Source organism: Hordeum vulgare, chromosome 2H (assembly GCF_904849725.1).
Source record: "Hordeum vulgare subsp. vulgare chromosome 2H, MorexV3_pseudomolecules_assembly, whole genome shotgun sequence".
Lineage (NCBI taxonomy): Eukaryota > Viridiplantae > Streptophyta > Magnoliopsida > Poales > Poaceae > Hordeum > Hordeum vulgare.
Window position 1 is genome coordinate 509,019,192 of NC_058519.1, and position 72,089 is coordinate 509,091,280.

Sequence of the window (72,089 nt, forward strand, 5' to 3'; positions counted from 1 at the left end):
TCAGCCGAAACATCCATCGATAGATGCCAGGGCAAAAGCAGCATAGTCAGGCCCAAAATAAATGAAAAAGAAAGTACAAAATAAATAGCGTATCGACAAAAAACGAGGAAGCCTCGCGACCGCTGTGCCCACCAGGGATCTCCCACCAAGCTCCAAGATTCCGAAGCGCCGGTACCAATCAACACCTCCAAGGAAGACCGCAACGATGACGACGCTTCTGCCAAGGGTTTCCCCCGGTATGCGGTGAGGCGTGAGGAAGTGTAGCCCCAGACGCCCTCGAGGAAGGTTATGCGGCACCCAAAGGCACCACCGCGCCGGTGTCGGCCGGGCCGATAAGGGTTTCCCCCGATCCCAACACTAGTAGAAAATGTGTCTTTCGGCCGAAGCCGAAAACCACATTAGCCCCGATTCAAACTAAAACCGGGACCAATGCGAGGCATTGGTCCCGGTTTGGTTTACCTCATTAGTCCCGGTTCGGGGCAAAAACCGGGACTAAAGATCCAGCGAGTGCCACCTGGCGTGCCACGGAGCATTAGTCCCGGTTTTTGGCCAGAACTGGGACTAAATGGTAGGCTATTAGTCCCGGTTTTTGTCTAAACCGAGACTAAAGTGTTGCCTATATATACCCTCGCCCCTACCACCCTCTCCTTTGTTTTTTGGCTGTTGAGGTGTGCATGCCATACTCTTGCCACCCTTCTAGTTCATGTACATGAGGTGTTCGATGAAATGCCTAAGCCACACTACTTAAGCTTTCTCCTCTCCAAGCTCGACCTCCAAGCTCCATTTTCCTCAATATTTGTCTAGGTTTGGCCATGCACCAACTACACAAGTGTCCCGTGCCTGTCCTCACCATTGTCGATCGCCCGTGCCGATCTCGTCGCGAGCACCACCATGGTGAGCCTCTTGTTCTTGTCTTCTTTTTAAAAGAATTTTTTTCTTACTTGTATGATTTAGATAGATACTTGTATAAATTACTTACTTTCATTATTTTTTGTTATTGTATAGTGCGATGGTTTTGGTATCCGCCTCCGTCGGCCCTCGTCCTGTCTATGATTCGGATGTGGTATATATTCTGTTTTATAACAATTTGTTTTATTTAGTGTTTATGACAATTATGACAACCAACGTGACATATATTTTGTAATCTAGGAGGTATGTGAACCGGAAATTCCAACCCACATATAAATTCTGGTCGAGAAGTTAAATTTGGTTGAAAAAGAAAACAATTACTTGAAGAAAAAAATTAAAAATAATTGAGGAGAAGAATTTGGAACTGGAGTTACATGTTGCCGGTGTCGTCGATGATCGCAAGATGAAGATGGATGCGATGCAGTTGAAGATGGATGCAATGCGCTTGAAGATGGATGAAATGTGCTTGAAGATTAGGAATATTAGAAAATATGCCATTGATAAAGAGCCTTGATATCATTATGCTGTTGGGTCAATTGTTACCTTAGTTGCGATTTTGATCGCATTTATTGTTGCATTTAAATGTTTTACTTAGTTGTATGTTGTTTTATGAGAGAACTTTATGTATTTATTTTTGCAATAATAACATTTGATCACTACTGTGCTTTGGTTTTAATGGGATGATGAACTTGTATTAATTTGGTCATTTCTCTATTCATGATGTTCTACAATGGTTTTTTATATACTTAATTTCATAATATAGATAAACCGCCAATGGATGTATGGTGACTAATGCCTGAGTCACACTTAAGTTCACACAAAATGGTATCCTCGACCGAGGTTAGCAACCTTATCCTTTTCATCTGTAATTGTTACAAAAATATTGCATGTGTTAATGTACGGTGGTCATTTCTCTATTCATGTATGATGCCAGATCGATGCACGAAAGCAATGGATGTACGGCGAACGACGTGGTTTCGGATTTATTGCAGGCCTGCATAAATTTATCGATGTGGCTGAGGCAAACAAAGTGTATAATTTTATGCCTTGTCCATGTGTTGGCTGTCGAAACGCGAAGGAGTACTCTAGCTCGAAAAACATTCATATCCACTTGCTTCAGAGAGGTTTCATGCCCACATATTATTGTTGGACCATGCATGGAGAAAGAGGGGTTAGGACGGAAGACAATGAAGAAGAAGATGATGATGACAACTATCCTATGTTCACTGAAGAATACAGTGATACTACAATGGAAGACAATGAAGAAGAAGGAGGTGAAGAACAACCGGCATCAGAGGAGCCCGCTGATGGTCTTGGTCGGGTCATTTCTGATGCAAAGAGAGAATGCGATACAAAAAAGGAGAAGCTGAAATTGGAGGCCATGCTAAAGGATCATAAAAAGTTGTTGTACCCAAATTGCGAAGATGGCAGCACAAAGGTCGGTACCACACTACAACTGTTGAAATGGAAGGCAGAAACTGGTTTATCTGACAAGGGATTTGAGAAGGTACTGAAAATATTAAAGCCGAAGCTTCCAAAGGATAACGAATTGCCCGAGACTACGTACGAAGCAAAGAAGGCTATCTGCCCTCTTGGATTAGATGTCCAGAAGATACATGCATGCATTAATGACGGCATCCTGTACCGCGGTGAGAAGTACGAGAATATGGATAAATGCCCGGTATGCACTGCATGTCGGTACAAGATCAGACAGGATGACCCTGGTGATGTTGAGGGCGATGACAAGCCCCCCAGGAAGAAGGTTCCTGCTAAGGTTATGTGGTATGCTCCTATAATACCACGGTTGAAACATCTGTTCAGAAACAATGAGCATGCCAAGTTGATGTGATGGCACAAAGACGAGCGTAAGAAAGACAGGAAAAAGTTGATACACCTCGCAGATGGGTCGCAGTGGAGGAAAATCGAGAGGGAGTGGCTGGACTTTGCAGATGACCCAAGGAACTTATGGCTTGGTCTAAGTACAGACGGCATGAATCCTTTTGGGGAGCAGAGCTGCAGTCACAACACTGGCCCGTGACTCTATGTATCTACAACCTTCCTCCTTGGTTGTGCATGAAGCGGAAGTTCATTATGATGCCAGTGCTCATCCAAGTACCGAAGCAACCCGACAATGACATTGATGTGTACCTAAGGCCATTAGTTGATGAACTTTTTCAGTTGTGGGCCAAACCAGGGGTACGTGTGTGGGATGAGCACAAACAGCAGGAATTTGACCTACGACCAATGTTGTTCGTAACCATCAATGATTGCTTGCTCTTAGTAACATTTGAGGACACTCAAACAAGGGATACAATGCATGTACGCACTGTTTAGATAAGACTAATGGTACATATTTGGAAAAATCTAAGAAGGTTGTCTACCTGGGGTGTCGTCAATTTCTTCCGACCAATCATCCTATAAGAAAGAAAGGCAAGCATTTCAACGGTGAGGCAGATCACCGGAAGAAACCTAACCTCCCTACTGGTGATGAGTTATTGGCTATGGTAAAGGATTTGGATCAAATAGTAATCTTTGGAAAGGGTCCTGGTGGTCAATCTGTTCCGAAAGACGATGTTACCAGACACGTGCCCATGTGGAAAAAGAAATCTTTATTTTGGGAGCTACCCTATTGGAAACACCTAGAGGTCCGGTCTTCAATCGATGTGATGCACGTGACGAAGAATCTTTGCGTGAACCTGCTAGGCTTCCTGGGAATGTATGGGAAGACGAAAGATACAACAGAAGCATGGGAGGAGGAGCAACGTATGAAAGACCCATACGACAAGAAGACTGATAAAGTGCGTCAATACTTAAGAAGCTACGCTCTGACCAAAGCAGAGAAGGAAATATTTTTTGAATGCCTGAGCAGTATGAAGGTGCCCGCTCGCTTCTCGTCTAATATAAAGGGAATAATAAATATGGCAGAGAAAAACAAATCCAGAACCTGAAGTCTCATGATTGCCATGTGATTATGACGCAGTTGCTTCCGGTTGCATTGAGGGGGCTTTTTACCAGAAAATTTTCAATTACCCATTGTGAAGCTATGTGCATTCCTCTATGCAATATCTGAGAAGGTAATCGATCGAGAATGTCTGGAAAGGCTACAAAAGGATATGGTCCAATGTCTTGTCAGTTTTGAATTGGTGTTCCCACGTCCTTCTTCAATACTATAACGCATCTCCTGGTTCACCTAGTCGACGAGATTTCCATTCTCGGTCCTGTATTTCTACACAACATGTTCCCCTTCGAGAGGTTCATGGGAGTCTTAAAGAAATATGTTCATAACCGTGCTAGGCTAGAAGGAAGCATCTCCAAGGGTTATGGAACAGAAGAGGTCATTGGGTTCTGTCTAGACTTTCTTCCTGACCTTAAGCCGATTGGTGTTCGTGAATCGCGGCATGAGGGGAGACTGAGTGGAAAAGGCACACTAGGAAAGAAAGCAGTGATATGTAGGGACGGACATTCTTTCATTAAAGCACACTACACAGTTCTAAAAAGTTCCACCTTCCTGGCTTCGTATATCGAGGAGCACAAGAATTTTGTATGCTCCGAGTTCCCGGGGAAGGCTATCTCTTGGATTTAAGAAAAACACATGGATACTTTCGGCAGTTGGTTGCGAGCACATCTCATGAATGACAACACTCTTGGAGATCAACTCTACTTGTTGGCCGCGTCACCTTCTTCGACTGTATTACATTTCCAAGGGTACGAGATAAACGGGAATACATTTTACACGACCGCCCAAGATAAAAAGAACACCAACCAAAATAGTGGTGTCCGCTATGATGCGACAGACGAGAATGGGAAAAAGGACACATACTATGGTTACATGGAGGAGATATGGGAACTTGACTACGGACCTACTTTTAAGGTCCCTTTGTTTCGGTGTAGTTGGGTGAACATGAATGGAGAAGGGGTAACGGTAGACCAGTTGTACGGAATAACAACAGTTGATCTCAAGAATCTTGGTTACAGAGACGAGCCATTTGTCCTAGCCAATGATGTGGCTCAAGTTTTCTACCCGAAAGACATGTCGTCCAGACCGAAAAAAGCAAAATAAATAAGCAAATGAATACATCGGACGATGAGCCAAAGCGTCACATAGTTCTTTCAGGGAAAAGAAACATCGCGGGGATCGAGGACAAGACAAACATGTGAGCAAATTATAATAATTTGATGAAATTCCGTCCTTCATAGTGAGAATTGACAAAACCATCCCATTAAATAATGAAGATGCTCCATGATTACGGCCAAAGCGATCATAGGCAAGGGATCGAAATATAAATGTATGTAATGTATTAAACTTTATGTGATGTGTACTAATGTATTAAACTTTATGTGATGTGTACGAAAAATATCAAATGAAGTCAGAAATTTTTGAAAATTGTGATATGCCTTTGAATGGTGCATTTTGAACACACAAAAAGTATGGAGTTCAAATAAGTTCGAAAAAATGAAATCCATTTGTAACATATGACTTCTCGTTCGAAACCGTGATACTTCGACAGAGATTGTCCGTTTTATACACGAAGTGCATCCAGTTTTTGTCGTAACCCTCTCCACTTTTTAGCACATGCTATGTGGGTGAAATGATGATACCATGCCAACTTTCAACATTTTCAGAGTTCATATGTAGTGCTTTTCAATTTCAGGGTCAACTAGCTCAAAACAAATAAGTAAATGCACGAAAAATATCAAATGAAGTAAGAAATTGTTAAAAATTGTGATGTGACTTTGAATGGTGCATTTTGAACACACAAAAAGTATGGAGTTCAAATAAGTTCAAAAAAATGAAATCCCTTTGTAACAGATGAGTTCTCGTACGAAACCGTGATACTTCAAGAGAGATTGTCCGTTTTGTACACGAAGTGCATCCAGTTTTTGTCGTAACCCTCTCAACTTTTTAGCACATGCTATGTGGGTTAAATGATTATACCATGCCAACTTTCAACATTTTCAGATTTCATTTGTAGTGCTTTTCAATTTCAGGGTCAACTAGCTCAAAACAAATAAGTAAATGCAAGAAATATATCAAATGAAGTCAGAAATTGTTGAAAATTTGTGATGTGCCTTTGAATGGTGCATTTTGAACACGTAAAAAGTATGGAGTTCAAATAAGTTGAAAAAATGAAATCCCTTTGTAATAGATGAGTTCTCGTTCGAAACCCTGATACTTCGAGAGAGATTGTCCGTTTTGTACACGAAGTGCATCCAGTTTTTGTCGTAACCCTCTCAACTTTTTAGTACATCCTATGTGGGTGAAATGATGATACCATGCCAACTTTTAACATTTTTAGAGTTCATTTGTATTGCTTTTCAATTTCAGGGTCAACTAGCACAAAAAAAGTAAATGCACGAAAAATATCAAATGAAGTCAGAAATTGTTGAAATTTTTTGATGTGCCTTTGAATGGTGAATTTTGAACACACAAAAATTATGGAGTTCAAATAAGTTCAAAAAAATGAAATCCCTTTGTAATAGACGAGTTCACGTTCGAAACACTAATACTTCGAGAGAGATTGTCCGTTTTGTACACGAAGTGCATCCCGTTTTTGTCGTAATCTTCTCAACTTTTTAGCACATTCTATGTCGATGAAATGATGATACCATTCCAACTTTCAACATTTTCACAGTTCATTTGTAGTGCTTTTCAATTTCAGGGTCAACTAGCTCAAAAATAAATAAGTAAATGCACGAAAAATGTCAAATGAAGTCAGAAATTATTGAAAATTTGTGATGTGCCTTTGAATGGTGCATTTTGAACATGTAAAAAGTATGGAGTTCAAATAAGTTCAAAAAATGAAATCCCTTTCTAACAGATGAGTTCTCATTCGAAACACTAATACTTCGAGAGAGATTGTGTGTTTTGTACACGAAGTGCATCCAGTTTTTGTCGTAACCCTCTCAACTTCTTAGTACATCCTATGTGGGTGAAATGATTATACCATGCCAACTTTCAACATTTTCACACTTTATTTGTAGTGCTTTTTAATTTCAGGGTCAACTAGCTAAAAAATAAATAAGTAAATGCACGAAAAATGTCAAAAGAAGTCAGAAATTGTGTAAAATTTGTGATGTGCCTTTGAATGGTGCATTTCGAACACACAAAAACTATGGAGTTGAAATAAGTTCGAAAAAATGAAATCCCTTTGTAATAGATGAGTTCCCTTTCGAAATCGTGAAACCTCGAGAGAGATTGTTCGTTTTGTACACGAAGTGCATCTAATTTTCTTCGTAACTCTCTCATTTTTTTAGCACATGCTATGTGGGAGAAATGATGATACCATGCCAAGTTTCAACATTTTCAGAGTTCATTTGTATGGGTTTTTAATTTCAGGGCCAACTAGCTCAAAAAACAATAAGTTAATGCACGAAAAATATCAAATGAAGTCAGAAATTGTTGAAAATTTGTGATGTGCCTTTGAATGGTGCCTTTTGAACACACAAAAAGTATGGACTTCAAATAAGTTCAAAAAAATGAAATATCTTTGTAATAGATGAGTTCTCGTTGGAAACAATGATACTTCGAGAGAGATTGTCCGTTTTGTACACGAAGTGCATCCAGTTTTTGTCGTAACCTTATAAACTTTTTAGCACATGCTATGTGGGTGAAATGATTATACCATGCCAACTTTCAACATTTTCAAAGTTCATTTGTAGTGCTTTTCAATTTCAGGGTCAACTAGCTCAAAAATAAATAAGTAAATGCACGAAAAATGTCAAATGAAGTCAGAAATTGTTGAAAATTTGTGATGTGCCTTTCAATGGTGCATTTTTAACACACAAAAAGTACGGAGTTCAAATAAGTTCAAAAAAAGAATTTCCTTTGTAACAGATGAGTTCTCTTTCGAAACACTAATACTTCGAGAGAGATTGTCCGTTTTGTACACGAAGTGCATCTAGTTTTTGTTGTAACCCTCTCAACTTTTTAGCACATGATATGTCGGTGAAATGTGGATACCATGCCAACTTTCAACATTTTTAGAGTTCATTTGTAGTGCTTTTCAATTTCAGGGTCAACTAGCTCAAAAAAATAAGTAAATGCATGAAAAATATCAAATGAAGTCAGAAATTGTTGAAAATTTGTGATGTGCCTTTTAATGGTGCATTTTGAACACACAAAATTTATGGAGTTCAAATAAGTTCAAAAAATTGAAATCTCTTTGTAACAGATGAGTTCTCGTTCGAAACCCTAATACTTCGAGAGAGATTGTCCATTTTGTGCACGAAGTGCATCCAGTATTTGTCGTAACCCTCTCAACTTTTTAGCACATGCTATGTGGGTTAAATGATGATACCATGCCAACTTTCAACATATTTAGAGTTCATTTGTAGTCCTTTTCCATTTCAGGGTCAACTAGCTCAAAAAAAGAAGTAAATGCACGAAAATACCAAATGAAGTTAGAATTTTCATAATTTTTTTTGTTGAAATATTTAATAAAAAACAAAAAAAAGGGTCAACTAAAATAATCAACTAAAACATTACCTAACAAGAATGAATTAAAAATAATCAACTAAAATTATCAAATTGCTTATTTGTTAAAAATAATCAAGTAAAACATTAACTAAAAAGAAACAAAAAAAAGGTCAACTCAAAAGAATTTTCATAAAGTTTTTTGATTAAAATCTTTAATAGAAAACTAAAATAAAAGAGAAAAAAAATCTTTAATAGAAAAAATGAAAGTAAAGTTATTCACAAATTTCAAAACTAAATATTTAGTTGTAAGTATTTAGGTGTAAGTAGAAAAAAAGCAAAGAACAAAACTAAAATAATGGGAAAAAATTGAAAATAGATGAGAATTTATAGATAAAATTCAACCTAAATTCAAAGTGAGCTCACTTTAAATTTAGGTGGAATTTTGTCTTTAAATTCACATATATTTTCCTTTTTTAAATTTAGGCAGAGAGAGTGCGTTTAGGCTCGTAAGCCTGCTTTAGAGAGGAGATCGAAAGAGCACGCGCAGCGGTGCTTATAAAGCACTACGAGAGCCCCTCGCTCGGCGAGGTGGGACTAAACGTTGCGTGTCCTGCATCAGAGCCAACCCAGGTCTTTAGTCCCGGGTCGTGGCTCGAACCGGGACTAAAGACCCCTTTAGTCCCGGGTTGAGCCACGACCCGGGACTAAATGCCCTTGCTTCCCACCCCTCCGCTTGCCGAAAAGGGGTCTTTAGTCCTGGGTCGTGGCTTGACACGTGACTAAAGGGGGTCTTTAGTCCCGGTTGAGCCACGACCCGGGACTAAAGCTCCGCCTATATAAGCGGGAGTTGGAAATTTCCAACCCAAATCGCCCGATCTTTCTCTTCCTCCTCTCGCGCTCAGGCGAACTGCTCGCCGCCGCCGCCGTCGCCGTCGCCCTGCCGTCCTCCTCGCCGTCGCCGTCGTCGTCGCGCCGTCGCCCTCCCACTCCTCGCCGTCGCGCCGTCACCCTATAGCACTCCTCGCTGTCGCGTTGGCCGTCGCCCTGTCATCCTTCTCCTCGCTGTCGTCGTCGCCGTCATGGTGTTTCTCTGCCACTCCTCGCCTCGTCGTCGCCCTGCCACTCCATGCCGGTGAGCCTCTCTCCTCTGTAGATAGATCGATCATCGATCATGCATGTAATTTATACGTACGTAGATGCTTAATTAGCTAGTACGTTTTGTAGATTATTGCTTAATTTGTAGATTAGGTAGATTCTTAATTAGTACGTTTTGTAATTTAGTATGTTTTGTAGATTAGGTAGGTTAGTGTTAAATAGGTTATTTTTGTTATTTTTGTGTTATATAAATTTGTGTTATTAGGGTTAGGTAGTTAATTAGTGTTAATTAATAGGTTAGTGTTAGTTCAGGGTTATGTAAATTTAAGTAAGTTAGTTTAGGGCCTTTTAGTTTAGGTCACACTTAGTGTTTAAGCATATACAAATTAATCTACAATCTACAAATATTACTTAAATCACTACGAAAATCACTTAAGGATATACATGCTTAAGTGATATTTGTAGTGATTTAAGTGATATTTGTAAATTGTAGAATATTTGTAGATTGTAGATTGTACATGTTTAAGTGAATTTTCTTTTAGGTGTAGGTTAAGCTAGAGAAAACAACATTGTTAGCTAGTGTTAATAGTGGACTTATCAAGACTGCCACATTACGTATGTGCACGAGTTGATTCAATTTTTTTGATCTCATCTATGTAACCTAGTTAGCTAGATTCTATATGTCATGTTGTGTATCAAAGTATTGAAGAAATCCATGGCTTCATCATTACCTAGTAATAACAGACGCATGACGCTATCAAGCTCTCAAAAGTTGTTTTGGAACGGAGTTCCTGATAGAATAATTCGCTTTTTGGTACGAAGTTCAGCAAAGTCCTTCCAAATAGCGATATTCAGATGACTCTTTTTGAACTGCGTACCAAAAAGCTAATTATCCTATTCGGAATTCCACTACAAAACAACTTTGTAAAGCTTCATAGCATCATGCGTCTCTTACTACTAGGTAATGATGAAGTCATGGTCCATGGCTTCATCATTACCTGGTAGTAACAGACGCATGCGCTATCAAGCTTTAGAAAGTTGTTCTGGAATGGAGTTGCTGATAGAATAATTCGCTTTTTGGTACGAATTTCAGCAGAGTCCTTCCAAATAGCGATATTCGGATGGCTCTTTTTGAACTGCATACCAAAAAGCTAATTATCCTATTCGGAATTCCGTTACAAAACAACTTTGTAAAGCTTCATGCATCATGCGCCTATTACTACTAGCTAATGATGAAGTCATGGTTTTCTTCAACCCTTTGACAATAGACAATATGACATATAGAAGAAGGGTAGATGAGATGAGGAAAAATATGCATCATTTTCTACACATCCGGAATGTCGCCATTTTGTTAAATCCCTTAAAGGTTAAGAGAATCCGTTAGACATATTTTATAGTATAGATTAACTCATTTTGCTCCGTACGTAGTTTTCTGATGAAATCTTTAAAAGTTCTTATATTTTGGAACGGACGGAGTACAAGTTTACAAAAGTTTACTAAATAGTAGGAATTTAAATAGTAGGACATACGATGCCCGGCCCACATCCTCGTCGTCGACTCGGTGGCGACCACCTACTTGATAGGCGCCAGCATGTGCGGGACTGGGCTCCACCGGGCTAGCACTGGGAGGAGTTACCTTCCGAGGCGCGCAGCTTGGTGAGGAACCAGGCTCCCGTCGTCGACCCGGAGCTTCGTTGGTGGCGGTCGCTGGGGCCACTTTTGGTGCCTAGGTTGCCCCCCTCGAGGAGGACATACGTCGCCGTGTCAGGGAGGAGGACGAGCACGTCCGTCGCTACATGGAGGCATTGGATGCCAGGTTCTCCAGTACCTGGCAGGTTCTTCAGGGATCTCACTTGAGCTATGATCCGGTGATGGTCCCTGCTCTTTGGGTGTCCACTGCCCGCACCTCAATACAGTGACGGCTCTTTGTTGGTTGAATAGTTATATATTATTCAATGTATCACTATATTCGAGAGATGTATTATTTATGTATTCCAGATTATATATTCTATAATATTAAGTGGATTATTCGATAATGCATTAATTAAGTGGATTATTCGATGATGTTTAATTAATTTGTAGATACTATGGATCCAATACACGGCAGAGACGAATATCAGGAAGACATGATGCATGGTGTCATCCGCGGGGATGATATTTTAGTTCGCGATGTCGATGTCACCAATCAGTTTCTGAACAAGTCCGACGAGGGAGATGAGTCTGTCAACACACGAGGTAGAAGCTCCGGTGAGGTAGACGCCCATGCCTCGGGCGAGGGAGGAATCGGCGGCTCCAATGAGGAAGAAGCCGATGAGGGAGAAGTCGACCGCTCTGGCGAGGTGCATATATATATTATTAAATTAATCCTCTGTTGTCTATATACATATATTAACGCTCTTTCTTTTAGCCCTCCGAATCGAGCAAATCTTCAGTACGGACGAAACGAGGCCCAACCAAGAAGCTGGATGACGGTGAGAGATACATGATCGAAACCGTCTCAAATGCCGGGCAACCAATTGCTCCCACAGATGTAAAGCAGAAGTTTGTGAAGGCATGCGGAGTTGTTGTTAGGGACCACATCCCTATCACCACTCGAGAATGGATTAAGCCAAGGGAGGAAGGAGTCTCATATGTCTGTTGGGGAACGTTGCATGGGAAACAAAAAATGTCCTACGCACACGAAGACCTATCATGCTGATGATCATCTACGAGAGGGAGATCGAATCCACATACCCTTGTAGATCGCTAAGCGGAAGCGTTAATAAACGCGGTTGATGTAGTGGTACGTATTCACGATCCGTCCCACGAACCGTCCCATGATCCGTCCCACGGACCGTCTCACGATCCGTCCCACGAACCACCCCATGATCCGTCCCATGAACCGTCTCACGATCCGTCCCACGAACCGTCTCACGATCCGTCCCGATCAAGTGCCGAACGGACGGCACCTCCGTGTTCTGCACACGTACAACTCGATAACGATCTCCGCCTTCTTGATCCAGCAAGAGGGGCGGGGAAGTAGATGAGTTCTCCAACAGCGTGACGGCGCGCCGGTGATGGTGATGATATATTCCTACAAGGCTCCGTCCGAGCTCCGTAGAAAACCGATCTAGAGGAAGAACTATGATCTAGAGGAGAGGGCAACACGTGGCAAAGTTGTGTATCAAAAGCCCTAAACCTCTAGTATATATAGGAGGAGGGAAGGGGCAGCCTTGGCGCTCCAAGGAAGGCCTCCTTGGGTCGGCCTAAGTGGGGAAGGGAGGAGTCCTCCTCCAATCCCACTTGGATTAGGACTCCTTCCTTATTTTCCCACCTCTTTTGGATTTTCCACTTTTTCCTCATGGGCTTTCCTTGGATAACTTTGTCAGTCCATTATACCTTATTGCGCATCCAATAAACCCATGTGGACCCCTTGGGGCGTGGTGGGCCCACCCAGTGGCCACCGGAACCCATTCGTCACTCCCGGTACACTTCCGGCAATGCCCGAAAATCTTACGGAATCCAAACACCAACTTCCTATATATCAATCTTCGTTTCCGGACCATTCCAGAACTCCTCGTGACGTTCAGGATCCCATCCGGGACTCCGAACAAAACTTCGATCACAAACACATATAACTCAACTATACCGAAACATCACCGAACCTTAAGTGCGCGGACCATGCGGGTTCGAGAACTATGCAGACATGACCTGAGACACTCCCCGGTCAATAACCAACAGTGGGACCTGGATGTCCATATTGGATCCTACATATTATACGAAGATCTCCATCGGTTGAACCTCTATGTCAAGGATTCATATAATCCCGTAGGCTATTCTCTTTGTCCTTCGGTATGTTACTTGCCCGAGATTCGATCGTCGGTATCTCTATACCTAGTTCAATCTCGTTATCAGCAAGTCTCTTTACTCATTCCGTAATACAAGATCCCGTGACTAACTTCTTAGTCACATTGCTTGCAAGGCTTATTGTGATGTTGTATTACCGAGTGGGCCCCGAGATACCTCTCCGTCACACGGAGTGACAAATCCTAGTCTTGATCCATGCAAACCCAACACACACCTTTGGAGATACCTGTAGAGCACCTTTATAGTCAGCGAGTTACGTTGCGACGTTTGATAACCCACAAGGTATTCCTCCGGTGTCCGGGAGTTCTATGATCTCATGGTCATAGGAACAGATACATTGACATGCAGAAAACAATAACAATAAACTAACACGATCATATGCTACGTTCATAGTTTGGGTCTTGTCCATCACATCATTCTCCCAATGATGTGATCCCGTTATCAAGTACAACACTTGCCTATGGACATGAAACCTTGACCATGTTTGATCAACAAGCTAGTCAACTAGAGGCTCACTAGGGACAGTGTATTGTCTATGTATCCACACATGTATTTGAGTTTCCAATCAATACAATTCTAGCATGGATAATAAACGATTATTATGAACAAGGAAATATAATAATAACCAATTTATTATTGCCTCTAGGGCATATTTCCAACAGTCTCCCACTTGCACTAGAGTCAATAATCTAGTTGATATCACTATGTGATTTTAACGAATCCAACACCCATACAGTTCTGGGGTTTGATCACGTCTTGCTTGTGAGAGACGTTTTAGTCAACGTGTCTGAACCTTTTAGATCTGTGTGTGCTTTACAAATCTCTATGTTATCCTGTAGATGCTGCTTCTACGTGCTATTTGGAAATATTCCAAATGACTGCTCTACTATACGAATCCGATTTACTACTCAGAGTTATTCGGATTAGTGTCAAAGCTTGCATCGACGTAACCCTTTACGACGAACTCTTTAATCACCTCCATAATCGAGAAAAATTCCTCATCCACTAGTTACCAAGGATAACTTTGACCGTTGTTTAGTGATTCAATCCCGGATCACCTTTTGTTCCCCTTGACAAACTCATGGCAAGGCACACATCAGGTGCGGTACACAGCTTGGCATACTTTAGAGCCTACGACTAAGGCATAGGGGACGACCTTCGTCCTTTCTCTTTCTTCTGCCGTGGTCGGGCTTTGAGTATTACTCAAATTCACACCTTACAACACAGCCAAGAACTCTTTCTTTGCTGATCTATTTTGAACTCCTTCAAAAACTTGTCAAGGCATGCATTTGATTGAAAGTTCTATTTAGCGTTTTGATCTATCTCTATAGATCTTGATGCTCAACGTTCAAGTAGCTCTATCCAGGTTTTCCTTTGAAAAACTCCTTTCAAACAACCCTTTATGCTTTCCAGAAATTCTACATTACTTCCGATCAACAATATGTCAACCACATATACTTATCAGAAATTTTATAGTGCTCCCACTCACTTATTTGGAAATACCAGTTTCTCATAAACCTTGTATAAACCCAAAAGCTTTGATTATCTCACAAAGCGTATATTCCAACTCCGAGATGCTTGCACCAGTCCATAGAAGGATCGCTGGAGCTTGCATACTTGTTAGCATCCTTAGGATCGACAAAACCTTCTGGTTGTATTACATACAACCTTTCCTCAAGTAAATCATCAAGGAAACAATGTTTTGACATCCTATGTGCAATATTTCATAAATAATGCAGCAACTGCTAACATAATTTCAACAGACTTTTAGCATCGCTTCGAGTGAGAAAATCACATCATAGTCAACTCTTTGAACTTGTCGGAAACATCTTTGCGATAAGTCGAGCTTTTCTTAATAGTGACTTTTCACCATCATCGCCTGTCTTCCTTTTAAAGATCCATATATACTTAATAGTCTTACGACCATTAAGTAGTTCTTCCAAAGTCTACACTTTGTTTTATACACGAATCCTCTCTCGGATTTCATGGCATCCAACCATTTGTCAGAATCCAGGGCCCACCATCGCTTCTCCACAACTCGTAGGTTCATTGTTGTTCAATAACATGACCTCCAAGACAGGATTACTGTACCACTCTGTAGTAGTACGTGACCTTGTCGACCTACGAGGTTTGTAGTAACTTGATCCAAAGCTTAATGATCACCATCATCAGTTTCCACTTCAATTGGTGTAGGTGCCACACGAACAACTTCCTGCGCCCTGCTACACACTGGTTGAAGTGACGGTTGAATAACCTCATCAAGTTCCACCACCCTCCCACTTGATTCTTTCGAGAGAAACCTTTCCTCGAGAAAGGACCCGTTTCTAGAAACAAACACTTTGCTTCCGGATCTGAGATAGGAGATGTACCCAACTGTTTTGGATATCCTATGAACATGCATTTATCCGCTTTGGGTTCGAGCTTATCACACTGAAACTTTTTCACATAAGCGTCGTAGCCCCAAACTTTCAAGAAACGACAGCTCAGGTTCTCCAAACCATAGTTCATATTGTGTCATCTCAACGGAAATACGCGGTGCCCTATTTAAAGTCAATGTGGTTGTCTCTAGTGCATAACCCATAAACGATAGTGGTAATTCTATAAGAGACATCATAGTATGCACCATATCAAATAGGGCGCGGCTATGACGTTCGGACACACCATCACACTATGGTGTTCTTGGTGGCATGAATTGCAAAACAATTTCCACATTGTCTTAACTTTGTACCAAAACTCGCAACTAAGATATTCATCTCTATGATCATATCGTAGACAGTTTATCCTCTTGTCACAACGATCTTCACTGTAAAATAGCTTTGAACTTTTCAATATTTTAGACTTGTGATTCATCAAGTAAGTACTCCTGTATCTACTCAAATCGTCAGTGAAGTAAGAACATAATGATATCCACTGCGTGCCTCAACACTCATTGTACGGCACACATCAAAATGTATTACTTCCAACAAGTTACTTTCTTGTTCCATCTCACTGGAAAACGAGGCCTTCAGTCATCTTGCCCATGTGGTATGATTTGCATGTCTCAAGTGATTCAAAATTAAGTGACTCCAAACGATCCATCTGCATGGAGTTTCTTCATGCGTTTATACCAATATGTATGGTTTGCATGTCTCAAACGTTTCAAAAATGAGTGAGTACAAAGATCCATCAGCATGGAGCTTCTTCATGCATTTCACACCAACATGACTCAAGTGGCAGTGCCACAAGTAATTAGTACTATCATTACTACTTTGTATCTTTTGGCGTCAATATTATGAACATGTGTATCACTACGATCGAGATTCAATAAACCATTGAAGGTAATTATTCAAGCAAATAGAATAACCATTATTCTATTTAAATGAATAATCGTATTGCAATAAACACGATCCAATCATGTTCATGCTCAACGCAAACACCAAATAACAATTATTTAGGTTTTAACACCAATCCCGATGGTAGAGCGAGCGTGCGATGTTTGATGACATCAACCATGGAAACACTTCCAACACATATCGTCACCTTGCCTTTAGCTAGTCTCCGTTTATTCCATAGATTTTATTTCGAGTTACTAATACTTAGCAACTGAACCGGTATCTAATACCCTCGTGCTACTAGGAGTACTGGTAAAGTACACATCAATATCATGTATATCTAATATACTTCCGTCGACTTCGCGAGCCTTCTCATCTACCAAGTATCTAGGGTAGCTCCGCCTCAGTGACCGTTCCCCTCATAGCAGAAGCACTTAGTCTCGGGTTTGGGTTTAACCTTGTGATTCTTCAATAGAGCAGCAACTGGTTTGCCATTTCATGAAGTATTCCTTCTAGCCCTTGCCGTTCTTGAAACTAGTGGTTTTACTAACCATCAACAATTGATGCTCCTACTTGATTTCTACTTTCGTAGTGTCAAACATTGTGAATCGCTCAAGGATCATCATATCTATCCTTGATATGTTATAGTTCATCATGAAGCTCTAGTAGCTTGGTGGCAGTGATTTGGAGAACCATCACTATCTCATCTGGAAGATTAACTCCGACTTGATTCAAGCGACTGTTGTACTCACACAATCTGAGCACATGCTCAACGATTGAGTTTTCTCCTTTACTTTGTAGACAAAGAGTCTTGTCGGAGGTCTCATACCTCTGAACAAGGGCATGAGCATGAAATCCCAATTTCATCTCTTGGAACATATCATATGTTCCGTGGCGTTTTCAAAACTTCTTCGGCGCCTCAATTCTAAGTCGTTAAGCATTACACATTGAACTATCACGTAGTCATCAAAAACGTGTATGATATATGTTCACAACATCCACAGACGATGCTCGAGGTACAGCACACCGAGCAGTGCATTAAGGACATAAGCCTTCTGCGCATCAATGAGGACAATCCTTAGTTTACGGACTCAGTCCGCAAAATTGCTACTATCATCTTTCAACTAAATTTTCTCTAGGAACATACAAAAAACAGTAGAGCTACAACACAAGCTACAACATAATTCACACAGACCTTTTGACTATGTTCATGATAATTAGTTAAATTAATCATATTACTTAAGAACTCCCACTCAAATAGACATCCCTCTAGTTATTCGAGTGGAATATGATCCAAATTCACTAACTCAAATTCGACCATCACGTGAGTCGAGTATAGTTTTAGTGGTGAACATATCCATGTTGATCATATAAACTATATGATTCATGCTCGACCTTTCGGTCTCTTGTGTTCCGAGGCCATGACTATACATGCTAGGGTCGTCAAGTTCAACCCGAGTGTTCCGCGTGTGCAACTATTTTGTATGTGAACGTTGAGTCTATCACACCCGATCATCACGTGGTGTCTCGAAACGACGAACTGTCGCAACGGTGCACAGTCGGGAAGAACACAATTTTATCTTGAAATTTTAGTGAGGGATCACCTTATAATGCTACCGTCGTTCTAAGCAAGATAAGGTGCATAAAAGGATTAACATCACATGCAATTCATAAGTGACATGATATGGCCATGATCTTGTGCTTCTTGATCTCCATCACCAAAGCACCGACATGATCTTCATCGTCACCGACGCCACACCATGATCTCCATCATCATGATCTCCATCATCGTGCCGCCATCGAGGTTGTCATGCTACCTATGCTATTACTACTAAAGCTACAACTTAGCAATATAGTAAACACATCTGCAAACACAAACGTTAGTTTAAAGACAACCCTATGGCTCCTGTCGGTTGCCGTAGCATCGATGTGCAAGTCGATATTTAACTATTACAACATGATCATCTCATACATCCAATATATCACATCATGTCTTTGGCCATATCACATCACAAGCATACCCTGCAAAACCAAGTTAGATGTCCTCTAAATTGTTGTTGCATGTTCTACGTGGCTGCTATGGGTATCTAGTATGATCGCATCTTACTTACGCAAAACCACAAAGAGATGTACAAATTGCTATTTAACCTCTCTTCAAGGACCGCCTTGGTCAAATCCAATTCAACTAAAGTTGAAGAAACATGCACCCGCCAGTCATCTTTATGCAACAAGTTGCATGTTAGTCGATGAAACCGGTCTCTCGTAAGCGTACGAGTAATGTTGGTCCGGGCCGCTTCAATCCAACAATACCGTCGAATCGAGAAAAGACTGAGGAGGGCAGCAAATCGAACATCAACGCCCACAAAAACTTTTGTGTTCTACTCGAGATTACATCTACGCATGAACCTAGCTCATGATGCTAATGTTGGGAAACGTAGCATGGGAAACAAAAAATTTCCTACGCACCCGAAGACCTATCATGGAGATGATCATCTACGAGAGGGAGATCGGATCCACATACCCTTGTAGATTGCTAAGCGGAAGCATTAATAAACGTGGTTGACGTAGTGGTACGTCTTCATGATCCGTCCCACGAACCGTCCCATGATCCGCCCCACGAACCGTCTCACGATCCGTCCCGATCAAGTGCCGAACGGACGACACCTCCGCGTTCTGTACACGTAAAGCTCGATGACGATCTACGCCTTCTTGATCCAGCAAGAGGGGCGGGTAAGTAGATGAGTTCTCTGGCAGCGTGACGACGCGCCGGTGATGGTGATGATCTATTCCTGCAGGGCTCCGCCCGAGCTCCGCAGAAAACCGATCTAGAGGAAGAACTATGATCTAGAGGAGAGGGCAACACGTGGCGAAGTTGTGTGTCAAAAGCCCTAAACCTATGGTATATATAGGATGAGGGGAGGGGCAGCCTTGGCGCACCAAGGAAGGCCTCCTTGGGTCGGCCAAAGTGGGGAAGGGAGGAGTACTCCTCCAATCCCACTTGGATTAGGACTCCTTCCTTATTTTCCCACATCTTTTGGATTTTCCACTTTTTCCTCATGGGCTTTCCTTGGATGACTTTGTCAGCCCATTATACCATATTGCACATCCAATAAACCCATATTGACCCCTTGGGGTGTGGTGGGCCCACCCAGTAGGACCTTGGAACCCATTCGTCACTCTCGGTACACTGCCGGCAATGCCCGAAAATCTTCCGGAATCCAAACACCAACTTCCTATATATCAATCTTCGTTTCCGAACCATTACAGAACTCCTCGTGATGTCCGGGATCTCACCCAGGACTCCGAACAAAACTTCGGTCACCAACACATATAACTCAACTACACCGAAACGTCACTGAACCTTAAGTGTGCAGACCCTGCGGGTTCGAGAACTATGCAAACATCACCTGAGACACTCCCCAGTCAATAACCAACAGCGGAACCTATATGTCCATATTGGCTCCTACATATTCTACAAAGATCTCTATCGATTGTCCTTCGCTATGTTACTTGCCCGAGATTCGATCGTGGGTATCTCTATACCTAGTTCCATCTCCTTATCAGCAAGTCTCTTTGCTCATTCCGTAATACAAGACCTCGTGACTAACTTCTTAGTCACATTGCTTGCAAGGATTATTGTGATGTTGTATTACCGAGTGTGCCCCGAGATACCTTTCCGTCACACGGAGTGACAAATCCCAGTCTTGATCCATGCCAACCCAACAGACACCTTTGGAGATACCTGTAGAGCACCCTTATAGTCACCCAGTTACGTTGCGGCGTTTGATAACCCGAAAGTATTCCTCCGGTGTCCGGGAGTTGCATGATCTCATGGTCATAGGAACAGATACGTTGACATGCAGAAAACAGTAACAATAAACTGACACGATCATATGCTAGGGTCATAGTTTGGGTCTTGTCCATCACATCATTCTCCCAATGATGTGATCCCGTTATCAAGTGACAACACTTGCCTATGGCCATGAAACCTTGACCATCTTTGATCAACAAGCTAGTCAACTAGAGGCTCACTAGGGACAGTGTGTTGTCTATGTATCCACACTTGTATTTGAGTTTCCAATCAATACAATTCTAGCATGGATAATAAACGATTATTATGAACAAGGAAATATAATAATAACCAATTTATTATTGCCTCTAGGGCATATTTCCAACATTGTCGGCACAACAACCAAAGAAAACCTTTGGAGAAAGCTCATGCTTCATTTCACCCTGCCGGCGCCAGAGGTGGATCCAGATGAGGAGGAGCCAAACGAGGAGGAAATGAAGAGGCGAAAACAGGCCCTAGAGAAAAAAGTCAAGGAGTGGGCTCTTAAGAAGATGGCCGATCTATTGAGGGGCTGGAAAAAAAGATTGCACCAGGATTTTATCTTGAAAGATAAGACTCCAGATTTCGATCATGGCTATGAGAAGATAAAAGACTACTGGGCCGAATTTGTGGCGTACAAGAAGCCGGAGGACGCCTTGAAAAAGTCTGCAACAAATAGCATGAATGCATGTAAGAAGAAGTACCACCATATTATGGGGCCTGGTGGCTACATCGGTAAGATGGCGAAGTGGGAAGCACTTGAGGCATCATTTCTGGAAACAAATATCACTCCAGAGCCCTTAAGATGGCTCGAACGGGGAAGAAACTGGTTTTACGAGCACGGGGGCTTGTTGGACGAAGAAGGGAAGGCAATATATAACCAAAGACACAAAGATAATCCCCTACCCATCGAGGAGATTAGACGTGCAGTATAGGATGTTGAAGAGGGACGGTTCTTACCCGATAGAGAGAACGACGAGCTCACACGCGCCCTTGGGAATAAGGAACACAAAGGGCGAGCACGAGGCTTACCAGGCTCCCCGCCGTGGATGTTTGCGTTCTCCGAGGAAAGGAAAAGATTTCCCGATAGAAGCCATCAGAGGAGAAAGGAAAATGAGGCACGTGATAAAGGGGCTGAGGCAGACCGGGTGCATAATCTAGAAGAAGCAGTAAAGCGGGTGCAGCAGGATCAGATCGACACACAACAAGGTAGCGGCCAATCTGAGCGGCTCATGATAGAAGATGCATCGAATTGAAAAAGCAGTGTCGCTTCCACGCAGCTCCAGGATGATGGTGATGATGCACTGATGATGGATCCTCCTCATCGCTACCCAGTGGATGATATCACAGAGAGCACAACTTGTGAGCCAAAGGTGAAAGTTGCTAACTTAAGGTTGACGGTGGCGGTCGGCATGGCCATACCAATTGGACATAATCCAACTTGGCATTGCTCTCCGGTTCCAGAAGGGAACGCTGTCATCGCGGTGGATGAAGTGATGAAAGATTATCAGGAGCTGAAGCTCTACCACCCTGTAGGTGAAGATAGGGATTTGACTCAACTTGGAGAAGTCAAGAAACAAACAGTTGTATGCCAAAGGAGGACATCTTGCTTCCAAATTGGACGCCAAGGCCACCGACTCCTCATAGCAGCAATCCTTCTTCGCCTCCACCTCACCAGTCTCCAGTGCAACCGTCGTCTTCGCCGCCTCACCAGTCTCCAGCCCAGCCGTCTCCACCGCCGCATCAACCGTCTCCACCGCCCCGTCAGCCGTCTCCACCGCCCCGTCAGCCGTCTCCGTCCACTGAGGATCAGAGCAAAAAGCGGAAACATACCACCGCTAATAGTGGCGGCAGAAAGGGGTTCCGATCACCGAAACGTAAGTTATCGCCCTCCCAAAAGTACCTCATAAGGATATGGAGAAGAGACCTTGGGACTATACTGGAGAGGACAATATTAAGAGGGCAGTCACCTAGCATCAACAGTGGAAGGCTGAAGTGGCTAACAAGAAGAAGCCGAAAGAGCCAGAGTTCTCGAACACCCCAGAAGATCACGCCGCGTGCGTGAAAATGCTGAAAAACCTTGCAGATCCCCCGCCACCGTTGCCAGCAGACTATGAACGCTCTATTCTCAAGTCGACTGAGGCAAAAAAGCAGCGGTTGAAGAGTAGTACGTCCAGCGGGAAATTAGTTGCCCAGCTCGGACAACAGAAAAACCAATCGTGCCCCCCGCTCAAAGTGTATTCCAATACAAAGGTGTGCTCGAGCGGAGCTGCGGTTGAGCAGAGGAATGATGAAACAGCTGATATCGATCCGGAGTTTGTTGCAATATACGGAGAAGGGACGAAGGCTCAAGGCATGTCTATTGATGAGTACTTAGACCATTTGCAGGAATTCGCTAACGTAACATACGTGTACCGGTACGGGTCTCCTCTCGTCAAACCTGAGTTAGTCAACGAGCTACCAACCAAAATGCAAAGATTGCATGACTGATACATGCAAGCATGTGCTAAACAACAAAACTGGATCTACATTGCATATGAAGACGAGCATTTCGGGACTGGACGAGGCGTGCTAATGATTGAATTCGATGAATTATTTCAGTTATACAAACAAGAAGCCCTCGACAAATCTATCATCAGTGCCTATTGTTTGTAAGTATTATTAATTTATGTCATTCAGTCTTATTCAACTCGTTCTTGAATGTATAATCTTACTCATCACTATATTAATTTTGAAGAATGAAGATTCTCGAATGCAAAAGAGGACAATTCTATGACATTGGGTTCATTGACCCATATTACAATCATCACCAAAGTCCCGAAACGTATCCCCGCGAGACAGCGAATAACTTGGTATAAGGGTTAAGGTTTTGCAGTACCAAACTGGATCTACAACTTGAAGTGAGTGTTAATATACACACATTCTATTTTCGCTTACTCGATGTTATTATAAGTTTACGTATAATTGACTCGTTATGCGCGCACAGGTTTCACTTTATTTTGTTAATCATTGTATCTGACGAGGGACAAGTAATAGTCATGGACCCGAAACGCGCACCCCTCGCTGAATGGGCGAACATACAGGAATGCCTCCAGAGGTAATTTCAATCATTATGGCACTATATCGGCAACTTCTCGTTCATTTCATGATAGCAAGGAATTAATATAGAACTCCTTTATTTATTTCCTTTTCTTGGCAGGGCTTGGAAACGGTTCACCGCCAAGGCTTGGGATGATTGGAAGTCACAACTTACATTTAAACAAACAGATGTAAGTAACTAGTAGCTAGATCCGCGCATATCATTATTCTAGTTTCAATACCATTATAATTCTTGATTATGTTTTTGATTGAATTATGTTCTCATAAAGTGCTTGAGGCAGGAACACGGGAACAATTTATGTGGATGCTATGTTTGCGAGTTCATTCGCCAGACGACCCATGAGACGGGCAAAACCCGGGACATAAAAGAAATCGAAGTACGATAAACAATACTCACAGCTTTATTTTATTACCGTGAATTGTGTCGTTTTCATTGATATATATACTGACCCCTTCTTTAAATTAGATCGAACAGTTGCGGGACCGTCTTCTACCACAGGAACATGTACGAGCAATTCAAGAGGAAATTGCCGGATTCTTAGATGCAGAGGTCCTAGATGTCAAGGGAGAATACTATTGTTCGTCGATGCAAATGATATGAAATAATATAGTGTAAAAAAGATGCATATATGTGCATGTAACTCGTGTCTACATTTTGTAAATATGTTCGACAAAGCACGACGGATGAGATGGTGTAATATATTCGTGACAATGATGTGCAATATAGTTGTTCCTTTATCGTTGTGTATGTACCATCCAATTTAGTGCAAAACAAGAATTAAAAATGCCCAAAACAAATAAATGGGAAAATAGCGGGCAGCAAAATAGCCGCATCCAATTTAGTGCAAAACCCTAAACCCTAAAAAATGCTCAAAAAACAGCGAATAAATAGCCCCGGTTCGTAATACGAACCGGGACTAATACCCCTCCCCCGTCGCTCCCAGCCCCGCCACGTGGACGGTCATTAGCCCCGGTTCGGGGACGAACCGGGGCTAGCATTAGTCCCAGTTGATTAGTCCCGGTTCGAGAACCGGGACTAATGGCCCAACCGAACCGGGGCTAAAAGCCCTTTTTCTACTAGTGAACATGCACCTCGGGTGCTCCGGAGCCTGCCACCAAACCGACCTCCACCCTACGCAACACAGTCTTGAAGCCCCTACTCACCTCGGCAACGCAAAGGAGAGGCCTGCACAATGACGAAAAAGAGTCGGGGCTAGGAACAGCAGCACCGTCGGCACGCGGGAGGGCTCAACCTCCACCGTCAACGTTGGTAGCGGACCGGACGCAGTAGTAGGGACATACCAGGCCCGTGGGCCCACAGTCTCGATCGGGACGTCAAAGTCCGTGAAGCTCCCGCCATCGCGCTGTAACAGGCATGCCGTTGATGACGATGCCCCCCGTCCAAGCTGCTGCTCCTCCTCACCACACAGAGGACATCAAAGCCGCGTCATGTGCCGACCCGCTAGGACACGGATGGGGCCCGCAGGGCCCATATCTGGGTCGGGGGCACGCCGGCGGCCACCCCCACCACCAAAGAGCAGCGCCACCACCTCACGTGTCGCCGACCACCGCCGTCGGGTCGTCGGACCGCCACCAAGCCGAACTGCACCGCGGCCGCCCCATGCCCCGGGAAGGGGAAGCGCACGCGCAGGAAAAGAAGATTCCGCCGCCACCGACACCACCCGGGCCAGGGTCGGGGACGCACGTGGGAGGCGGCTGGGGGGAGGGAGGAGGATGTGGCCGATGGGGGAGGAGCTCGGGCGGCCTCGGCCGCCTTCTGGGGAGGCGATGCTAGGGCATGATCTGGAGAAGGGAGGGGGGACGGGGCGCCAGTCGAGCGCTCTCGGTGGCCGAAGGGCGAGGGTTACCGGCGGCGACGGGGTGGAGGCGGGGGAGGATCCCTAGCGGGGGCTAGGGGAGAGGGGCCGGTGATTAACAATCTTGCAACTGGAAAATACCAATCATAAACTTCTGATATATCTCAGGTCTCAAGAAGGAAAGAATTAGGATCGGAGAAACTTGAATGGAGAGTTTTGACTTTCCTCATGTACCACCATTAGATTTAGGCACATCAAGATTCGTGAGCGTGGGCAGATTTGTGTGCCTTTTGCCATAGAACAGCCCACCTTTGATGGGTGTGACAGGCTGCCGCGTGAGTTACAAATCGCTTATAGTGAGACGGAATGAGCTCTTGCTTGAAGCATCCACACTAACAAGCTGGCCCATTATCACACATTTAACAGAAATGGAGAAGAAAAAGGGAGAAGCCAGGGATCAGACCTAGATTTTTTTTTGAAAGGGAGGAAGACTCCCCGGCCTGTGCATCTAGACAATGCATGTAGTCATTTTATTGATTATTCACAAAAGATCTTACAAAGTAATACAATAGTAAGTCTGAAGCCACCGTCTAGACAACTTCTGTCGCTACTTCTATCCAGTTGATGAAGTGACCTAATAGTCAGGGCCTAATACCAAACATGCCTCGCAGCCAAGCCGAACATCTAAGACCTGAAGCCCAAACCAAGCCACTTGTCGAGTACGGTGTATGGGGCACCCACTGGTCTGGCACACACAGAGAGGCCGCCAACGTCACCTGCCACCAATCCATCTTGAGAGTTGTACTGACGCATCAACCTTGTCCGGTCTAATTGTCGTCGACGCCACCACGACGCAAGACAATGCCACCTTCCCGCGCTCGTCCATCAACACACGCCCAACAATGAGACCCCGCTGCTCCATGCCGCTGAGATCCGTCGTTTTCGACATGTCAGATGCAACACCGCTCCTCCTTCGCAAACACCACCTGCAGCCACTGGTCTCATCCCCTCCATCTATAGATCCTTTGTACTCCCAACCGAGCCCCAAGGTCCCCGACGACATCTCCAGGAAGGTCACGGTGCGAACAACACCGCTACGGCCAAATCCGAAGAGTATTGAAGGTTTTCACCCGGCAGGAGATCGGGGTGGGTAAATTTGGCCCTCAGTTGTGCCTTCACGAGGAAAGCGGCACCCATGGGCGACGCCGCTATCGGGCCGGCTAGACCAGTCAAGGTTTCCCCTAGACCCAAGGTACACTACCACCAGGGCTCACCATCACCGGAGCCTGCAGCCGCAAACCACCGGGACGACAAGGGAGGTAGCAGGAGAAAGGGGACCTCCAGATCTGACACCACGATCGCCCTAGATCAGTCTGCCGCCACGACCACCACTGGGTCACCGGCGAGCCGCCACACCGCCTCGCTCTAGAAGGAGGCTGTCGTGGGCCAGATTGGCGCCGCCGCCATCGATCAGGGCCTCATCCTCGAAAACAGAGATCTGCGCATCCCAAGCCCTGAATGAGACGGCGATTCCGAAATGAGCCTTTAATGGATCAAACCTAGATATACTGGGTTTTGCTTGCGCTGCAAGCTAGTGAGTGAGTGTTGGGGTTAAATAGTAGGGCACGATAAACTTAGATGGTTTAATAGTCAAGGGTTGTATATTAGATCTCACCCAAGAGTTGGGTTGATATATGCACTTCTTTCTTTTATTTTATTCTTGAATACCATCATGATATAGGTCGCAAAGTACGTAACTTATTATTAATGAAAATATGTTATATGATTTTCTTAATATGGTCCCAAGTCGATATAGATACAAGACACATACCAATAGGTTAGCATATCTATGAGATGGTGACCATGTTTTATAGGTAATGGATATATAGATATCAATCCAATGATATGGACTGGTGTTGATAGAACTCCGTGTCAAATAGACCCATTTAAGGTGCACTACGAATTGTCATAAGTTAGTTTCAGGTAAAATGTATATGTCATGTCCTAGACCTGAGATTGTTGTATGTTCTCGGAATGTGAATCAGTCATTACATAAGGAATATCAAACTCTACACCATAACCGGATAGTCATAAAGATACATAGTTTTTGGCTTTGTCATGAAAAATGTTGTGTGAAATGGTAGACCAAGATATGATTTCCCCCTCCGATATGGATACATGTCTCTAGACTTAGAGTGATCTGATTCAGAAGTACACGCCATGCGGCTAAGGATAAATATTAACCTAATTCAGGAATATGTATCATGAACTCGAGCAGCCCGACAAGGCTGACAAATACTCATCTCGAGATTGACAATGTATATCATGTGGGCAAATGAATGTTGCACGTGACACATTGCATACTTAGGGTCCGTCTGCAAAGTATCTTTCCCAAGTGGGTATACTTGCTCACCGACAGATTGAGACCTAACAAAACTGGTATCTTATCATGTTTAAAGTTTTTTTTTTGCTTCCATTTAATTCGGATGTGTACCGAGGACTCGACGATGCGCAGACAATGAAAAGAAATTAAATGAGTAAAACTCGACACTAGCGGCACCCTAAACCAGTGGGAGATTAACAATCTTGCAACTGGGAAATACCGGCCATAAACTTCTGCTCGATCTCAGATCTCAAGAAGGGAAGAATTTGGATCGGAGAAACTTGAATGAAGAGTTTTGACTTTCCTCGTGTACGACCTTGAGAGGAACCGAACCGAATGAAGTCGTCGTCAACCTATCATACATATGCGATTGCATGCTCGACGGTAGCCATACAATACCTTCTCTCTCTTTTTTAGCAACAATGATCAGAGCTGCACTGCTCCCTGTTACGTTGCTGCTGTGCCTTGCACTGGCCGACAGCGCCAATGCCGCAGGGGCGGCGGACGGTTTCTATGAGCTCAAGAACAAGAAGGGGGATTTCTCCATCAAGGTCACCAACTGGGGAGCTACCCTCGTGTCTGTCCTCGTCCCTGACTGCCATGGTAAGGCTGCTTGCTTCTTGCTTTCAGGAACTCATATGGATGCTTTCATCTTGTTTCTCAAGAGGTGAAATAATTTTTTCAGGGGAACTAACTGATGTTGTACTTGGGTACGACACCGTTGCTGGATACGCTGTAAGATCACAAATCCATCTGTTTTCATTGATTCAGAGTGATAGATAAATTAACATGCATGATCAGTGCGTCTATATTCAGTTCAAAATCATTTTGTACGTGCATGTCTCATCAGAAAGGCGGTGCTGCCGGATCAACTATTGGCCGCGTAGCAAACAGAATCGCCAACGCCCGCTTCGTGCTCGACGGCAGAACCTATCGTCTCCTCCGTAACGACGGCAACAACACGATTCATGGCATGGTTCAGACTTTATTTTAGTTTATTTTTCACCGAAACCCTATGCACGAGCTTGTACTCATTTAATCGCCATGTTGCTCTTCGTCTAGGCGGCCCCAGGGGGTTCAACAAGGTCGTCTGGACGGTGAAGGAGTACGTGCACGACGGCGACTCCCCGTACATCACCTTCTACTACCACAGCTTCGACGGAGAGCAAGGTAAAACCAAAACTAATACTAGTAGTACACATGTCAAAACTTTATATAATCAGAGTTCCTCGCGCTTTGGTGATCTTCATGACACCGACGGACTCGGTATAATATTTCGTTAACAGAAAGATCTGACGCGCACTTGTTTTCACGGATCGCGTCTGGGGCATGCAGGATTCCCGGGCTACCTGGACGTGTATGTGACGTACCAGCTCTCCGACCCGTACGACCTGAGCATCCACATGAACGCGACGGCGAGGGGCAAGGCGACGCCGGTGAACCTCGTGAACCACGCGTACTGGAACCTCGCTGGCCACGGCAGCGGCGACGTCCTGGAGCACGAGGTCCAGATATTCGCGTCACGCTACACGCCCGTCGACGGGTACATGATCCCGACGGGCCAGGTCGCGCCCGTGGCCGGCACAAAGTACGACTTCCTGGCGCCGACGCCCGTGGGCGCCAACATGGAGATCGTCCCGGGCGGCGGTGGCGGGTACGACATCAACTTCGCCGTGGACGGGCAGCAGAACGCGATGCGGCCGGTGGCGCGCGTCCAGGACCCGGACTCTGGGCGGGCGCTGGAGCTGTGGGCGAACCAGCCCGGGGTGCAGCTCTACACCGCCAACTGGCTCATCAACGACAAGGGGAAAGGAGGGGAGGTGTACGGGCAGTACGGCGCGCTGTGTTTGGAGACGCAGGCCTACCCTGACGCCGTCAACCACCCCGAATTCCCGTCGTCGATCGTGAGGCTCGGCGAGGTGTACAAGCATGATATGCTCTTCAAGTTCTCCTACTAGGCTAGCTAGGATGCATGCTTCACTTAATTGATCGATCCGTCTTTTGTTTTCGTTTACTTAGCGCAAAATGAGCATTGTTTTCTTCGACGGGATGAAACATCTTTTCTTATGGTCTGTACCATGTTTTTTTCTTTAATTACATCCACTTTTTTCTTTACAAAATGGGCGCATGACGCATACGGTTTGCCTCAGCTATTAAATAAGGAGTTTAGAAGAGGTTTTCAAAGTAAAAAAAAAACATTATAAAGTCGTTAGTCTCCATTCTGCTATTGCCCATATGCTTCATCCAGTGAATGACCCAAAGGTTGGCCCATTTTTTATGCTGGAGCGAAGAATGAACGGTAGCGTAGACTTGTAACGGAATATCCTAACGTTCCTTCGCACTAAATGGTCTAACAAGTGAGCATGGTGAGGAAGGACAACGCTTTCCACTTTGGCCTATTCGTCTCGGACATGTTGATCCATCAGTTCCTGATAGAATGCTCTCCATTTCACAATGAAATGACGATGTTGTCGAGCTGGAGCGAAGCCTTAGTCACCCCTATAGTCCCATGGTGAACCGTATTTAAAGAAAATATGCGCGACAAACTCCTTGATCCGCTTACATAGAGGACAAAGCCCATAATTTAGCCACCCACATTTCTCGAGTCTATCCACGGTTCAAATTAAAGTTTTAAATTGCTAATCACGCAAAAAAGTTGACCTTTGAAGATGGCCAAGCCTTACATTCCACGATGTTCATGGGCGAGCGAGTAGCCCCAAGAACCGAGCCTTGTAAGCGAAAGTGGCGGAGCAGTGACCACCAATTAACCATATGCTTCAAAGTGATATTGTCTACAACGTAATCCACAAGGTGAATGATGCGCGTGCGAGCCCAAAGAATGGCAATTTGCCAGATATATATGGTCCATCGTCCAATGGATATGGATATTTATCTTGGCAAGCCACGCATCCTCGTGCATGGCTTTCCTCAACTTCTATTCTTTTTTTCTAGAAGAGGCCTCAAAGACTATTAGAGCAATACCAATTGATTTCTCTTCAATGACCCAAGGTGAATCACACAAAAGATGCCATTGCCAATGGTAATGTAGATGGTGGCATAGAAGATGGTACAGAACATCCTAGAGACATTACCATGGCAATAGTCCCTTTGCCAAGTGACATGTGCTACATCTACTTCACACATACAAAGGTGAATCTTCTCCTTTACACGTGTCAGCTTGTGCCCTTCGAGGATGGTATACTACTTGGCACTCCTCTCGTGTGCATGCATAGGTATTGCCGTAGCTTCACGAATGACGAGGAGGAGTGCCAGCACCTGCGTACGAGCACACCATCTGCGTGGGAAGCATGGAAGAGGAGACGGAAGAATAATAGTTGAAGTTGAACGCTCCAGAGGTCGGACGACCGAGCCCCATCGGATGTCCGAACCATCCCAGCGTCCGGACGTCCGAGCTCATCCGGACGACTGATGCCTGCAGCCGCCCGTCCTCCCGTCATAGCGCCCGGACGGCCGACACCACTCGGACGACCGAGCCTTGGACGACCAACACGCCCAGAAATCCGACGCCACCTCGACCGAGCCGGATCGTCGGACGTCCGGACCCTCCCGAGCCGTCGGACGACCGACGTCCTCCGGACGTCCGGAACCCCCTATGCATAGCCGTGACTTTTGACCTTGTATCTCTCTCCCACTTACCCCTTCGTGACTAGCACTATATATACTCCACCCTCACCTCCTTTCTAGGGTAAGCAATAATTTAGCATCTAGTTGAGCATTGTTCCTTCCTCTACCTCCTCCCATGAAGATTCCTTCATGTGAGAAGACCATGTAGTGGATGTCAAGGCCCCTTACAAGGGAAGATCCCCTAGAGGATTCAAGGCCCCATCTCCCCACGGGATTTGGGATGAACTCTACCATGTATCTTACTTTCCCTTTGTTGTTCATGTATCCTTGTGGATCTTGTGTGTGGCGAGTCTAGTGGATGTGTGATTGGTCTTGTTCTTGAGTGTTTCCCCTTGTGATTTCTCCCCGTTCATCCCCGTGTTCTTCATGTTCTTGAGGAACCCCTCCTCCAATTCGTGAAAGATCGACACCCATCGGTCTGCCCCGTATCATATTGGTATCAAGAACCACGTTTCTCACGAATTTGGAGTCCTCTCATTCGTTTTCTAGCCTTCACTTTGTGTGTTTTTACCCCACTTCGAAAATTCCCCACAAAAAGAGCCATACCAAATTTTTAGTGATTTGTTGTTCTTGTGAGTTTTTGTTGATTTTGATCCGGGGATCTAGTGTTTGGCAAGTGGATCTAACCCCCTTGGCATCCCATCAATTTTGAGCCCACAATCTTCAATTTCCGCCAAAAATCACGCCCCAAATTGAGATCCCGAGCTCACCCCGACCTACCGGTCGTCCCACACTTTCCGGACGGCCGGACCCGTCCAAACCGTCGGACGTCCGGCCCTTCCCGATCGTCCGGAACACCTCAACAGCCCCGAATTCTCGGATTTATGGCCCGCCCGGACGTCCGAGCCTCGGGCGTGCAACATCCTCCGCACGTCCGTAACATGGAGTTTCTGATTTCGGCTGAATATTGTTTTGTCCATAACCAATTCATTTGGACTCCGATTTCGACGTTCTTTAGCTCATTTTGTAGTTATTGACATCCACCATCCCACAAAATCGTTTCCAAAATCATTCGAAACCGTAATATTTTTTAAAATTTGGCAATTTTACCTAGGCCCTCTACCATATCATCAACATTTCCACCAAAGACTTCTGCAACCTAACACATTTTGGTTACCTTTGCATTTGTGGTTGCTTGAGTTGTGATTTGAGTCTCCTAAGGTGTTTCAGCTACTCAGGGACGGTTACTTCATCATCAACCACCAGTGACTTGTATCGTGTCATCGACTACATCAACCACTGACGATCGACACTGACGACGACCATCCATCCTTTGAGACCATCTTTAACCGGAAGCATGGCCGGTTACCCCTGACTTCGTGAAAGGTTAAGTGTGACGAAGGTATACATTTCGTCATACACTTTTCCTTCCTTGCCATTACATCTTGATAGCCCCACTATCTTTACGATTACCTTCATACATATTGAGACTAGTTGTCCGAGTATTGCTGGGTTTCGCGAAAACTTGTGCACCGTAGTGATACAATATCATATTGTTGCATCATTGGAAATATCATATAGTGCAATTGCTTGCTCCCGTGCATATCATGTGATACTTGTCTCATATAGTTGGTTGAGGCTCAATAAGAATAGTGGAAAGGAACATAAGAGTAAAAGAGATACTTGTGCATGAGGATACATGAATAGGAAACGTTTGCTTGCATGAATAGGATTGGTGCCAAGTGGTGAATAGTGCCGAAACATGCAATAAGCTAGCGTCTCTCCTTGTGTTTATGCAACACGAGCTTTGCTCATCCCTATAGTTGCACAAGCCCCATTATCCCACCGCGTGTGTTTCTTTATTGCCTTCCTCTATATTTGTGATCACTTTCTTTGCATTTTGAGTCCTTTGGATTTATTTCAACATTTACAATATCTTGGACTTCAATTTACATGAATTTGTGACGCTTGTCCTAACCAATCCACTTGATAAGCTTTACTTTGTAGGTGTGAGTGAACAAGTCCGGTACCAATTCCACCATTCTCTCAATTCACATTGAGTGAAACGAGATACATCCTCAACTTTGGGAAATGGTATTTTGGTATTGTTTATCTCATTTCCCACTCACATTTTCTGGAGTCTTGTGATGGATAGGCAAAGCACATCTACTTCGGTCTACAACCACAACGACGAGTTCGATGTCATGAAGAAAACCATCGACACCAATATGGATGCTCATTTGGAGGAGCTCAAAGCTCTCATCAACAACCGCATGAGATCTTCATCATCCTAGAGAAGACGCTCAAGTGCACATGCTTCCGAGCTACCATCTCCGGCAAGTTCAAACCAGCATCGACAACATTACCGACATGAAGAACTAACGACACCAATATCAAGGCGCCTGACGACGCACAAGCGTGAAGGTCACTAGCTCGACACCAACCATCGCTCGATGACTTCACCACCTACCTTGGGATCTTTCCCAAGCGACTTCAAGGCATGTTCATCTTTGGATATGTGACATCTTCGCCGACAAGCACCTCAAGAGAAGCTTACCAAACCTAAGTCCACGACTTCCACGATCTAGTATTGACTTAAACATCGACTTCGAGATTCCATTCTATGGGACTCAAGACCTCTAAGAGTACCTTGAGTGGGAGCGCAAGATGAACACCTACCCCAAGCTACTTCAAGTTTCTTCTGATCAAGTGAAGTGTGCTACAAGAAACTTCCACGACTACGCGTGGACATGGTGGATTCACACACCATCAAAGAGCTTCGAGATGAGTTGGTCCAAGATGAAGAAAGCTAGGTGACAAGAGTTTGTGCCTTCTACAAACATGGAACATCTTCAACGCCAATTGGAGAACACCATACAAGGATACAATCCCCTTAGAGAGTACTTCATGGAGATGAAGAAAGGCTTGCAACAAGCCGGAGTTGCCGACCCCATTTCGATGAAGTTCCACTTCATGATGGGATTGAATAACGACATCACCAAGACTATCTGCACCAACACCTAAAGTCTCTTGATGACCTGCACTTTGGTTCTCTCAAGGCGGAACAAGAACTCAAGGTCAAGGCTACTCAACCCCAAGCACACTTCATGACGACCAAGCTCCACGACTACAAGCATGAGGATGGTACCACCAAGATGTCCAAGCCCGACGAGCTCCTAGATGACGCTCCCAAGTCTGACTTCACTCACATCCCTCCTTTGTTGCATTGACTATGCCGAGTCTACCACGACTCTTTTGGAAGATGGCACGGCGACGACCACGACTACGGAGCGACTCATGGAATATGCTTTGGAGGCGAGCGACAAGGTGGCGAGCAATGATGATGCTTCCATTTTGGGAGGCAAGAGTGATGATGTGCCATCTTCGGCCTTCATCGACGATGGCAGCAACGACATGATTGAGCATGGGATTTTCCCTTCGACGATGGCGGCGTTTGGAGATGAGTTGAGAGACTTTTGCTGCCATATTGAGAGTGAGAGTGACTACACCAATTTCCCCATATGTGATCAGTTACCCCAATTCCCATGTGAGAAGAGCCACAACCTCCACCACTTGAGTGAGATGAGTGAATCCACCATATGTGAGAGTGGGTGCAACTACCTAGAGGGAGTAAGTGAGCCACCACCACATAGAGCAAGTGAGGTAGTTGATCGGGCATGTGAGCCCATTCTGATTTCTAACAACTTAACCTCTACCTATATTGTGTCTTCTCATATGGTGCTAGGTCAAATACATGATGACACGCTGATCCTCGATGACTTCTGATGACCCACAAGTGTAGGGGATCTATCGTAGTCCTTTCGATAAGTAAGAGTGTCGAACCAACGAGGAGCAGAACGATCTGACAAGTGGTTTTCAACAAGGTAATCTCTGCAAGCACTGAAATTATCAGTAACAAGTAGTTGTGTGGTAAGATGATTCGTAGCAAGTAGCAAGAAACAATAGTAACAACGGTGCATCAAAGTGGCCCAATCCCTTTTGTAGCAAGGGACAAGCCTGTACAAATCTTATAGGAGGTAAAGCGCTCCCGAGGACACATGGGAAATTCTGTCAAGCTAGTTTTCATCATGTTCATATGATTTGCGTTCGCTACTTTGATAGTTTGATATGTGGGTTGACCGGTGCTTGGGTGCTGCCCTTACTTGGACAAACCTCCCACTTATGATTAACCTCTCTTGCAAGCATCCGCAACTACGAAAGAAGAATTAAGACAAAGTCTAACCATAGCATTAAACTAGTGGATCCAAATCATCCCCTTACGAAGCAACGCATAAACTAGGGTTCAAGCTTCTGTCACTCTAGCAACCCATCATATACTTACTACTTCCCAATGCCTTCCTCTAGGCCCAAATAATGGTGAAGTGTTATGTACTCGACGTTCACATAACACCACTAGAGGAGAGACAACATACAACACATCAAAATATCGAGTGAATACCAAATTCACATGACTACTTATAGCAAGACTTATCCCATGTCCTCACGAACAAAAGTGACTACTCACAAAGCATAATAATATTCATGACCAGAGAGGTATTGAATAGCATCAATGATCTGAACATATAATCTTCCACCGATTAATCCAACTAGCATCAACTACAAAGAGTAATTAACACTACTAGCAACCTTACAAGTACCAATCGGAGTCACGAGACGGAGATTGATTACAAGAGATGAACTAGGGTTTGGAGATGTGATGGTGCTGATGAAGACGTTGATGGTGATGAGTCCCCTCCGATGAGAGGAGTGTTGGTGATGACGATGGCGCCGATTTCCCTCTCCAGGAGGGAAGTTTCCCCGACAGGACGACCCTGCCGGAGCTCTAGATTGGTTCTGCTCAAGTTCCGCTTCGTGGCGGCGGCGATTCCTCCCGAAAGCCTCCTCTTGATTTTTTTTGGAACGAAACCCTTCTTTTAGCAAAAGATGGGGGCGAGAGAGCCAGCTGGGAGCCCACAAGCCCCCTAGGCGTGGCCAGGGGGGAGGCCACGCCTAGCACGCTTGTGGCTTCCTGCTGGCGCCCCTCTGGTACTTCTTCGGCCTAGTATTTTTTTATAAATTCCAAAATAAATCCCCGTTGATTTTCACGGCTTTTGGAGTTGCCCAAAATAGGTATCTCAAACTTGCTCCTTTTTCAGGCCAGAATTCCAACTGCCGGCATTCTCCCTCTTCATGTAAACCTTGCAAAATAAGAGAGAAAAGGCATAAGTATTGTACCAGGAAGTGTAATAACAGCCCAAAAAGCGATAAATATCAACATGAAAGCACGATGCAAAATGGACGTATCAACTCCCCCAAGGTTAGACCTCGCTTGTCCTCAAGCGAAAGCCAAGATCAATAAATATGCCCACATGTTTCGAGAGAGAGGTGTCGACAAAACAAAATACGGACATGTAGGCATCATGATCATAGTCAGAACAGCAATATCATCATATCATCTCTTATGCTAAAGTGATAATTCGTTCACAAAGTAAAGTATGGATCGAGAACCTTAGCGAGAATTAACAACCGATAGCCTTTTGTCATTGAAGCAATTGCAATTTATCACAACATCGGAAAGAGTCAAATAAGAGCTTGTAAGGCAAATTCACATACTCAATCATCTTTTTGTCTTCTACAATTGCTACAACTCACGTAATACTCATGAGATCAAAGTTTCAGTCGGACACAAAGAAAGATATGGGCTTATAGTTTCGCCTCCCAACTGGTTACCTCAAGGGTAATGTCAATGATAATAATTCACGAATACTTACTTCCAAGTTGACATATGAATATAGATCTTTCCCTAGCATATGACGCTAGCCAAGATAAAGGCGAAATAAGGAATTGGTGTAGATCACCATGACTCTTTCAAGGGAAAAAAATTAAAGGTACAAGATAGGCCCTTCGCAGAGGGAAGCAGAGGTTGTCATGCGCTTTTGAGGTTTGGATGTGCGACCTCTTAGTGTGAAGGAGCGTCACTTTATATTGCCTCCTGTGATAAAGAACTTTATTATGCAGTCTGCCGCTTTTATGTCTTCCTCATCACACGTTCGTACAAAGCTTATTTTCCACACACTAATAGATCATACATATTTAGGGAGAAATTTTTATTGCTTGCACCGATGACAACTTACTTGAGGGATCTTATTCAATCCAGAGGTAGGTATGGTGGACTCTCATGGAAAAACTGGGTTGAAGGTTTATGGATGCACAAGTAGTATCTCTACTTGGTGTGGAAGTTTTGGCTGATATGGGGTGGAAGCAAACGTCACATGCTAATGGATCTTTAGTCATATAATCATTGTTCGGAACCAAGCAAACATAATTTATTATGTTGTCTTCCTTGTCCAACATCTACTTCTAAGCATGCAATAGTTTAGTGAGTGCTCACAATCATAGATGGTGCCCAAGATGATATATTTATATGTGAACCTCTCTTTCTTTATTACTTCCTATTAATTGCAACAATGACCAGGGTCTACGTTTGTCTACCCTCAACAAGTTTCAATCATCATTCTTTTTATATGTGAAGCCATCACTTCCCATAAGATCATTACATGATCTTTCATGCTTTTGTTCTTTTCTCATTCTTTTGATCATGGCATGAAGCAAGGCCCTTAACTAAGACACTCTTTATTATATGACTCACAAGCTTGAATACATTGGGGGTGACACAAAGAAAAACTCAAGCCTAAAACACAAGGACCTTTATTCTACTAGAGAAAGATAAAACCAAAAAGGAACGAACTAAGAAAAGGTAAAGGCAAAAGATGTGATGGTGATACGATACCTGGGCAACTCCCCCAAGCTTGGCACCAGCCAAGGGGATTGCCCATACCCATTCCTAGTTATCTTCCTTTGGAGGTGATGGTGGTGGACTTGTTGCAACCTGGGTTTGATCCTCCGTCTTCCAAGGCATAGGTGCTCCATCATGGAAAGATGACCGAGTCTCCGGAATCCTCAAATCTACAGCCAACCGTATTGATTTAAATCTATACTCATACTCACAGTTTTGGTTCTGCAGGTCATAGATCTAGGCTTGGAGGTGATCAATTCTGTCATAGAGCCTGGAGAGGTGCTTCCCGATGTCATTGGCATCGATCTTGTGCTTGTTGGTGAACTCCGTGATCATCATGTGGTTGGCGTTGAGTCCACGCTCCACCATCCCTTGGCACTTGAAGACTTGTTTCTCCATTTCTTCGAGCCTCGCCTCCATGCTTCTGGTCTTCTTGGGCCCCTCAACATCACGGATGTGCAGCATCCCTTCACGCATCTCGATAAATTGAGGGTTTTGCATCACTCCTGCGAGGTAGGGATTGATGACCTTCTCGAAGATCTTGTCCTTCGGAGCTTTTGGGGACGCCATAGCGATCTAGATCTGTCTCTTCGTTTTTGGAGTCTGAAACAGGCTGATAAATATCCCTTATGTACTCCTCCGGAGTTATGGTATTGATAATATTGCTTTCAATATTTATGGGAGTACCTGAGATATAATGCCTGATTCTTTGCCCATTTACCACTCATGGAAAATTACCTTCCGTGTTGTTGATCTTGATGGCACCGGAACGATATACTTCCTCAACAATGTAGGGACCTTCCCATTTAGAGAGAACCTTGCCTGCAAAAAATTTTAAACGAGAATTATATAGCAAGACATAATCACCTACATTGAACTCACGTTTCTGTATCCTTTTATCATGCCACCTCTTAACCTTTTCTTTGAACAACTTGGCATTTTCATATGCCTGAGCTCTACATTCATCAAGCGAGCTAATATCAAATAACCTCTTCTTACCAGCAAGTTTCAAATCAAAGTTGAGCTCTTTGATTGCCCAATAAGCCTTATGCTCTAGCTCAAGACGTAAATGACATGCTTTGTCGTAAACCATTTTGTACGGAGACATGCCCATGGGATTCTTATGGGCAGTTCTATAAGCCCACAGTGCATCTTCAAGCTTTTTAGACCAATTCTTTCTAGACCTATTGACAGTCTTTTGCAGAATTAGTTTAATCTCTCTATTACTTAGCTCTACTTGACCATTGGACTGAGGATGATAGGGAGATGCAATTCTATGATTGACATCATACTTAGCAAGCGTTTTACGGAAAGCACCATGAATAAAATGTGAACCACCATCAGTCTTTAGATATCTAGGGACTCCAAATCTAGGGAAAATAACTTCTTTAAGCATCCTGATAGAGGTGTTATGATCAGCACTACTAGTTGGGATAGCTTCTACCCACTTAGTAACATAATCAACGGCAACTAGTATATGAGTATACCCGTTGGATTTTGGAAAAGGTCCCATATAATCAAAGCCCCAAACATCAAATGGTTCAATGACAAGTGAATAATTCATAGGCATTTCCTGATGTTTACCGATATTACCTATTCGTTGATATTCGCCACAAGACAAGAGAAACTTACGTGAATCCTTGAAGAGAGTGGGCCAACAGAAACCTGATTGCAATACCTTGTGTGCAGTTCTATCTCCCGCATGGTGTCCTCCGTAAGCCTCGGAGTGACACTTCTGTAGGATCCGGCCCTGTTCATGTTCAGGTACACAACGTCTAATAACACCATCTACTCCTTCCTTATAAAGGTGAGGATCATCCCAAAAGTAATGTCTCAAATCAAAGAAGAATTTCTTCTTTTGCTGGTATGTGAAACTAGGTGGTATATATTTGGCAACGATATAATTTGCATAATCACCATACCACGGTGTACTACGTGAAGTATTGATGACATTCAATTGCTCATCAGGAAAGCTATCATCAATAGGTTGTGGGTCATCAAGAACATTCTCCAACCTAGACAAGTTATCTTCTACGGGGTTCTGAGAACCCTTCCTGTCGACAACATGCAAATCAAATTCTTGTAGCAATAGAACCCATCTGATAAGTATAGGTTTAGCGTCTTTCTTTTCCATGAGGTACTTAATAGCAGCGTGATCAGTGTGAATAGTGACTTTGGAATCAACTATGTAAGATCTGAACTTTTCACATGCAAACACGACTTCTAAAAATTCCTTTTCAGTAGTAGCATACTTTCTTTGGGCACCGTCTAGAGTTTTACTAGCATAGTGAATAATATTCAACTTCTTATCAACTCTTTGTCCTAGAACAGCGCCAACAGCATAATCACTAGCATCACACATGATTTCAAAAGGTAAGTTCCAATCAGGTGGTTGAACAATAGGCGCAGTAATCAAGGCCGTTTTAAGTATTTCGAAGGCTTCCTCACAATCATCGTCAAAAACAAAAGGAATATCCTTTTGCAAGAGATTGGTAAGAGGCCTAGAAATCTTAGAAAGGTCCTTAATGAACCTTCTATATAAACCAGCATGACCAAGGAAACTTCTTATACCTTTGATATCTGTGGGGCATGGCATTTTCTCGATCGCATCAACCTTAGCCTTATCGACTTCAATACCTCTTTCAGAAATTTTATGTCCTAAGAAGATGCCTTCATTAACAATAAAGTGGCACTTCTACCAATTCAAGACAAGGTTGGTATCTTTACATCTCTGCAAGACTCGATCAAGGTTGTTGAGGCAATCATCAAAAGAAGACCCGTAAACAAAGAAGTCATCCATGAAAACCTCAACAATCTTTTCACAAAAGTCAGAGAATATAGCCATCATACATCTTTGAAAGGTAGCACGTGCATTAATAAGCCAAAAGGCATACGTCTATAAGCAAAGGTACCGAAAGGGCAGGTGAAAGTGGTTTTCTCCTGATCAGATTGTGCAACTGGTATTTGGGAGAAACCAGAATAACCATCTAGAAAGCAGAAGTGTGTGTGTTTAGACAGTATTTCTTGCATTTGGTCGATAAAAGGCAAAGGATAATGATCTTTCCTAGTGGCTTTATTCAATTTCCTAAAATCGATCACCATCCTATAGCCAGTAATAATCCTCTGTGGGATCAATTCATCCTTATCATTAGGGACAACGGTAATACCTCCCTTCTTAGGGACGCAATGCTCCGGACTCACCCAATCACTATGAGCAACAGGATAGATAATACCCGCTTCCAGGAGCTTTAGTATTTCTTTTCTTACTACCTCTTTCATCTTAGGATTTAATCTCCGTTGATGATCGGCAACTGGTTTGGAATCAGGATCGGTTTTAATCTTGTGCTGGCATAGAGTGGGACTAATGCCCTTAAGATCATCAAGAGTATATCCAATAGCATCACGGTGCTTCCTGAGAGTGTTTAGTAACTTCTTTTCTTCATGCTCTGAGAGGCTAGCACTAACAATAACGGGATATATCTCTTTTTCATCGATATAAGCATACTTAAGAGTATCAGGCAACTGTTTGAGCTCGAACACAGGATCACCCTTTGGTGGGGGTGGATCTCCAAGAGTTCCACAGGCAAATTATTCTTAAGGATAGGATGTTGTTCAAACATAACTCTATCTATCTCATCCCTTTCATTCATATGCATATCATTTTCATGCTCAAGCAAGTATTGGTCTAAAGGATCAGTAGGAGGCACGGCAACAGAAGCTAGGGCAATAATTTCATCCTTACTAGGCAACTCTTTTTCATGAGGTTGTCTACCAAACTTGGAAATATTGAACTCATGTGACACACCTTCAAAGCCAACAGTGACAGTTTGCTTCTCACAGTCAATATGAGCATTGACGGTATTGAGGAAGGGTCTGCCAAATATGATGGGACAAAAGCTATCTTGTGTGGTAGCAAGAACGAGAAAATCAGCAGGATACTTTGTTTTACCACAGAAGACTTCAACATCCCTAACAATTCCCAAAGGGCAGATAGTATCTCTATTGGCAAGCTGAATAGTGACATCAATAGGATCGATCTCAACAGGTGCAATGTCATCTTTAATTTCATCATATAAGGATTGAGGTATTGCACTAACACTAGCACCCACGTCACATAAACCATGATAACAATGATCTCCTATCTTAACAGAAACAACATGTGTGCCAACAATAGGCCTATGTTTGTCTCTAGCATGTGGTTTAGCAATTCTAGCAGCATCTTCACAGAAGTGAATATCATGGCCATCAACATTGTCGGACAGGAGATCTCTGATAATAGCTATGCTAGGTTCAACTCTAATTTGCTCAGGGGGTGTAGGTGTTCTAATGTAGCCCCTATGTATCACAGTTGAAGCTTTAGAATGATCCTTTATCCTAACAGGGAAAGGTGGTTTCTCAATGTAAGCACTGGGAACAATAGGATCATTATAGTCAATGACTCTCTCTTCAACTGGATTGGGTTTAACTACATTGACTTCTAAGGGGGGATGATATTTAAACCACTTCTCTTTGGGGAGGTCAATATGAGCAGCAAATGATTCACACAATGAAGCTACTATCTCAGAGTCAAGTCCATACTTAGCGCTAAAATCACAAAAAGTATTTGTTTCAACAAAGGATTTAACGCAATCAAACTTGAGATTCATACCTGACTCCTTACCTTCATCAAACTCCTAACCTTCAGAGTTGTGTTTAATTCTTTCCAATAAATTCCATCTGAAGTCAATATCTCTTTTCATAAAAGAACCGGTACAAGAAGTGTCAAGCATGGTGCGATCATCATGAGAAAGCCGAACATAGAAGTTCTGAATGATAATTTCTCTTGAGAGCTCATGGTTGGGGCATGAATATAACATTGATTTAAGCCTCCCCCAAGCTTGAGCGATGCTTTCTCTGTCACGAGGCCAAAAATTATAAATATAATTCCGATCACGATGTACTAGATGCATAGGATAAAACTTTTGATGAAATTCCAATTTCAACCGGTTGTAGTTCCATGATCCAGTATCATCACATAGCCTATACCATGTCAATGCTTTATCCCTCAAAGATAAGGGAAATACCTTCTTCTTGACCTCATCCTCGGGCAAACCTCCAAGCTTAAATAAACCAGAAACTTCATCTACATAGATTAGATGCAAGTCGGGATGTGATGTTCCATCTCCTGTAAAAGGATTAGCCAGTAGTTTCTCAAGCATACCCGAAGGAAATTCATAGAAAATATTTTCAGTAGGTGCAGCAGGTTGAGGAGCAACTCCTTGTGCTTCCGTTTGAGGTGAAGATACCCCGAACAAGCCCGTCAAAGGATTAGTTTCCATAGTGACAAGTGACAATAAATTTCAGCACACTATATAAATTTTTCCTTACCAAATTCCACTTACCAAAGGTGCTTCACTCCCTGGCAACGGCACAAGAAAAGAGTCTTGATGACCCACAAGTGTAGGGGATCAATCGTAGTCCTTTCGATAAGTAAGAGTGTCGAACCCAACGAGGAGCAGAAGGATCTGACAAGTGGTTTTCAGCAAGGTAATCTCTGCAAGCACTGAAATTATCGGTAACAAGTAGTTGTGTGGTAAGATGATTCATAGCAAGTAGCAAGAAACAATAGTAACAACGGTGAATCAAATTGGCCCAATCCCTTTTGTAGCAAGGGACAAGCCTGGACAAACTCTTATAGGAGGTAAAGCGCTCTCGAGGACACATGGGAAATTCTGTCAAGCTAGTTTTCATCATGTTCATATGATTCGCGTTCGCTACTTTGATAGTTTGATATGTGGCTGGACCGGTGCTTGGGTGCGTCCCTTACTTGGACAAACCTCCCACTTATGAGTAACCTCTCTGCAAGCATCCACAACTACGAAATAAGAATTAAGACAAAGTCTAACCATAGCATTAAACTAGTGGATCCAAATCAGCCCCTTATGAAGCAACGCATAAACTAGGGTTTAAGCTTCTGTCACTCTAGCAACCCATTATCTACTTACTACTTCCCAATGCCTTCCTCTAGGCCCAAATAATGGTGAAGTCTTATGTAGTCGACGTTCGCATAACACCACTAGAGGAGAGACAACATACAACACATCAAAATATCGAACGAATACCAAATTCACATGACTACTTATAACAAGACTTATCCCATGTCCTCAGGAAAAAAAGTGACTACTCACAAAGCATAATAATATTCATGACCAAAGAGGTATTGAATAACATCAAGGATCTAAACATATAATCTTCCACCGAGTAATCCAACTAGCTTCAACTACAAAGATTAATTAACACTACTAGCAACCTTACAAGTACCAATCGGAGTCGCGAGATGGAGATTGGTTACAAGAGATGAACTAGGGTTTGGAGATGAGATGGTGCTGATGAAGACACTGATGGTGATGAGTCCCCTCCAATGAGAGGAGTGTTGGTGATGACGATGGCGACGATTTCACCCTCCGGGAGGTAAGTTTCCCCAGCAGGACGACCCTGCCGGAGCTCTAGATTGGTTCTGCTCAAGTTCCGCCTCGTGGCGACGGCGATTCCTCCTGAAAGCCTCATCTTGATTTTTTTCGGAACGAAACCCTTCTTGTAGCAAAAGAGGGGGGCCAAAGGGCCAGTTGGGAGCCCACAAGCCCCCTAGGCGCGGCTAGGGGGGAGGCCGCGCCTAGTAGGCTTGTGGCTTCCTGCTGGCGCCCCTCTGGTACTTCTTCAACCCAGTATTTTTTATAAATTCCAAAATAAATCCCCGTTGCTTTTCACGGCTTTTGGAGTTGCGCAGAATATGTATCTCAAACTTGCTCCTTTTTCAGGCCAGAATTCTAGCTGCCCGCATTCTCCCTCTTCATGTAAACCTTGCAAAATAAGAGAGAAAAGGCATAAGTATTGTACCGTGAAGTGTAATAACACCCCAAAAAGCGATAAATATCAACATGAAAGCACGATGCAAAATGGACGTATCAACTTCGTCCTCCCTTTGGATAAGACGATGGCCATGGTGGAATATGATGCATCCCCACATGGTTCCATCACGATGAAGATGACCATGATTTGGTCTTTGCCACCTCACCTACACCACATGAGTGGAATGCAAAATGTAACATAGGTGAAGGTGATGCCCTTGTCCCACTAGTGGGCATCGATTGCTTGCATGATGATGATCCACCTATTGCCATGATTCGTGATTATGCGAGTTTCACATGTGATGAATTACCCATTTATGATGAGTTTGACAATTCTCATGTGTAGTCTATTAGTTGTGATGCCATGTTACATGGGAAATCTTGTAAGAACTCTTTAGGTCACATCATGTTTGAAAATCTGCTTGACTTGTCATATGCTATGCATGAGATCAACCATATTGCATCTTTCAATCTCATCGTAGTAACTATGCATATGCCATTGAAATAAACCCAATTTGCACTTATGGCATAGATGACAAGCCCATGTGTAGCGACCCGACTCAAAACGAGTCAAGCCTCTGTTTTTCTGTGCCATCCCTGGATCAGTATGCTGGCACACACAGTACATCAATGTATATATCAAAGTGCAATCACATGTAAATAGCGTAAAACTGATATATACCTCAAATATCTCAGCGGAAGCAGTCAAGGGAGTGGAGTCCCAATAAACACCAACGACAAGTTGAGTGTAGACCGTAACCCTGAATCGTACTCTTACTCGTCGAAGAAAAATATCTGCAACATAAGACGTTGCAGCCGTGTAGGTCAGCATATTGAATATACCGGCAAGTCACATATGAGAGGGGGTAAAATGTCATCTATACTATATGCATATATGGCAGGTGGGGCTATAAGTTTTTAGCGAAAAGCAAGTTTTCTCCTACATCAAGAGAGGGCTAAAAGCAAAATGTTACTACATTTTTGGTTGTTAACGAGATGGTTCCACCAACCAATTCTCGTACCCATGTTGTCAATAATACACACATCAATATTATTATTTGTGTTGAGGATTTCAGATAACTTCAGTTCCTTTGGCTCAAGTTGTCCATGACCGTGGACATGGCTAATCGATTAGGTTTGAGTACTCTGCAGAGTTTTGCACACGTTCCCCACAAGATTTAATCGCCTCCGAGTATGTCCTCGCACTTCAGGGTGTTTGAAGACCGGATGATCAAAACACGGTCTTTCAACGGGTCCCTCTGAATCCCTGTCGGTGCCCATCCATTCCTACCGTTCTTCTACATCTGCTAGCACTGCCTGTCCAGAGTCGCCACATTGTCCAACCAAGCCAGAGCCCATAATGACTTGTGGCTATGCAGGTAAGCCTTGGGTCTTGAAAATATCCGTCCGTCACTTTGAGCCTGGGTGAAGCTTTCCGCAGGATGTCATGGCCTCTCCAGCATCCCGGGTCATCCACTGGGTTCTCCAGGGAGCCGATCAACCGTCCTTCACCCAGAGTTGCATTGCGTCCGAGGTCTTGAAAATCTTGTCTTAACCGGTCTTGATTATTTAATCAACCTTGCATCGCTCGTGTTATGCACTCAACCGAAATCCCGTCTACTCAAGCATAGCAATTTGAAATTTGTCGTCCCGGGGCCAAGTATCGGGGTTGTTGTGTGCCTACCACATGATACTACAACCTTTACTAAAATTTCCAAGTACCTAAGCAGCATGCAATTGGGCATAGGATGGTAGAACTACGATGCATAAAACATAGGTGATAGTATGATCAAAATGACTTGCCTGGTGATGTTGACGAAGAAGAATTTCTCGAGAAATAACTTGATAGACTACTCGTCACTCTCCGATGAAATCTATATGACAAACATACCATTCACATAAGCACTCATACTAGCAATCATTCTAGCAATCAAAACAAAAGAGAGAGCGAATAGGAATCCGAAGGAAACTTCAAATAAGACTAGGGAGTCTTCTACTACATCAAACACTAAATAGTTTTTGTCCAACGGAAAATAATAACAGGGAACTAAGATATAAATTTAACTAAGATAAAATAGAGTATTTTTCACAAAACTTTTTGAAAGTATTTCCAAACGGGATTTGAAACAGTGGAGAAACCAATTGCAAGTTACTAAGGAACTAGAATTGATTTTCATGATGACAAATAAAAATAAAATCAACACTTGTTGCAAAACTACTGTTAACAAAAAAACTGAAACCATGAGCTAAAATTCTCAAATAAAACTGAAATTTTTACCACTGATAAATAAGATCACTAGTGATCAGTAGCAAAAAGAATCAAATTAAAATCTATTTTTAAACTCCTGGAATAAGCAAAACAAGCTTTAATTCAAATCTGATCTAACTCAATTTTTATAAATCCAAACATAGACAAATTATATGTATACAAAAACTACATAAATTTTTTGATCCAACGCAAAAAGAATCACCTAATTCGGAGTTATAGACTAATAGATATGAATTTTCTAAGATTGCAATTTTCTAAAAAAACTGCAATACGGGATTTCGTGAATCTCGCCATGGGTGATAGAGAGGAAGAACTCCGGCGAGGTAGCTGCTCCGGCGAGGTGGGGAGGTCGCCGGCGGGGAGGGGGAACGGCAGAGGGGGTCCTGGAGGCGAGGAAGGGGGCGTCAGGGGCTCCTCGGCGTTCTTCTGTTCGGCTCCTTGCAGGAACAACAATGGTGGGGGCGTCGTGGCTACGGGCAGGGAGAGGGCGAGCTGATGGGGAAAATGGAACGAGGAGAGGAGGGGCGTTCTAATAGGGGTGGTGGGACGCTCGGGAAGGAAGTGTAGCCCGCAAATCGGGGGAGGGAAGCTTCCTAGGAAGCTTGTGCCATGGCCACAGAAAAAAGCTCGTGAGGAGGAAGAAGAAGGTGGGATTGGGCCAGATTGGTTTCCTAGCGTGGCCCAAGTATATTCCTAAAATAAGAGATCTCTTTCCCTTTTTATTAAAACAGGAATTAATACGATTAAAAGGAAATAGAATATCCTTGGAATATAGGGGTATAATATATTAAAATTTTCAGAAAAATAAATCCAAAAAATGGGCATTTTTCCACTACCAAAATAAATACTTCAAAAAAATATTTTTTTAGAAAATCCCTAAATTGGTTTATTTTCTTTTTGCAAATATTTTTCAAATAAATCTTGGGTTTTATGGTCCAGATATTTCAAAGGAATATGCCCGGTTTGGAGGGTCATGTTCCTCCTCTCTTTCCTGCTTGGCAAGAATTATTTTTGGGGTATTTCTCGGGGAAGAAAATATAGAAGCAAGGGCAAATATTTGAAACGATTCAAATGCAAACTCCGTTCAAATTCTTTATAGTTGAAGAAGTCATGTCATCTTCTCTCTTTGCTTTTAAATGATTGAATTTGAATTCCCGGAGAAGGGGAAAGTCATTTTATTCCCTCTCATTCAAAAGTTTTGAAAAGTTTTCAAATTTCACTCAAGCTTTCAATCACTCAAGCGAACAAACAATCAATCTAATAATTTTATTAACATTCCAAAATTTGGGATGTTACACCATGGTTATTGGAATTTTCTTTTCTTGTGATGACATTGCCATGCTTCCTTTGCATCATTTGCGCAATTGTTCACTATTCCCATGCTATGATTACCATGCTTCACATGTGCATTGTTTTGGATGTTGTCCATGTTCTCCGAATTATGCTTCCGCTATTGCACATGAGGACACCCCCACAATTTCCTCATACATGTTTGGAGATTTTGTTCCATCCCATCCATTGCATGATACCACTACTTGTGTGCACAATAGGATTGACATTGCTATGAATGATATGCTTGTGCCACATACTTGCTATAATTTGTGCCCCACTAATGTTGAGCATAATAACTATCATTGCATGATGGGTGACGTATTCCTATACCATGCCTCAAATTTATTTGAGAATTGTTTATCTTGTGCTAACTCTCACGTGCACATACACATCATAATGGATTATGTGTACTTTTACCATGCAAACACTTTTTTTTGTGTTTCCTTGTTGTGTAGGTACACATGATTCATCGTCAACCTCGCAAGCGCACGAGTTGATTAAATGAGCTCTATAGAATAACGAAGACTTGCGCCACTATGAAGCGCTTACCCTCCACCCACTCTCTTTGCGCAAATACTTTGCACATTTCTTCTACATGGCTCACACATGGTTATGGCTTATTGGCCATTATATATCCTTTGCCCATATTGCCATGTTCACTTTTCATGGTATGCTCATTTATATGCCTTTGCCATGCATTAGTGACGCATGCTTTGCATTACACATGACCAATGATTCTCGTATCTATATGCGTATTTGCATGCTTGGTGGAGATACTACTTGTTATTGCCATGTTTTCTTTGTGCCCCATGCCTATGATGATATATTGATCATATTTCATTTCCATGCTTATGATATGACATGTGCATTGTCTATGTCCATTATTTGCTCACATGACACGATTACCATGATTTCCTCTAGTATGTTGCATCTTTGCACTACTAGTTTGCACGACATGATCAATACGCTTTCCTATGTTGCATCACCAATGATTCATAATTTCTCTTTTCATGTGATTGATGACAACCATTGCCATGCTTTGCCCATGATTGATATTGTTTATTGTCATATGTCTCCATGTGTTGCCTCTTTTTTGCTATTGGCATGTATTGAGTTCAACAACGCTATTAATCTTGCTAAAGAGACCCCCCATAGTTTTCTTGCATATTATGGGAGCTTTTGACATATTTGATGTGAAGCATGCTTGTCTTCCTTCCTTGAACCATATGCCTAGTACCATGAATATTGCCATTGGTGCATCATATTATTCATGTTCTTGTGCTCCTAATGATTATGTGCAAGAGAAGAGAACCATCATGATGGATGATGTGTTTGTATATCATGCACATACATTGTTTCCTTTGTTGTGTGTATGTGTAGGATGCTTCAACTACATGCCAACTTCCACATCACGTGAGTTGACGATTCGAGATCTTGAGAGCGAGCCATGCTACACCGACGTGCTTCTACATCGCACTTGCTTACACATCGGCATTGTGACAGATGAACAAGGTCATGCTTTTGAGGTGACATCCTTCTTGAGCATGGATATTGTGGCTCATCCTACTTGTGTTGCCTGTACCATGACATATATTGGCCATCTTGGACCACTTAGTTGCACACATGTTAGTGATATTGCTTATCTTCACAATTGCCACATTGCCATGCCTCATGATATATATGCATTGTGTGTTGCATCCAACTTGTGGTTTGTTTTCTATTATCGTATGCTTGGTTGCAACAATGTCCATTCTTCACATTTTCCATGCCACATTGCTTGCTACATGCTTGACTTGAGTGCCTCACACATGATGACCACTTGCTCTTTCTATTGTGTTGAGTGCCACACTATCTTCACTACACCATGTGCACATTATGCTTTGATTGTCTTGCACTTTGGATTTCTCCCTGTGTTTTGACACTTCATTTTACTTGGTGTTGTGAATGATTCCTATGCGTACCATAGACCTTTTGTTGATTGCTTTATGCACGCTTTCTATGACCATGAGGTAGATGCTTGTTATATTGTCACATACATATGCATCTCTACCTCAACCTTGCATATTAGTTCCCAAGGTTGCATCATGTGTGCTCAATTTATATGCTTACATGACATGCCACAATCCTTTGTCACGCCATATGATATTCATGATGACAACACTTGTTCGGTGATTCACCACTTGAATGCTTGGTTTTGCTCTAACGCTAACCGCATTTGTTTTTGCAAGTGTTTGTCGTATTTGCTCCTTTCGCATGAGTTACTATATAGTGAGACATTGGAGAGTGCCCATTTATAGCTTGATGATGATGAGTGCTTGGTGATCATCCACTTCTTCATGGCGACGCCATCTCCTTCCCATGTTGATTTGGATTTTGATCCGAGGACGGATATTTCCCAAGGGGGAGGGGATAATATGGAGCATCCCATGGACATCACCATGGCAAGAGTCCCTTTGCCATGTGACACGTGACAAATCTACTTCGTACATACAAAGGTGGATCTTCTCCTTTACATGTGTCACCTTGTGCCCTTTGAGGACGGTGTACTACTTGACACTCCTCTCGTGTGCATGCATAGGTATTTGTCGAACCTTCATGGATGACGAGGAGGAGTGCCAGCACATGCGTACGACTACACCATCTGCGAGGGAAGCGTCGAAGAGGAGACGAAACAAGAAGAGATGAAGCTGAATGCTTGAGCGGTAGGACGACCGAGCTCCGTTGGACATCCGAGCCGTCCTAGCGTCCGGACGTCCGAGCCCTCCCAGCGTCTGGACATCCGAGCTCGCCCGGAGGACCAACATATATAGCCGAGCAAGTCCTCCCGCTACAATACCCGGACGGCCAACATGACTTAGACGACTCACGCGCCCGAAAATCTGATGCCACCTCGACCAAGCCGTATCGTTGGACGTCCGAGAAGCTCCGGTTGTCCGGACCCTCCTGGACTGTCGGACGATCGACGTCCTCTGGACATCCGGAACCCCCTATGCATAGTCATGGCTTTTGTCCTTGAATCTCTCTCCCACTTACCCCTTCGTGACTAGCACTATATATACTCCACCCCCACCTCCTTTCTAGGGTAAGCAATGATTTAGCATCTAGTTGTGCACTGCTCCTTACTCTACCTCCTCCCATAGACATTCTTCCATGTGATAAGACCATGTAGTGGATATCAAGGCCCCTTACGAGGGAAGATCCCCTAGTGGATTCAAGGCCCCATATCCCCACGGGATTTGAGATGAACCCTACCATGTATCTTACTTTCCCTTTGTTGTTCATGTACCCTTGTGGATCTTGTGTGTGGTGAGTCTAATGGATGTGTGATTGGTCTTGTTCTTGAGTGTTTCCCATTGTGATTTCTCCCCGTTCATCCCCGTGTTCTTCGTGTTCTTGAGGAACCCCCTCCAATTCATAAAAGATCGACACCCAAGGGTCTGCCTCGTATCAGAAGATGTCACTGTCTGTTGCATCGCAAGGCATTCTAAGCCAACCCACATATGGGTCGTCTCTTATCATTCATATCAAAACCACCTTAGTCTAAGAGCCCTCGCGAACTTAACGAGATCCAGGACGATGCCCAATCCTCCAAGGTCAGTTGGACCGTAAAAGACATTCCAATTAACCTGGCACTTCGATCATGTAGCCTTTCCTGTACCCAGCCATAGGGAAGCCTGCTCATTTTTATTGATGTTATGTAAAGTGCTCGAAGGGGGATTAAGGGTGGCGATGTGGTACACCGGTTGCAAGGTGAGCAACGACTTGACAAGTGTAGCTCGACATGTGATAGTGATATTTTGCACATATCGAGGAACAAGTAATGTTGCGAATTAGAAATCAACTCTTCAAAGTTGGAAAATCAAAAGTGTAAGGCCCATTTACTTGATGGAGAAGGAAGCCCGGGTGGCTGGCAATCTAGAAAGGATTAAGTCTAGGTTGAGGTGTTCACACCATTGGGATCGCCCATTGATCTCTTTTAAAAATCAGTGCAAATGCACGGATTTAACACGTGGGTGATTGGGCCTCCCTAGAGCCTAGACAAGACTTCTATCAACGTGGGTCTACCTGTTGGAAAATAACCTCATTAGGTAGATCTAGCAAACACCGACACACATTATCATTAGTAATGATTTTTCCCCTGACGTTAGGGTTCCTGTTCCTCTCGGGGTGATTTTCCAGCACCGTAGAGATTTGTCCTTCCTACGTTTTCTTTCCCTCGATAGTTCATCGCTGGTGTCACTTAGCGAGGCTGCAATAAGCGAGGAACACTGGGGCACCATCAAACAATCTGATCGGTTTCTCTTTCATCGGGTTAGGGTTGAAGATGGCTTTTGCAGGGACCTGTGGTCGAGCGGCGTCAGGATCATCGGAGATTGATGATATGGCGAAGCTTATGAAGGAACTAGGGTTAAGAGAAGAGGATTTGGATGATGTGGTGTTCGATGAGAAATAAGCTCCCCCGGATGCAGCATGCTGGGTTGCGCTTTCTAGGGTTCACTCGCCCAAAACATACAACCAATTTTGGTTCTGTAGTAATATGAGGTCGTCATGGGACCTGGCTCAGGAGGCGAAGTTTAAACCCCTCGAGGATAACCTGTACTCGATCCAATTTTCATGCTTGGGAGATTGGGAGCGGGTAATTCAAGAAGGCCCCTCGCACTTTAGCGTGGATGCTTTGATCATTAAGCCATGCGACGGAGTAGTCAAACCCTCCTCTATTTAGCTCGACACCATACATATTTGGGTGCAGATTCATGACATTCCCGATCTTTATATTCATCTGGTACCTTCGTCGGTAGCTAAGGTATTAGAAGTTGTATTCATAGAGCCTCAATCACATGATTCCACGAGCAACTTCCACCGCGTTTGGATCGGGATTAATGTCAAGAAACCCTTGAAAAATGCGGTGTCAATGATCCGGGGTGGCTGATACGTCTCAAACGTATCTATAATTTTTGATGGTTTCATGTTGTTATCTTGTCATCTTTGGATGTTTTATGTACCTTTTATATATTTTTTGGGACTAACTTATTAATTCAGTGCCAAGTGCCAGTTCCTGTTTTTTCTGTGTTTATGGCTCTTTTCAGATCTGATTTTGGAACGGAGTCCAAACGGAATCAAATCCCCCAAATGATTTTTTCCCGGACGAAAGAAGATCAGGGGGCTTGTGGGCCAAGCCAGGAGGGCTACACGGAGCCCACAAGCCCCCACTCCGCCACCAGGGGGAGGCGGCGGTGGGCAAGCTTGTGGCCTCCCTAGCGCCCCCTGACCTAGATCTTGCGCCTATATATTCCCTAAAAATCAAAAAAAATCAAGGGATCCACGAAAATACTTTTCCGCCGCCGCAAGCTTCCGTTTCCGCGAGATCTCATCTGGAGACCCTTCCCGGTGCCTTGCCGGAGGGGACTTTGGAGTTGGAGGGCTTCTTCATCATCATCATCGCCCCTTCAATGACTCGTGAGCAGTTCACTTCAGACCTACGGGTCCGTAGTTAGTAGCTAGATGGCTTCTTCTCTCTCTTGGATCTTCAATACAAAGTTCTCCATGATCTTCATGGAGATCTATCCGATGTAATCTTCTTTGGCGGTGTGTTTGTCGAGATCCGATGAATTGTGGATTTGTGATCAGATTATCTATGATATATATTTGAGTCTTTGATGATTTCTTAGATGCATGATTTGATATCCTTGTAAGTCTTTCCGAGTCTTGGGTTTTTGTTTGGCCAACTAGATCTTTGATTCTTGCAATGGGAGAAGTGCTTGGTTTTGGGTTCTTACCGTGTGGTGACCTTTCCCAGTGACAGTAGGGGCAGCAAGGCACACATTGTGTAGTTTCCATCAAGGGTAATAAGGTGGGCTCTGTCGTAGATATGAGATTGTCCATCTACATCATGTCATCTTGCTTAAGGCGTTACTCTGTTCTTTTGGACTTAATACACTAGATGCATGTTGGATAGCGGTCGATGTGTGGAGTAATAGTATTAGATGTAGAAAGTATCGGTCTACTTGTTTTGGACGTGATGCCTATAGATATAATCATTGCCATAGATGACATCACGACTTTGCGCGGTTCTATCAATTGCTCGACAGTAATTTGTTCACCCACCGTCTACCTGCTTTCATGAGAGAAGCCACTGGTAAACACTACGGCCCCGGGGTCAATTCACATCTATCGTTTCCACTTTTGCTTTTACTTTGCTTTGTTACTTTGTTGCTTTCAGTTCTCACTTGGCGAACAATCTATAAGGGATTGACAACCCCTTCATAGCGTTGGGAGCAAGCTTTTGTGTTTGTGCAGGCTCTTGTGATACTCCTTCACTAGATCGATACCTTGGTTCTCAAACTGAGGGAAATATTTACCACCGCTGTGCTACATCACCCTTTCCGCTTGGAGGTGTTGGAAATATGCCCTAGAGGCAATAATAAATTAGTTATTATTATATTTCTTTGTTCATGATAATCGTTTATTATCCATGCTATAATTGTATTGATTGGAAACACAATACTTGTGTGGATACATAGACAAAACACTGTCCTTAGTAAGCCTCTAGTTGACTAGCTCGTTGATCAAAGATGGTCAAGGTTTCCTGGCCATAGGCAAGTGTTGTCACTTGATAACGGGATCACATCATTAGGAGAATCATGTGATGGACTAGACCCAAACTAATAGACGTAGCATGTTGATCGTGTCATTTTGTTGCTACTGTTTTCTGCGTGTCAAGTATTTATTCCTATGACCATGAGATCATATAACTCACACCGGAGGAATGCTTTGTGTGTATCAAACGTCGCAACGTAACTGGGTGACTATAAAGATGCTCTACAGGTATCTCCAAAGGTGTTAGTTGAGTTAGTATGGATCAAGACTGGGATTTGTCACTCCGTGTGACGGAGAGGTATCTCGGGGCCCACTCGGTAATACAACATCACACACAAGCCTTGCAAGCAATGTAACTTATTGTAAGTTGCGGGATCTTGTATTACGGAACGAGTAAAGAGACTTGCCGGTAAACGAGATTGAAATAGGTATGCGGATACTGACGATCGAATCTCGGGCAACTAACATAGCAAAGGACAAAGGGAATGACATACGGGATTATATGAATCCTTGGCACTGAGGTTCAAATGATAAGATCTTCGTAGAATATGTAGGATCCAATATGGGCATCCAGGTCCCGCTATTGGATATTGACCGAGGAGTCTCTCGGGTCATGTCTACATAGTTCTCGAACCCGCAGGGTCTGCACACTTAAGGTTCGACGTTGTTTTATGCGTATTTGAGTTATATGGTTGGTTGCTGAATGTTGTTCGGAGTCCCGGATGAGATCACGGATGTCACGAGGGTTTCCGGAATGGTCTGGAAACGAAGATTGATATATAGGATGACCTCATTTGATTACCGGAAGGTTTTCGGAGTTACCGGGAATGTACCGGGAATGACGAATGGGTTCCGGGAGTTCACCGGGGGGGGGGGCAACCCACCCCGGGGGAAGCCCATAGGCCTTGAGGGTGGCACACCAGCCCTTAGTGGGCTGGTGGGACAGGCCAAAAGGCTCTATGCGCCAAGGAGAAGAAAATCAAGAGAGAAAGAAAAAAAAAGGAGGAGGTGGGAAGGAAGGGGGACTCCCTCCCACCAAACCTAGTCCAACTCGGTTTGGGGGGGAGAGTCCTCCCCCTTGGACTCGGCCGACCCCCTTGGGGCTCCTTGAGCCCCAAGGCAAGGTCCCCTCCCTCCCACCTATATATACGGAGGTTTTAGGGCTGATTTGAGACGACTTTTCCACGGCAGCCCGACCACATACCTCCACGGTTTTTCCTCTAGATCGCGTTTCTGCGGAGCTCGGGCGGAGCCCTGCTGAGACAAGGTCATCACCAACCTCCGGAGCGCCGTCACGCTGCCGGAGAACTCTTCTACCTCTCCGTCTCTCTTGCTGGATCAAGAAGGCCGAGATCATCGTCGAGCTGTACGTGTGCTGAACGCGGATGTGCCGTCCGTTCGGTACTAGATCGTGGGACTGATCGCGGGATTGTTCGCGGGGCGGATCGAGGGACGTGAGGACGTTCCACTACATCAACCGCGTTCTCTAAACGCTTCTGCTGTACGGTCTACAAGGGTACGTAGATCACTCATCCCCTCTCGTAGATGGACATCACCATGATAGGTCTTCGTGCGCGTAGGAAAATTTTGTTTCCCATGCGACGTTCCCCGACAGGAGGGAAGACCAACGCAAGGCTCCAAGGCCACGGGGGAAATCCTTTGCATATTTTCCTAGGAAGTCCCTTAAGGCGTAGTCGTAGCAGAAGGATTCCTGGTGCCGTCGACACACCTATTTCTAGCGCCGTTGGAAGGTCTTTTGTTGCAGTAGCAGAAGTATTTCTGGCGACGTTGCCGGGGAGGAGAGATCTATCCAAGTAGGTCTCACAAACTCATCTCTTGAATTTACTTTTTTTTTGCCAGTTGCCTCTCGTTTTCCTCTCCCCCACTTCACATTTGCCGTTTTCATTTGCCTTTCTCCTTTGCCCTTTTCATTTACCTTTGCCGTTTTCCTTTGCCAGTTTTCTTGCTTGCTTGTGTGCTTGTTTGTTTGTTGAAGTCATCATGGCTGAAAACACCAAACTTTGCGACTTCTCGAGCACTAATAATAATGATTTTATTAGTACTCCAATTGCTCCCGCCACTAGTGCGGAATCGTATGAAATCAACGCAGCTTTGCTGAATCTTGTTATGAAAGAGCAATTCTCTGGCCTTCCTAGTGAAGATGCCGCATCCCATCTCAATACCTTCATTGAGCTTTGTGATATGCAAAAGAAAAGAGATGTGGATAATGACGTGATTAAGTTGAAACCTTTTCCTTTCTCCTTGCGAGATCGCGCAAAAACTTGGTTTTCTTCTTTTCCTAAAAATAGTATCGATTCTTGGGATAAGTGCAAAGATGCTTACATATCCAAGTATTTTCTGCCGGCTAAGATCATATCCTTACATAACGATATCATGAATTTCAAGCAACTTAATCATGAACACGTTGCACAATCTTGGGAGAGGATGAAGCTTATGATTAGAAATTGTCCCGCTCATGGCTTGAGTTTGTGGATGATTATACAAATCTTTTACGCTGGCTTGAATTTCGCTTCTCGCAATATCTTGGACTCCGCTTCGGGTGGAACATTCATGGAAATCACGATAGGAGACGCTACGAAACTCCTAGACAATATCATGACCAACTACTCTCAGTGGCACACTCAAAGGTCGCCTGCTAGCAAAAAGGTACACGCTATAGAAGAGATTAACTCGCTTAGTGCAAAGATGGACGAGTTGATGAATTTGGTTGCTAGTTGAAATGCTACTTGATATCCTAATGACATGCCACTGTCTTCCTTGATTGAGAGTAGCAACGCTAGTTTGGACGTGAATTTTGTTGGTAGGAACAATTTCGGCAACAACAATGCTTTTAGAGGAAACTATGTTCCTAGGCCTTTTCCTAATAACTCCTCTAACAATTATGGCAATTCCTACAACAACACTTATGGAAATCATAACAAATTACCCTCTGATTTAGATTGTAATATCAAAGAGTTCATCAACTCTCAAAAGATTTTCAATGCGTCCATAGAGGAAAAACTACTCAAAATTGACGATTTGGCTAAGAGCGTTGATAGGATGTCTTGTGATATTGATGCTTTGAAAGTTAGATGCGCTCCTCCCAAGGTCAACTTGGATGAAACTTTGAAAGCTATGTGTGTCTCCATGAATGAGAGCAAAGAAAGAACCGCCCAAATTCGCGTTAGGCATGAATGGTTTAAAAGGGCGCACTCTAGTGATGCAAATCACGAAGATCTTAAAGTGCTTGGTGTGTCTCCTCTTGAATCTTTGTTTCCGTGTGTCAAACCTCTTGATGGAGGGGCTGGATATGAATCCACTTTGGTTGGAAAATGCCCCAATGATTCGGAGTCCACCCATCTTGATGATAAAGGTGTGGACAGTGGAGTAGAAGAAATCAAAATTTTGGGTAGTAATGAAACTCCCACTTTGGGTTTCAAGGAATTCAATTATGATAATTTTTCCTTGTTTGAATGCATTTCTTTGATGCAATCCATTGCAAACTCTCCACACGCTTATAGCCAAAGCAAAGCCTTTGTCGCGCATATCATAGATGCTATGATGAAATCTCTTGAAGAGAAGCTCAAACTAGAAGTCTCTATACCTAGAAAACTTCATGTTGAGTGGGAACCTACTATCAAAATCAAGATCAAAAACTCTGAGTGCAATGCTTTGTGTGATTTGGGTGCTAGTGTTTCCGCGATTCTAAAGTCTTTATGTGATATTCTTGGTTTTCATGAGATTGAAGAGTGTTCTCTTAATTTGCATCTTGCGGATTCTACTATCAAGAAACCCATGGGAAGGATCGATGATGTTCTTATTGTTGCAAATAAGAACTATGTACCCGTGGATTTCATTGTACTTGACATAGATTGCAATCCTTCATGTCCCATTATTCTTGGTAGACCTTCCCTAAGGACTATTGGTGCTATCATCGATATGAAGGAAGGGAATATTAGATTTCAATTTCCTTTAAAGAAGGGCATGGAGCACTTTCCTAGGAAGAAAATAAGATTGCCTTATGAATCTATGATGAGGGTTACTTATGGTTTGAGCACCAAAGATGACTATACGTGATTCCATCACCTTTCGCCTAGCTAAGGGCGTTAAACAAAAGCGCTTGTTGGGAGGAAACCCAACGAATCTATCTTTTTTCTTTCTGTTTTGGGTTTTCCACACTTTTATAATTCTGTTATGATTGTGTTTTTTGTGTTTCTTTTTGCGTTTGTGCCAAGCAAAACCGTTATGATTAGTCTTGTTGGAAAAGACAGAAACTTTCTTCTCACGAAAAGAATTTTAATGTTTTTTCCGTTAGAGCTTTTGAGTTGATTCTTTTTACTGCTGATTTCTATGCAAATTTGAAAGATTTTCGTAAGTTTTCAGAATTTTTGGAGTAACAGAAGTATACAAAATATACAGATTGCTACAGACTGGTCTGCTGTTGACAAATTCTGTTTTTGTTGTGTTGGTTGCTTATTGTGATTAAACTATGGATAGTATCGGGGGGTATTTGCCATGGAAGATTGAAAATAAAGTAACCCAACATCAGCACAAGTAGAATTTAAGTTTGCTACAGTACCTAAGGAAGTGGTGGTTTGCTTTCTCATACTAATGTTTTCACGAGTTTCTGTTTAAGTTTTGTGTTGTGAAGTTTTCAAGTTTTGGGTGAAGTTCTTATGGACAAAGAGATAAAGATTGGCAAGAGCTCAAGCTTGGGGATGCCCAAGGCACCCCAAGAGATTCAAGGATGCCGTAAAAGCCTAAGCTTGGGGATGCCCCGGGAAGGCATCCCCTCTCTCGTCTTCAATCCATCGGTAACGTTACTTGGGACTATATTTTTATTCACCACATGTTATGTGTTTTTGCTTGGAGCGTCTTGTATCGTAGGAGTCTTTTATTTTTGTTGTGTCACAATCATCCTTGCTGCACACCTAGAGAGAGAAACATGCACTCACCATGATTTTGTCGAGCTTCACTTATATCTGTTGGTAGACAATTCAGCTCATATGTGCTTCACTTATATCTTTTGAGCTAGATACTTTTGCTCTATGTGCTTCACTTATATCTTTTAGAGCACAGCGGTGCGTGGCTTGGTAGTTGATCTATGCTTTGAAAGTAGTCTCAAAAGGGGTAGTTATCCAAAGGGATACTAAAACTTCCACCTTCATGTGCATTGAATAGTTAGAGAAGTTTGACTCATCTCAATTAGTTTTGAGTTGTGGTTTTGGTAATATTGAAGTCATGCTAGTAAGATGTTGTGGATCTAGAAATACTTGTGTTGAAGTTAGTGATTCCTGTAGCATGCACGTATGTTGAACCGCTATGTGATGAAATGTGAGCACAATTAGTCTATTGATTGTCATCCTTTGCGTGGCGGTCGGGATCGCGCGATGGTTTATACCTACCAACCCTTCCCCTAGGAGTATGCGTTGAATGCTTTGTTTCGATTACTAATAAAATGTTTGCAACAAGCATATGAGTTCTTCATGACTAATGTTGAGTCCATGGTTTAGATGCACTTTCACCTTCCACCATTACTATCTTCTTAGCGCCGTGCAACTTTCGCCGGTGCACAAAACCCACCATTAGCCGCCCTCCAAACAGCCACCATACCTACCTACTATGGCTTTTTCAAAGTCATTCCGAGATATATTGCCATGCAACTACCACCATGACATGTGCCATCACGTCTACATTGCCATTGCATGATCATAAGATAGCTAGCATGATTTTTCCATTAATGTCTATGCCATGCTAGATCATTGCCACGGTACACTACCGAAGGCATTCCATATAGAGTCATCGTTGCTCTAAGTTTTGAGTTGAAAGTGTGATGATCATCATTGATGGAGCATTGTCCCATGTGAGAAAATAAAAGAGGCCAAAGAAGCCCACCAAAAAAAGATGCCAAACAGCCCACCAAAAAAATGAGAGAAAAAGAGAGAAGGGACAATGGTACCACTTTTTCCACACTTGTGCATATTAAGCACCATGATCTTCGTGATTGAGAGTCTCTCGTTTTGTCACCACCATATATCTAGTGGGAAATTTTCATTATATAACTTGGCTTGTATATTCCAATGATAGGCTTCCTCAAAATTGCCTTAGGTCTTCGTGAGCAACCAAGTTGGATGCACACCCACTAGTTTTCTTTAAGAGCTTTCACATACTCGTAGCTCTAGTGCATCATTTGTATGGCAATCCCTACTCATTCACATTCATATCTATTGATGAGCATCTCCACAGCTCATTGATATGCCTAGTTAATGTGACCATCTTCTCCTTGTTTTGTCTTGCAACCTCCACCACACTCCACACCATCTATTGTGCTAAAACCATGGCTCACGCTCATGTATTGCGTAAGAGTTGAAAAGATTTGAGAAAGTAAAGGTGTGAAACAATTACTTGGCCAATACCGTGGTTGTGCATGATTTTAATTCGTTGTGCAATGATGATAGAGCATAGCCAGACTATATGCTTTTGTAGGGATAACTTTCTTCTGGCCTTGTTATTTTGAGAGTTCATGATTACCTTGCTCGTTTGCTTGAATTATTATTGTTTCCACGTCAATAGCAAACTATTGTTTTGAATCTAATGGATTTGAACATTCACGTCACATAAGAGGAGTTACAAAGGACATCTATGTTAGGTAGCATGAAAGCATCAAAAAATCATTATTTATCATTTCCCTACTCAAGGACGAGCAGGAGTTAAGCTTGGGGATGCTTGATACGTCTCAAATGTATCTATAATTTTTGATGGTTTCATGCTGTTATCTTGTCATCTTTGGATGTTTTATGTACCTTTTATATCTTTTTTGGGACTAACTTATTAATTCAATGCCAAGTGCCAGTTCCTGTTTTTAGTGTTTTTCGCTCTTTTCAGATCTGATTTTGGAACGGAGTCCAAGCGGAATAAAATCCCCAAAATGATTTTTTCCCGAACGGAAGAAGATCAGGGAGCCTATGGGCCAAGCCAGGAGGGCTACAGGGAGCCCACAAGCCCCCCCATCTGCCACCAGGGGCGGCAGTGGGCAGGCTTGTGGCCTCCCTCGCGCCCCCTGACCTAGATCTTTCGCCTATATATTCCCTAAAATACAGAAAAAATCAAGGGATCCACAAAAATACTTTTCCGCCACCGCAAGCTTCCGTTTCCACGAGATCTCATCTGGAGAACCTTCCCGGCGCCCTGCCGGAGGGGACTTTGGAGTTGGAGGGCTTCTACATCAACATCATCGCCCCTCCAATGACTCGTGAGTAGTTCACTTCAGACCTACGGTTCCGTAGTTAGTAGTTAGATGGCTTCTTCTCTCTCTTGGATCTTCAATCCAAAGTTCTCCATGATCTTCATGGAGATCTATCCGATGTAATCTTCTTTGGCGGTGTGTTTGTCGAGATCCGATAAATTGTGGATTTGTGATCAGATTATCTATGATATATATTTGAGTCTTTGCTGATTTCTTATATGCATGATTTGATATCCTTGTAAGTTTCTCCGAGTCCTGGGTTTTGTTTGGCCAACTAGATCTATGATTCTTGCATTGGGAGAAGTGCTTGGTTTTGGGTTCTTACCGTGTGGTGACCTTTCCCAGTGACAGTAGGGGCAGCAAGGCACACATCGTGTAGTTTCCATCAAGGGTAACAAGGTGGGCTCTGTCGTAGATATGAGATTGTCCATCTACATCATGTCATCTTGCTTAAGGTGTTACTCTGTTCTTTTGGACTTAATACACTAGATGCATGTTGGATAGCGGTCGACGTGTGGAGTAATAGTAGTAGATGCAGAAAGTATCGGTCTACTTGTTTTGGACGTGATGCCTATAGATATAATCATTGCCATAGATGACGTCACGACTTTGCGCGGTTCTATCAATTGCTCGACAGTAATTTGTTCACCCAGTGTCTACTTGCTTTCATCAGAGAAGCCACTAGTAAACACTACGGCCGCCGGGTCTATTCACACATATTGTTTCCACTCTCGCTTTTACTTTGCTTTGTTACTTTGTTGCTTTCAGTTCTCACTTGGCAAACAATCTATAAGGGATTGACAACCCCTTCATAGCGTTGGGAGCAAGCTTTTGTGTTTGTGCAGGCTCTTGTGATACTCCTTCACTGGATCGATACCTTGGTTCTCAAACTGAGGGAAATACTTACCACCGCTGTGCTACATCACCCTTTCCGCTTGGAGGGAACACCAACGCAAGGCTCCAAGGCCATGGGGGAAATCCTTTGCAAATTTTCCAAGGAAGTCCCTTAAGGCGTAGCCGTAGCAGAAGGATTCCTGGTGCCGTCGACACACCTATTTCTGGCGCCGTTGGAAGGTCTTTTGTTGCAGTAGCAGTGGCCTTCGTTAGATCTATAAGGTGAAATATGAGAAATTGCGAGACTGGTGTGCGGTTTGTGGGATGTTGGGTCACCTCTTCAACGAGCATGGAACAGCTAATCACCCCCCTGAGACCTGGTCTTCAAGGATCTTTGTGCGACTTCATTTGTGTGTACCGGACGCGACCCTGGTAGTATTCGTAGCAGAAGGGGTGGACAATGTGCAAAACGCTCTAGAGGACATGGACATGGGTTGGGTGTGAGCAACCAGAGGGAAAACACAGATGATGATTATGAGCACATAGAGGATCTCGATGATGAAATGATGGATGCAACAAACGACAGAAAAAGGGGGCCAAAGGTGCTTGCCCTACGAAATATACCTGCTACCACAGCAGATGACGTTGGGTATAGAACCTCCAAGGGGAGTGTTGTGGCGCTACCTTCACCGATTCCGCTAGTTCCTCTGCAAAACAAGATCCTAAGAGGGCCAAAGTTCTAATGGAGCAAGACGGAAGCATGACAGGGAAGGCTGGGAATCAAGGGAAAAATGATCCAAAGTTTGCGGGCCGTAAGGGGCACCACCGAACCACATGAGTGCCCTATGCTGGAATTATCGAGGCGTGTGCAATGTCGTGATAGTTCATGAACTTTGTGATATCGCGAGGAAATTTGCCCCTACCCTCTTGTGTATCGTCGAGATACGAATTAATGTATGAAGGCTGGAAGCTTTAGCTAGTAGTATTGGTTATGACAATTGTTTTGCTATTGACAGTCAAGGTAGAAGTGGAGTATAGGGATTTTTTGGAATAATTCAATAAAAGTTGAGATTCTTGGGCATTCATTGTATCGTCTTGATGTCTTAGTTGAAGAGCAGGGAATGGTGAAGCGGATAATGACTTGTGTCTATCGAGAGGCACAAACCCACTTGAGGCATCAAACGTGGACAACTCTTAAGAACATTAGTACTCTTAGCAGCTTGCCGTGGCTTTGCATTGGAGATTTTAACAAAGTCCTACGTCCAGATGAACACGAAGGTATTGGATAGAGAAGCAATGCACAAATCAAAGCTTTCTGAGATACTATGGATGTTTGCATGTGGCTCGATCTTGGATACAAGGGCACTTTTTGGACGTTTGAGAAGAAAGTTGCGGGGGGGGGGGGGGGGGGGGCTACACGTGATGTAGACTAGACAAAGCATTTGTGAATTCGGAATGGTTGTCAACCTTCCCATCAACGTCATTAACACACGAGACGTCGGTGACATTCGATCATAAGGTGTTGTTGCTGGACTTTGGGCGAGGCATGGAGGAGCTCAAGAGATGCGAATTTAAATACGAAGTCATGTGGGAGACTGATGACGAGTTGATGGATATACTTCTCGCCCCTTGTTGGTTACTCCAAGTGGAAGGTGGAGATGTAGTCAGTAGCAGATTTCCCTTACACGGAGACTGTAAGGTTTATCGAACCAGGAGGACTCCTAGGCTCAACAAGTAGGTGACTTCCACCCTGGCGCTAGCAGAAGACGTGCACCTGCACACACAACAAATAACTTTGCTCCCAACGAGTACAGAGAGGTTGTAAATCTCTCCGGCCTTGTAGTTTGCAAAGGATCAAAACACAAGCGGGAAGATAATAGTGATTGCAACGGAAAAGTAAATGAAAGCGGTAAATGATGGAGGTGTAAACAATGATGGTGATATGGACCGGAGTCACATGATGTTCACTAGTGATGTCTCTCTCTGAAAAGACTATAAACAACTATGCTTGGGTAAACAAATCACAGTTGGGCAATTGACAGAATTATGATCGCACCGCAATGCTAACTATGCTATTTGATAGTTAGAGGTTCAATAGTAATGGGCAGTACGCCTAGACAAGTAGAGTATTTATTCATCAGCATCTACTTACTAATCATCCACCTTGAGATATCTATCCAGAACACTCGCCGGTATTAAGTTGCGAGCCTCACCCAAAGTGTAAACTCAAAGAAACGGAAAACTGCATTAACGAACTATGCGTAAGGTAAACAATCCTTGCAACCATGGTCACAAGCATCGTTGTTTTCTCCCTGGTGGCAACAATCACATCCCCTAGTCTCATGTTTCTGTCACTCAAGCTAGACATCGACGGGTATGAACCCACAATCATGCATAATGCTCCCCCTTGGAGTTACAATCTACTACTCGGCCAAAGCAATAAATAACACCGGAGAACATGCATGAATCACTAAGGAACATAATATAAAAGGATAGTCAAATATGTAACTCATAACAATCTGAACATAATCTCATAATCCATCGGATCCCAACAAACCGAGCATAGCAAAAGCAAGAGAGTTATATAGATGCCTTGATCATGTAGGGTAGCTCACAAGGACTAACCATTGAAGCGCAAGATTGGAGAGAAGACATCACATAGCTACTGTTCATGGACTCATGGTTCAAGGAGGAATACTCATGGCACGTCCGGGAAGCGTCCATGGCAGTGGAGAAGCTCCCGGAGGTCAATCCTCCCTCCGGCAGGGTGCTGGGAAGAGGTCTCCTGACGCTCCCCATCTCGGAAGCACTGCGGCGGCGGAACAATGGAGAAATTCGCGATTCCAGAAAGCCTGTAATGTTTTCCTCTTGGGACTCTAAATATAGGCCAAAGGAGGGCACCAGAGGAGGTGGGACCCACCCAGGCGACCTCCTGGCCTGGCCTAGGGCCTGGCCGCGCCAGCAGGCCGCGTGGGAGGCCCCTGGCCCCCCTCTGGCCCATCTTCGGTGATCCGGAAGCTTCTGTTTCGCTGAGTTTTTATATATTTTTTCTGGAATTTTTCGGGCTTCAAAAAATTGGGTAAAAGCCCGTGCAAAATAGACACCAGCAGATAGAAACTGGCAGTGGGTGCACTAAGTTAGTAGGTTAGTCCAAATATGTGTAAAATGGTATAAAGTGTAGCAAAACATATAACGATGTCACCCAAAAGATCATGGAAGAAGCAAAAATTATAGATACATTTGGGACATATCAGAGACGCATGAGTGGTTGCTTGACATACTCCGAGATAGTTGGGCTGCTGGCCAACCTTGTTGAACAATTCAGTAGATGAGGCAAAAAATGGGCGTCCTAGCGAAGGGTCTGGGCAGGTGGAGCTGCGACACATTGGGGAGCGTGCGTAAGGAAATTAAAAATCTAAAGATCATGTTGGAAGAACTCCGGGGCGAACCACTTTGGAGATCCCCTCACTTGCGTAACTTAAGATCAACGAGAAGCTAATTGAGATGTATCACAGGAAGGAGATAATGTGGTGCCATCGAGCTAGGATCGAGTTGCTGTCACAAGGGTATACAAATATGAATCTTTTCTACCTTCGTGCTAGCCTATGGAGAAAGAAGAACATGATTAAGACGCTCCAAAATTCCGTGTGAGTAGTAATAAGTGATCCGGGTGAGTTGAAGCTGATGGCGAATAATTTTTACAAAACATTGTCCACTTCTGAGGGTGTGCGGAATGTTGATGGGATCCTTAATCATGTCGCAAGGAAGGTCACAAACAAGATGAATGTGGCACTAACTTCCAAGTACACCAGTGATGAGGTAAAAGTTACATTGTTTCAAATGTTTCCCACCAAGTCTCCAGGCCCCGACGGTTTCCCAACGCATTTTTATCAATGCCACTAGGTCCTCTCCGGCGAGGAGGTCACAAGGATCGTACTCCAAATTGTGCGCGAGGAGAAGAATCCCTAGTGCATCAACGACATTATCTTGGTTCTGATCTCCAAGGTATTGAACCCCACGCTATTATCTCAGTACAGACACATAAGTCTTTGCAACGTCCTCTATAAAATTGCTTCAAAACTGTTGGTGAACAGATTAAAGATTATCTTGCCTCACATAATTTCTAAGGAACAAACAACATTTGTACCCAGGAGGATGATCACAGATACAATTATATGCGCCTATGAGTGCTTGCACTTTATGAAATGAATCGGTTCCAAGTCAAATAGTTACTATGCTCTCAAGTTAGATATGAGGAAAGCATATGACAAACTGGAATGGGGTTACCTGAGGGGCATCATGGACAAGTTGGGATTTTTCACAACAATGGATTGATACAGTGATGTACATGGTATCTTCAGTTTCCTTCTCTGTTCCATTTAATGGTGAGAAGTAGTGGTGAAGCCACACACAGGCTAAGAAGTCAATTGACTATCCAGTATTTTAGTAAAAGTAGCATATACTTGTACACATGTTGAATATTTTTTGTACAAATTTATATACTTGACTTAAAAGTGACAACACAATTTGACATTGACTAAACAAGACCGCATTTCTGGCACCACCACTCGTGAGAAGCTAGAGTCCTTGAGAGCGACGGGAGGGATTTGATAGGGAGACCCAATCTCCGCTACGTATTCTTGATTGTAGAAGAGGGCCTTTCGTGCCTCGTGAAATCCAGTTCTCAGTCATCATTTGCACGTATTAAGGTGGGCCCGATGGCTCCACCAATTAACCACCTTCTATTTACAAATGAAAGTGTGTTGCTTTTCAAGGCTAATGTGGAGGGGTCACAAGCAGGGTCAAACATGTTGGACACCTATTGTAATGCGTCAGGGCAGAAGATCAATCATGAAAAATCATCGATCTTCTTCAGCAAAGGATGCCCACAAGCTATCACAGAACGAGTTAAGAACTCCTTGCATGTTCACAATGAATCATTAAGTGACCGCTATTTGGGTATGCCTACTGAAGTTGGACAATCAAAGGATAGTACGTTCAAATATTTATGTGATCGCATTTGGGAGAAGGTCAAGGGATGGAAGGAAAAATTACTTTCTGTTGCAGGAAAGGAGGTTTTGATCAAGTCAGTAGCACATGCTATCCCGGTATTTCCGATGTATTGCTTCCGTTTGCCAAGAGGACTATGTATCGGAGATATTACCTTGTGATATAACCCGCCGTTTGGGCCGGCTTAGGACATAGGTGGTGTAAGGATCGTGTATCTGATGGGCCATAGAGAAGACAAGAGGGTGAGCCAAAGGACTCGCCAAGTGAGCCGCCTGGCGGCCCAACACCAGAAGACAGCGACTCAAGGCCCACAAGGCAGAAGACACCAGAAGCTTTCCTAACTTGACAAGCAAGATGAAGTAGAATTACGATAGGTCACGGGAGTTTAATAGACATGGACTCTATTGAAACTCAAGCCGTCGAGCCAGAAATTGTTGGGGAACGTTGCATGGGAAACAAAAAATTTCCAACGCACACGAAGACCTATCATGGTGATGTCCATCTACGAGTGGATAATAGATCTATGTACCCTTGTAGATCGCACAACGGGAAGCGTTAAGAAACGCGGTTGATGTAGTGGAACGTCTTCACGTCCCTGAACCGTCCCACAAACTGTCTCTCGATCCGTCCCACGAACCGTCTCGCGATCCGTCCCGATCTAGCGCCGAACGGACGGCCCCTCCGCGTTCAGCACACGTACAGCTTGACGACGATCTAGGCCTTCTTGATCCAACAAGAGATATAGAGAAGTAGATGAGTTATTCGGCAGCGTGACGGCGCGCCGGTGTTGGTGATGAACTATTCCTGCAAGGCTCCGCCCGAGCTCTGCAGAAGTCTAATCTAGAGGAAGAACTACGAGGTGTAGGTTTGAGTTGCACGTGGCAAAGTTGTGTCTCAAAAGCCCTAACCCTCTAGTATATATAGGAGGAGGGGAGAGGCAGCCCTAGGAAGCCTTGGCGCACCAAGGAGTCCTCCTTTGGTCGACCGAAGTGGGAGAGAGAAGGGAGTCCTTCTCCAATCCCACTTGGATTAGGACTCCTTCCTTATTTTCCCACCTCTTTTGGATTTTCCACTTTTTCCTCATGGGCTTTCCTTGGATGACTTTGTCAGCCCATTATACCTTAATATACATCCAATAAACCCACGTGGACCCCTTGGGGCGTGGTGGGCCCACCCAGTGCCCCCCGGAACCCATTCGTCACTCCCGGTACACTGCCGACAATGCCCGAAAACTTTCCGGAATCCAAACACCAACTTCCTATATATCAATCTTTGTTTCCGGAACATTCCCGAAACCCTCACGATGTTCGTGATCTCATCCGGGACTCCAAACAACCTTCGGTCACCAACACATATAACTAAACTATACTAAAACACCATCAAACCTTAAGTGTGCAGACCCTGCGGGTTCGAGAACTATGTAGACATGACCCGAGATAATCCTCGGTCAATATCCAATAGCGGGACCTGGATTCCCATATTGGATCCTACATATTCTCCGGAGATCTTATCGGTTGAACCTCAGTGCCAAGGATTCATATAATCCAGTATGCCATTCCCTTTGTCCTTCGGTATGTTACTTGCCCGAGATTTGATCGTCGGTATCCGCATACCTATTTCGATCTCGTTACCGGCAAGTCTCTTTACTCGTTCTATCATAGAAGATCCCATGACTTACACTTAGTCATATTGCTTGCAAGGCTTGTGTGTGATGTTGTATTACCGAGTGGGCCCCGAGATACCTCTCCGTCACACGGAGTGACAAATCCCAGTCTTGATCCATACTAACTCAACAGACACCTTCGGAGATACCTGTAGAACACCTTTACAGTCACCCGGTTACGTTGCGATGTTTGATGCACGCAAGGTATTCCTCCGGTGCCAGTGAGTTATATGATCTCATGGTCATAGGAACAAATACTTGACATGCAGAAAACAATAGCAATAAAACGACACGATCAATATGCTACATTCATAGTTTGGGTCTAGTCCATCACATGATTCTCCTAATGATGTGATCCTGTTATCAAGTGACAACACTTGTCTATGGTTAGGAAACCTTGACCATGTTTGATCAACGAGCTAGTCAACTAGAGGCTTACTAGGGACAGTGTTTTGTCTATGTATCCACACATGTATTTGAGTTTCCAATCAATACAATTATAGCATGGATAATAAATCATTATCACGAACAAAGAAATATAATAATAACCAATTTATTATTGCCTCTAGGGCATATTTCCAACAGTCTCCCACTTGCACTAGAGTCAATAATCTAGTTCACATCACCATGTGATTATTACGAATACAACACCCATATAGTTCTGGGGTTTGATCATGTCTTGCTCGTGAGAGAGGTTTTAGTCAACGGTTCTGAACCTTTCAGATCCATGTGTGCTTTACAAATCTTTATGTCATTTTATAGATGCTGCTACTACGTGCTATTCGGAAATACTCCAAATATCTACTCTACTATACGAATCCGTTTTACTACTCATAGTTATTCGGATTAGTGTAAAAGCTTGCATCAACGTAACCCTTTACGACGAACACTTTAACCACCTCCATAATCGAGAAAAATTACTTAGTCCATTAGTTACTAAGGATAACTTTGACCGCTATTCAATGATTCAATCATGTATCACTCTCTGTACCTCTTAACAGACTTGTGGTAAGGCACACATCAGGTGCAACACACATCATGGCATACTTTAGAGTCTACGGCTAAGGCATAGGGGACGATGTTAGAGCATATTTCTCCATATGTGGTTTTGGTAATTAATGATAATTCCTATGGACTAATAGTTGATTTAAGTTATATTTATAGGATTTGTCCATAGGCACTTCTTGAAGTCCATCTGTTGGGTTCAAGGAGTTTATATGATGACCAAGATGGTATTCAAGGTATTATCCAAAGAATGTTCATAGAGACACAAGGTTGATCAAGATCGTCATACAAAGAGTAAATCAAGATGATCAACACACAAAGCATACAAGATGTACGGAGAGGAATCAAGTGATCCCATGGTATGGTGTGTTTCCATGGGCTTGCGTCAAAAGGAAGATCTCATACAACCCATGAAGGATGATGTCAAGTGGTGATCGTCATCAAGATTGCGGTGTGCAAGTTCAAGTAGATCAGCACGAAGATACCATGCTTGAAGCCTGCCGTCCATTGTGGTGGCAATGGACTTGTGAAGATATACTGAAGAGCGGCTCACCCATGTTGTGTATGGGGGAGCAATGAACTGGTCTTCATCAAGCCAACGCAATCAAGAAGGTGCTCCATCTTGAGGAAGCCAAGATCATGGTCATCTAGCTCAAGAGGACGAGGTGCAAGGTATAGGTTTTCCCTTGATAGGTTTTCTGTTTTAGGATAGATTGTTGTTCTATCAGGGGGGGCTCTCAAGTGAGTAGCTCGGTCGTATGGTTCGTTGAGAGCTCAAACCATTTGCATCCTTGCATCATACTTCTTGGTTCTTATTTGGTGTTTCTCCTTGTGAGTTTTAGAGCTTGTGGTCATCTTCTTGACAAGCTCGAGTTCACCGAAAACGGAGTCCATATGCATCTGCTATGATGTTTTCGATGTTGGAGTTTTTGCCGGTTCTTCATTCATAGAGGTCTCACATCTCTATATCATTGGCATTCATAGAGGTTCTTCATTCATTTGGAGCTCGTATGTGAAAGTTATGGTTGTTTCAGTGGCGAGCGGTAGTACCGCTGGACCTAGCGGTAGTACCGCTGGCACTAGCGGTAGTACCGCTCGAGCTGGCGGTAGTACTGCTGGCCCTAGCGGTAGTACCGCCCCTGGTCAGCGGTAGTACCGC

The 72,089-nt window shown here is 43.6% G+C and overlaps 1 protein-coding gene across 1 annotated transcript; it reads left to right on the forward strand.

The window, feature by feature from the left end:
• The first annotated feature begins 27,994 nt into the window (after positions 1–27,994).
• On the forward strand, positions 27,995–29,821 carry LOC123430367 (galactose mutarotase-like). The gene is made up of 5 exons (XM_045114232.1): positions 27,995–28,309; positions 28,392–28,441; positions 28,557–28,677; positions 28,769–28,876; positions 29,042–29,821. The coding sequence occupies exons 1-5, from the start codon at positions 28,081–28,083 to the stop codon at positions 29,662–29,664; spliced, it is 1,131 nt and encodes a 376-aa protein (XP_044970167.1). The 5' UTR covers positions 27,995–28,080; the 3' UTR covers positions 29,665–29,821.
• The last annotated feature ends 42,268 nt before the right edge of the window (positions 29,822–72,089 follow it).

Coding starts and splice junctions, on each gene's coding strand:
- LOC123430367 (XM_045114232.1), top strand. CDS start 28,081: ATGCTCGACGGTAGCCATACAATACCTTCTCTCTCTTTTTTAGCAACA. Junction 28,442..28,556: donor ACACCGTTGCTGGATACGCT/GTAAGATCACAA, acceptor ATGTCTCATCAG/AAAGGCGGTGCTGCCGGATC. Junction 28,877..29,041: donor CAGCTTCGACGGAGAGCAAG/GTAAAACCAAAA, acceptor TGGGGCATGCAG/GATTCCCGGGCTACCTGGAC.